Genomic DNA, 71,789 nt, shown 5'->3' on the forward strand with positions numbered 1-71,789 from the left:
TGATTTGTACTTGGATGGGAAACTGCCTGGGAATACCAGTTGCTGCAAGCTTTTGCTCTCTCGGCCAGCAGGGGTCGCCGTTGGTACCGTAGGCTTTGGGAGGAAAACCTGGAGGATGGAAAGGTGATCTATAGCCTCATCTCTAGAGATGTTTTGTTGGTATGGCATGTGTGTGACCCATATAAAAAAAAACCCGTTTGTAAAACGAATATCGAAGCTGCCTCTAAATCTGCAAATGAAGATGAGTCGATAAACCACTTGTTTTTCGTATAACTATACATATATTCATTTATTACTGATTTCATTCATTGAGCACGGATACAATAGAGGTACAGCCATTCACTGTTTGACATGTCTGCACTGCTACAGAACCTAGCAATCAGAAAACGGGTGAAACTGTCTTGAGAATTAGCATACAGTACCGAGGCCCCCATGACCAAATAAAGGCTAACCTCGATAATCAGCCTAAATAATGCAGACTACAGCAAAACGACTGACTTTGAAAAGGGAATGAATGTCTGGAAGGAGTAGTGTAACCAGCTTGAAATGCTTCTCCGGACCTCTAACTAAAAGAAACCGGGAACCAGCAGTGGCATCGACTCCTTTCCAACTGGAATCCTTTCGCAGCTTGTGGTGTCGTATCTCTTCCGCATCTGATATGGGACCAAGCACATCAGGGGAGAGCGTGAACGCAGTCCCCCACTACCAGAAATTATGCAGTTGAGATTCCCACATTTGGGGAATTCGCAGGGGTCAGCACAGCCAGAGTGCAAAGGCCTAGCCTCACTCTGGGTGAAACTCCTTCTTGATCAAGGTATCTCCCCTGCCAGGTAAGTATGAGCTGTACAAGCCCCTGCAAGTGGCCCACACCCACAGCACAAAGCACGCAGCCTAGGCCAGCTCCTCGCCCCGCACACCACCGCCTCCTGCTGGGCCCACTCTTTCGCACACTCACATGCCACCCTAACACTCAAAAGTGTGGGCAAAACGAGAAAACGAGCGCGCCGTTTCCTACACATCTGCAGTTGCAAATGCGCATTCGCAGAATGTCCCGGGATGCAATTCGGCCTCATTTGCAAAACACCAGACCGGCAGATCGCTACGCAAGCTTGCGTCGTGCGCCTGCCACACACCGAACAAACACCGGAGCCTTTTCAGCAATTTCCAAAAAACGGGCCTGCTCGCCTGCCCACAAGGCTCCGTCTCTTACCCGCTCTCCAGAGCCTGCTGCCTTCTGTGCTGTTCTCTTGGCACCGCTGCAGCGCACACAACTCCTGTAGCGCGGGGAGAATGTTTCCACGCTCCGCCGCAGTGAAGGCTCGCTCCGTGCGCACACGTCCTTTCAATGCCAGTTCAACAAGTGCTCCGCATTAGCAGCGTCGGGGCTCCGGCGTGTCGCACCTCACCTCACCTCGCACAGCCCCCTCCTTGAATGTCTGGCGCTGGGCATGCCCCGCTCTCCTCCACCTTATCTTATCGTGTGTGACCACCGACAATGGCCACGATGCCGGGGAATGGCACCTGTAAAGTGTTAATTGGGGCACAGGAACAGCCCGTCTCGTCTCGTGGGCCGGCTTCAAAGACAATCCAGCAAACACAGCGGGGCGGGGGAAGAAGACGACTCGACACATGCAGGTACATTCAGCTCCGGCGGGAACGAGTCATTTGTCGGTCTTTTCAAGTGCTGGGAGCCGAGTAATCCTTCGCTTGTATCGTTTCTCCCCGGTGACTAGATCTCACCCTGCGACTCTCGACTGGGCTCACCCACGGCAGCCCAGCAGGTGTGAGCCTAGCCGGCAGCCGGATGGGAGATTCCCCCCGGAAAAGCTCAGGTTGCTGCTGCTCCTGCAAGAGGTGTGACTGGGACCAGTAGGGAGCGCTCACCCTGCGGTCTGTGTGGCTTTCTTATGCCCCAGCATCCTGATGGCGACACTCTGCTGCACAAACAGGCGCCGTCCTTCAGGGGAGGCGTAAAACCGAGGTCCCGACCCTCCTTGGCCATTAAGAAATCCCAGGGCGTCTCTCAAAAAGAGGCGCCGGGGGTGTCACTCTGGTGTTAGTGTCCCCCTTTACCAATCAGTCGGGGTCTCCTCCTAATCCCCGTCTCATATGTAACAATCAATGACAAGGCCCCCCTGTCCCGCGATATTGTACTTGTCTCCTGGCCGCTGGCTGGCGCCGTGAGATTTAGTACTCGCGCAAGAGACCGGGGGCAGAGCGCAAAGGCAGCCCCCGCCCCCCTCAACGTGTGCACTCCGGGTTCCCTCTCGGGGCTCTGCAACACAGCGGAAAGGCAGCGAGAAGGAGCCTCTTGCTCTGACGCCGCAAGGCCACAAGAGGGCGGAGGCGCCGCTCGCCCGGCCGACGTGTTGGACTGGTGCACTTTATGTGCTGAAATAAACACGCGACAGCCCAGAAATGTTTTCAGAGTGCTGTGCACTGGAGGTTTTTGTCTTGTGAAGACTTGCCTTGTGCTCCTCCGTGCAGTTTGTTTGTCCTCCTCCAGTGCGGGACAAGCCAACACAAGGGAGCACATTCGCCAACATCCAGGCACGCAACGCGATTTGGAAAGAGGCTCCTTTCCAAAGAGTTGCCCACGAACGATCCTTCAGTCCCGCTCTGGGGGCAAGAAGCCCCAGCCACACACAGCTTCAAGTAGCGAGTCAGGCGCTGCTGCTTTTGCTTATGGCTACACCACCCTGAACATGCCCAGTCTCGTCTGATCTAGGAAGTTCAGCAGCGGTGGGCCTGGTTAGTACTTGGATGGGAGACCACCTGGGAATACCAGGTGCTGTAAGCTTTTGCTCTCTCGGCCAGCAGGGGTCGCCGTTGGTGCCTTAGGCTTTGGGAGGAAAACCTGGAGGATGGAAAGGTGATCTATAGCCTCATCTCTAGAGATGTTTTGTTGCTATGGCATGTGTGTGACCCATATAAAAAAAAAAACCTTTGTAAAACGAATATCGAAGCTGCCTCTAAATCTGCAAATGAAGATGAGTCGATAAACCACTTGTTTTTCGTATAACTATACATATATTCATTTATTACTGATTTCATTCATTGAGGTACAGCCATTCACTGTTTGACACGTCTGCACTGGTACAGAACCTAGCAATCAGAAAACGGGTGAAACTGTCTTTAGAATTAGCATACAGTACCGAGGCCCCCATGACCAAATAAAGGCTAACCTCGATAATCAGCCTAAAGAATGCAGACTACAGCAAATCGACTGACTTTGAAAAGGGAATGAATGTCAGGAAGGAGTAGTGTAACTAGCTTGAAATGCTTCTCCGGACCTCTAACTAAAAGAAACCGTGACCCAGCAGTGTCATCGACTCCTTTCTAACTGGGATCCTATCGCAGCCACGCAGATCGTGGTGTCGTAACTCTTCCGTATCTGATATTGGACCAAGCACGTCAGGGGAGAGCGCGAACGCAGTCCCCCACTACCAGAAATTATGCAGTCGAGATTCCCACATTTTTTTTCTTATAAAATATACTTTATTCCGAAAAAAAAAACATCTCAGAAAGAAACATCTCACACACATTAATACTCCACGTAATAAAAACAACGGCGGAACAGCGGTGATTGTCCGTTATCAATCATTGCAAGTGTGGGCGGATTTGCGCTATTATGAGAGTCCCTCCAAACCCTACCACTTATTGTTGTCCATTAATCCCTGTCAGGGCCCATAGTCCTTTCCAGCGCTCCTTCGCCGTGAGGAAACCCCATTTGGCTACGTCGCGCTTCATCCTCCTCCTGAGGTCCGCCAGAATCCTCTCCTCCAGCTCTCTCGCTCCCCACTCGATGTTGTGCCGGATGAGATTGTTCCTCACGTCCCACAGGCCTTTTTTTGTGAGGGACAGCAGCAGCCACATCAGGAACTGCCTCCCCTTGTCCAATCTGGTAGGTGCCAGCCCCAGCAGAATGTACTGGTAACTGTGCACCGCACCCGTTCCCAGGAGTTGCATGGTGTTGTCCATTCTGCCCCACACCGCCTTGGCGAAGGGGCAGCTCCAGAACACGTGCTCCTGAGTCTCCTCGACGAAACACATGTCCCGGGGGCAATGCGTATTCCTGGAGATCGAGTGTCTGTAGAGGACCTTTCTGGTAGCCAGTCTCTTGTGTACGGCCATCCAGTTGAGGTCCTTCAGTTGGTTGTCAAGTTCTTTGGGCTGTGTCCTTTCCCAGACTTGTCTGGGAACCTGCAGCTATTCGTCAGCGACCAAATGCCCCCTCACCTCTTTGTACAGGGCTCTGTGGTTGGTGCAGAGCTCTGGCTGTCTCGTGGCCTCGTACCTCCTGCTCCACTTGACAGCGTGGATGTAGAACTCCGGTCGCATCTCTGCCTTGGGCCCAGTGTTTGACCACTGGACCAAGTGCCTCATAGGGACAGAGAGCCACAGCCTGCCAAATACTGGTACTTGTGGCCATTGGGCTCCCGCAGCGCCAGACAGAGGTTGCAGTAGAAGATGCAGTCGAGTTTCAGGGGGAAATGTGGGACATCTCGACCCCCTTCCTCAACCGGCTGACACATCCGGTTTCTCATGATGTACTCGTACTTGCCGCCCCAGACGAAGCCGAAGATCATCCCTTGCAGCGCTCGTCTGAGTCTGGCCTGCAGCGGGTACACCACCGCCAGGTAAACCAAAGCCGGCAGGATGTCTGCTTTCAACACCATCACTTTCCCTGTGTAGGACAGCGACCGCGTTTTCCACAGACCCAGCATCGCATTCACCTTGGCGATCCTTTCGGTCCAGTTGATGGTCTCGTTGTCCTGGCTCTGGAAGGAAACCCCCAGTATTTTAAGAGGCTCCGTGCAGAGCTCGAGACCCTCCGGCGCCGTCGTCCTGTGCTTCCAGGGCCCGAAGAACTTCAGTTTGCTCTTTCGGCGGTTGAGCTTCGACCCCAAGGCTCTGGAGTATTGCTCCATGACCTGCAGGGCCCTCTTCAGCCCCCTGTCCGACCTCAGGAACAGCGTTGTGTCGTCAGCGTACTGGGAGATCTTCAGGGTTTCCCCCGCGCCTCCCGGTATCTCCAGGCGGTTGATGACAGTTTCCCGTCTCACCGCCTCTGCTAGGGGCTCTGTGAAAAGAACATAGAGAAGGGGTGAAAGGGGGCAGCCTTGTCATACTCCGGATTCCTGGGGAATGAAATCCCCCAGGTTTCCGTTCACGTTGACTCTGCTGCCTACGTCAGAGTACAGTATCTTAATCCAGAGGCTGAAACTGTCTCTGAAACTAAAGCGTTCCAGCACCCTGAACAGATAGCTATGGTTCACTCTGTCGAAGGCTTTCTCCTGGTCCAGTCTGACCACCATCATGGGCATATTCCGGTCCTCGCCCCAGGCGCTGGCGTCTCTGGTCAGCTGGAGGTTCCAGCTGACGGATCGCCCTTCCACCCCACACGTCTGGTCGCTGTGGATGATGTGGGGGAGGGCGGTTCTCAGTCTGGCGGTCAGAAGCTTGGACAGGATCTTTACGTCCATGCAGAGCATCGTGATCGGCCTTCAGTTTTTGAGGTCGGCGGCATCTCCTCCCTTGAAGAGCAGGGAGATGACACCCTTCCTCATGGTGTTTCCGAGTTTCCCCCGCGGAAGATCTCCTGCACCACTTCCACCAGATCTGCCGCCAGGGTGTCCCAGAAGCAGGTGTAGAATTCCTTGGGGAGTCCGTCCGGCCCCGGCACCTTGCCATTCTCCATGGACAAGAGCACCGCCTTCAGCTCCTCGGCCGTGATCGGACCCTCCAAGTCCTCCCTCACCTCCACCGGTACTCGTGCCTTCAGCCCCTCCAGAAAAGCATCGCCTGCCTCCACCTCTGTCTGCTTTTCTGAAAAGATCTCCTTGTAGAAAGTGGTGGTCGCTTCTACCTTGTTGCTCTCGTCCAGCACTTCCTCTCCATCTCCCCGTCTCAGTCTGTAGATCACCCTCTTTTTCTGGGCTTCTCGGACCTGATTGAAGAAATAAGAGGAACAGGTTTCATTATTTTCATAATGCTCCCTTTGTGCATTGACCAGGAAAGCCTTGGCTTTCTCGGTGTGCAGCTTGCGGAGCCTTTCCTTCAGGTCCCATGCCCGGGCTGAATTGAAGGCTCCTCCCCTGTTAGCCGAGCTGTACTCCTCCTCTAGTTGTTTCGGGAATCACGCAGCTTCCTTCCTCTCCCTGGCCGCCTTCCGTCTGCAGTACGTCTGCGCCAGCGTTCGGGTCCTGTCCTTCATGGACTCCCACCATTCCACCACGGAGCTGTAGCCGTCCTTCATGTCGACCCAGCTTGCGTAGTCTTTACTGAACAGTGCCCTGAAGTCGTCTTCCTCCAGTATCTCCCGGTTCAGCTTCCAGTACCCACGACCGAATGCAGGCAGGTTGGTGTTAGCCACCACCGTCACGCACTCGTGGTCGGAATACCACGCCGGGGACACCGTCACCGACTCCAGGGAGCAGGTCGTGTGCATAAAGATGTAGTCCAAGCGGCTGCACACTCCCCGGGAGTTTCTCCACTTCGTTCCGGCGTTGTTTGGGCGGCACCGTCCACCAGGGAGAACTGCTTGAGTAGTTCCCCTTCTCCCGGTCGATGTTGAAATCCCCGCCAAGTACCACCTGTCTTTTGGTGGTGCAGCAGCTGGCCAGGTCAGCAAACACTTCCTTCCGGATAGATGCATGCACTATCCATCCTGGATGCATGCACATGACCTAGCAAAAGACTTGAACCTTGTGCTTCCATAGGATAACAGAGTAGCTACAAACACAATGATTACACAGTACCTAGTTTGGGCGATGTCTTACACCCATGAAAGTCCCCTGCAGTTCCATCCTCAGATATTGAGCAGATATATTCCAGATTTATTCAACCCTGACAGCCTCGATCCTCTCTTGACAGCCTTGTTAGGAGCAAAGCCAATTACTGCTGCGTTTAATTACTCTGGTGACCGACACCAAGCTGCATGGTCACTATAATCCAGTATTTATTCCCTACATGCCAGCGTGATTAAGTAGCACAATAACCCTGAGTATGCACAGATATATACAGTATGTCTCCTTCAAGAAGTTCCTTGAAGTATGTTCCTTTTAAATCATTAATACTACGCGTTTTTATATAGATAAAATTAAATGGTCTGAGACCCATGTTTAAAAGTTTAAAACAGACGTAAGGGCGTTATCTACAATACAGTATTTTTAAATGTAAGAACGTGAAAGCTGTGTGGACCTGATCTTTTTTTACCTTGTTAAGTCTTTTTTTTTTTGTCAAGTGCAATTGTATTACAGATTGTAGCCCCTGAATGTGTTATTGGTGTTATATGTTATATGTATTATTGTTTGTACTGTATGAATTTTTGTTGTTGCAATAAAAAAAACGAAAGTCGTGCATAGCAACGGTCACTAAGGAAGTGCGGCTTAACCAGGAATTCCGGTGTCCATGCAGTAGCGTCTGCGGCCACAAGAGGAAGACACACCCCTCCGCTCTCACAGTGGATCAGCTGTCACACTGCTCACATTGGGGTGGAGGGGATCCCCATTAACCTGTAAAGAGCTTTGAGTGGAGAGTCCACAAAAGCGCTATATAAGTGTAAGCAATTATTATTATTTATAACAAATCAAATTACTTAAGAACATATGAAAAGGTAATGATACCAATAGACAATTCAGCTTATTAGAGCTCTGTGTTTGTCCTGTACACATGTACTTACGATACATGGAATAATTTACAAAGATCCCACTGTGTCCCCCTGTGTAGAATAGATGTTCATAATCTGTTTAGTCTATTGTTAGTCTCTAAGCCGTCAACATTGAAAATCTGACGTTTAATCATATTCCACTTACTGTAAGTCCACCTGTTCTGATCTGTGGCTTCAATGTCATCCACCATCAACCGACTAACCATTTTCATTCTCTTTAAAACTTTGAAACCCAACTTTTCAGCAGCTGGTCAGAAAGTCAAGTTGCCCAGTAAGGTTTATCAAATGTTCCCTTCCAAATATACGCAAGTGAAAAAAACACCAAAGCAAACAATTCTCAAATAGTATTTCCTTGGACTTTAATAAAACTACTACATTTAAATGTGATAATATATATATATCCATTCATTAAACAACTCTCAATGAATTTTCACTGTACTGAGACCAGACCTTCATGTTTAAGAATCACTTAAACATGAAGAAAATATTAAAATACATATCCATATATATTGAACCTTAATATAAATGCTACGGTATTTGAAGTTTGATGTCGGTCTGTCGCCAGTGGCGTTTTGTGTAGACCAGTGTTTCACACTGCCCAGAGGAATCCTGTGCAGACTGATCTTCTGACACTCAGTCTCCCATGGGGTGGCACTGCCCTGCGGAGCAAACACATCACTGATGAACTACCCGGCTTTCAGAACGCACGACGGCAAGGCTGTGCTGCTTAAGCATCTCACCGTCTTCCTCCTCTTTCGAGAACACCATGCCATTGTCCTCCTGGCTCCAGCGCAGGCTGGTGTTTCTCAGCTCGGTGTGCTTGGACAGCTCTCTTGTCAGCTGCGGAGGGAACAGCACCACAGCGCCCGGGTCAGAAATCGGGCTTGGTATGTCTTCCTGAATGAGAGCTGCAGTCTTTTCGCGGTGGGGAGGAAGCAATCGCTGGGCGAAACAGGGAAGCAGCAGCAGACAGCGCCTGTGGCAGGTGATAGTGGTCTGTAGTGGGAGGGGGAAGCTGGAGTGAGCGCTCTGAAAACACGGGACATAGCAGGATTCGAAGTCGCAGAACAAAGCACGGAGGCAGCCAGAGAGGCGGTGTCGAAAAAAGGCAAAGCCCGGAGCCGATAGATACCCAAGCGAAGCAGCTAAGAGACAAAGTTGAAGCGAGAAATCTTCAATGCCAAGGAGCAAACACAAGTGCGATCTAAGAGCAAGGTTGAGGGAAACGGGGTCAAAGCATCGAGGAAAACTTGACTAAGGAACGCCAAGGCTCAAGCCTGAACTCCCTAAGACTGAGCGAGGAAGTGATGCCATGTGAGGGCTGATCGTCAATATACTTGGATAAGGAGGCAGGTGATGGCTAACTGTGAGCAGATGGAACTGATCCTCCACCTGATTGCACTGTCACGGCATCTGGGTGATTGACAGGTGGCCACGTCGGTTGCTGTGGTTACTCGGGAGGGTCTTCGAGCAATCCGATGTGAGCAGGCATGACACAATAAACAAAGCCAGCAAGGGAAACGTCAGCACTTCGATATAACCGCAAGCATGATCTCCAGTATTCTCTCTCTTACATTCCAGTTTAAAGCCCTTATTAACTCTGTAGCGGCGAGGCTTATTAAAATACAGGAATTAAGTTTTCTGTTCCCTTGCCAGTCCCTCTCTCCTTCACTTCAGTGGTGCTTGAGGCCACTCCATTTGGTTCACAATTAAGGTGTTTCCCTAGCTGATAGAGTGTCCTGATAAGGAACAGCTCCCCAATTCCTGAGATTCTCCAGCAACATTAGTAATCTCAATTCTGGTGCCTTAAAGTCTGTGATTCCAAGGGAAAGTGTTATTCAAAGTTGGTTTACGACTCTAAGGTCAGAGGGCATGGTTACTCATCATCAGCCAATCAGGAACTGGTAGGGCAGGTTAACCCCACGTGGGTCTCGGATGCCCATGAAACTTTCAACCAATGAACAACCTGCAGTTCCTCCAGGTAAAAACAGGCAACACAGAGAGCCTGTAAAGCAGTTCTCAGGGCAGAACAGTTGGGAAGCGCAGAACAGTTCGCAAGGAAACACAGTTCCCAAGCGCAGGACATTCTTGCAGCGCGCCTGCTGGACATTCAGCCTCAGGGCTCCACTTGAACATCCTCAGACTCAGCCCGGACGACCACGTAAAGGCCAGTGTGTCCGAGTGCAGGACTTTCCTTTGTTCTAAGAGTTGAGAATGGAGGTAGCCAGCGCGTAACCTCCACCTGAGGTTAGCATCAGCAGCAAGCCTCGTGAACAGGTTGGAGGCTTGCTGCTGATGCTATTCAGCTGAATCACTATTCAGAACTAGCGCTTCATCACGAACGAACCGGTCTTCTTCCTGACCTGCTGGGACCCGCAGTCATTTTTCTCCTGTGCACAAACTTTGCTAGTAAGCCAGAACTAACTAGCCGGTCTTCAGAGAGCCCACTGCTAGAGCATCGCAGTAGAAATCTCTCTCACCACGTCGCAAGCAGCACCACTGCCTGGCACCGAGCCAGAGAGCACAGATTGGACAGCAACAAGCCTCCCTTTGCTTCTTTGTGTCTGCAGGAGATCTGACTCCACACAGATTGGATGAGTATTCAACATTCTGCATTACAGCTCAAGAATTCAATTGTTACCTCAACCACAGTTGATATCAATTTAATTCCTATGAGTGATGTACTTGTTTTGAGTATCTAGTGTAGAAGTTGTAACCAAGTCCACTTACGAAACGGTCTAAATGAATGATATACTGAACGTATGTCCTCTTGGTATTGGTAACTCTTCGTGATTTAATATATACCTGTTGCATTCTGCTAACTCTCGATAAGATCTGTTATGTTTATATGCACATTTTATGTATTAATAAATGTATTCTCGTGTATTAGTACCTGTGTGTGTGCGTTGTTTGAGTTATCCCGCAAGTTGGATTCTAATACCATGAAAAGAATCATTTTGTGACTTACTGCTACAATTAAGAATTGTCCCAGTAAATGCGCAACCCCTACATTACTGGTGCCTCGTGAGAGGAAACTACAACTCTATAACTCCACCCTATATCTTTGTGTCTATTCATATGCACCCTTAATGCAAAATGCCAAAAGGAAGATAATAGTAACTTCTTGTGTTTGTTTTGTATGGTGTTTATTAATCACTTCCACTCCCCAGTTTATAAATACTCCCAGTCTGTCCACAGCTCTGCGCTCATCTTCTCTTGCTTCCCTCCCTCCACACCAACTTCAACCTTGAGGCTGCCTCCCTGGCTCATTCTTCACAAATGATTTCCCCAGCCAGGTGAGGTAACACTAAAATAAAAAGTACACTATCCCTTTTATATTCATCTGATTGTTTCCTCATTAATAGATTTTGGAAGAAACTACTAAAATGCTTTTTTTGAACTAAAGAAAATCCCCAGTAATGACTCATATTGGTAGGAACCCACTGCGTGTAATGTGTGACAACCATTTTGATTGAGTGTATTTCTGATTTCTGTATAATGTAGCAATGTGTGGCTCATTATGCATAGCATTGACTGGATTATCTTTTTTGTCTGCTGCAGCTCCTCCTATACACACTGACACAGTCTAGCAGTCGATTTCTTATACCTGGACCAGAAGCCACTCCTCAACATCTGGGTCATTAGGATTCACTCCCGAGTCCATTAATATCCTCACTCTCAGCACCACCCTCTTCCCTGCGGAGGAAATAATGAAATCAGTGTAGAAGACAATAAAAGAGGCAAACCCCATTCTGAAGGAGCATTAAGTGATTCAACCTGCCTGGTCTGAGGGACAGTTATATGGTCAAGGACGTCGAAACATCACTTACAATATTACAAAAGACTGGTGCTCCAGAGGTGGCTCCAGAGTCTATCCCAGCAAGCAAAAGGTGCAAGGCAGGGTTCACCCTGTAAGTAATGCCAGTCCGTCACAGGGCACACACCACAGCTAATTTTGCCCAGGAGCTAATTCAAAACCTACCAGCATGTCTTCGGAATGCAGGAGGCAACCCACGCAAAAACAAGGAGAGCATTCAAACTCCATGCAGACTGAACCCAGAGCTCAGGCAATACGAGGCAGCAATGCTAACCACTGCACCCAGTGCACCCTGGGACCGACTCTGGGCCACCACAAGCGCAAATTGGACAAGCGGTCGCAGAGAACGAAGTGCCGGCGACGTTCCCCGCAAGTTTACCCCTATAAGGCTGTCGAAATGGCCCCGCAATAACTTACCACTGTAGCAGAAGAACGCGTAGGTGGTATTGCAATAATAGTCATTCCAGAAGCCTCTCGCGCTCCCCTGCAGATTCACAGCGCCACAGCTCTGAATGCCGCCATCATTGTTGGGCTCCCCCTCGTACCAGGGGCGGAAAGTGGAGATGTCCCCATCAGACCACTTCCAGGCCTCGGTGAACAGCCCGATCCAGACCTCCCTGCCTCCGGCCGTGACTCTTACTAACTCATTCTCGCTCTGGCTCCTCACCCAGGTCAGGTCGGTATAACGCTCTCTGCAAACATAACTCTCTGCAGACATAAGCCCTAGGGTCAGACATTCCCAGCAGCCAATTCACCCACCAGAGCGTCGGACTGTGGGGGACACTGGAGCACCTGGAGGAAACCCCCGCAAACACGGGGAGAACATGCAAACTCCACCTCGCCACCCCAGGATTTGAACCTAGGGCCCCGGTGCCGCGAGGAAGCGATGCTAACCGCTCCTTATATAGCGGTTTTCTGGACTCCACTCAAAGTGCTTTACAGGTAATGGGGACTCCCCTCCACCACCACCAATGTGCAGCATGCACCTGGATGATGCGACGGCAGCCATAGTGCGCCAGAACACTCCCCACACATCAGCTATCAGTGGGGAGGAGAGCAGAGTAATGAAGCCAATTCATAGATGGGGATTATTAGGAGGCCATGATTAGTAAGGGTCAATGGGAAATTTGGCCAGGACGCTGGGGTTACACCCCTACTCTTTTCGAGAAATGCCCTGGGATTTTTAATGACCACAGAGAGTCAGGACCTCGGTTTTACATCTCATCCGAAGGACGGCGCCTGTTTACAGTATAGTGTCCCCGTCACTATACTGGGGCATCAGGACCCACATGGACCGCAGGGTGAGCGCCCCCTGTTGGCCCAATAACACCTCTTCTAGCAGCAACCTTAGTTTTTCCCAGGAGGTCATCCAGGTACTGACCAGACTCACACCTGTTTAGCTTCAGTGGGTTGCCAGTTGTGAGTTGCAGGGTGATATGGCTGCATTATTATGACTACACATTCAGTATTCGTGAGAGAAAGACCGTAAAAGACTCATGGGACATTTACCTTGATAGCAAACGGAATACCTCGTGAAAGTGCAAGAGCGATCAGCCCACAACTAGCTGCTGATCATCGCCACGCAGTTCTCCTTGCCGCCGTAGTTGTTCGGTTCTCCCGCGTACCAGCTGGTGAAAGCAGACCTCCCCACGCCGTAGAGGTAGCCCCCCCCAAGGGACCACTGCCACAGGTCCCAGACGTAGTACAAGCCGATCCAGGCGAAGCTGGTGACCGGCTCGGCAGTGGTGAGGAGCTGCTCCAGGTCGGCTGGCCCGTTCACGGTAGCCATGTCCGTGTACTGACCCCTGCAGTACGCCCAAGCCCCCACCCACGTCCTGCGCTTGCTCACGAAGTGGTAGCGGTGAGGCGAGGCCAACGCCCAGAGGCCTGAAACGCGGGACGCAGGGTTGAGGCTTAGGAGCAGTGGGTGATCAGCTCGCGATGCCTGGCCAAGCCAGCCCACGACGGGCCAACGCATTGGAGAAGCAAATCCGGTCAGGGAATGGCCCGGCACTTCTGAACCCGACATTTGTGGTTGTCGTTTTGAGTGGTTTCGTCTTCCCTGGTGGAGGATTTCAAATGGATCTGCCCATGCACTGTGAAGTGGCACAGGGGCTAAAGCACTGCAGTTTCTCAGCGCTGGGATGCTGGGTTTAGCTCTGCTTCTGGTCTGGTTTGTATATTCGACACTTTGCTCACACTGGGTTTCCTCTGGGTGCTCCAGTCTCCTCCCCAGTCGAAAGGCATGCTGGTATATTCACTGACGTCTGGGAGAGTTAGTGCGGGTGTGAGTGTGTGTGCCCTGTGATGGAGTACCACTCCTTGTGCCTGCTGTTTACTGGAATAAGCTCTGGCTGTGCCACCACCCTGAACTGGATGAGGTGGAACAGGTGGGCAGATGGAATATCAATAATCAAGAGCACCTCTGATATAAAAGTCGGGTGGAACGATAAATTGGCACAAAGCAACGGCATCAACAAGACCAGATGATAATTCGTCTAAGGAGGTACAACCTCCAAGTTGGTAGGCTGGTGGCCACAGGTTTCTTGATGAGCAATCAGCCCCCCAGTCATTTCTGTACTTCGCTCAGGTCCAGATGAGCGGACCAGTCCAGACCGCAGGCGATACAGAGGGATTAGCGGAGGCCCAGAAGCGGGCAGCAAATGAAAGAAACACCTGACAGATGACGTCTAACTGCAGGGTTCTGGCATGCAGGCAGGGAAAACAAACTTTCGATGCAAAACTCAGGGAGACTCAGGGAAAAGACTGAGGTGTTTCTGCTGATGAGTCATTTGCATCCTCGAAACAATGTGGGTGAGCCATAAGCCACAGGCACAAGGCAGGACAGATGAATGACTACGTTAACACAGGGACACCAGCCCATTGCAGGGCACAGATACGCCCACACTCACATCAGGGCCAATTTTCCCAGAAGCCAATTGACCCTCCAGCATGTCTCTGGAGTGTGGGAGGAAACTGGGGCAAACCTATAAGAAACACACATGAACTGGAGGGACATACCACCTCCAGACAGCAGACAGCAGAACTAAACCCAGGGTTCAACCACTCCAGTCATTATACATCAAATGAAACCCAGTTAACTGACTGAAAAGGATCTATCTAGGTGAGCCAAGTGCTTATGAGAGGTTAGCCATCTTGATCCTGCAGAAAGAGACTGTACCCCCAACAGAAAAAGTCTTGAACAGGTGTGCATGTGCAAAACTCTTTGCAGAAACTCCAAACTCTCCTCGCAAAGCACATAATCAAAGGACATATCGATGTCCTTTCCTGGACTCTTAATGGCTTGAATACACTCTTCATGTAATTAGACTCGATTGGCGCTGTTACAGGGCTCTCACTCATATAAATTTACCTGTCATGCTCCAGGACCAGGAGTAAATAACAGTGCTTTGATCAATTAATAAAGGCCTGGATCACCTTGACTATGATCAATTAAACAGGTGGTCTGTTCAATTAAGTAACTGAGGAATCATTGGGAACAAACATAAATAAAACCGGTGATTCAGGGTGACCTATAAGATTCACTAGACCTGAGCTCTCCCTCGGTCAGGATCAGAGAGCCCTGTACTGACTGGACCAGAGTCACAGACCCCTGGACTAACTGTACCAGAGTTACAGACCCCTGGACTGACTGGACCGAGGCGCTGGCCCTTTCAACACCGAAGTTCAGAGGTCTGAATAAACCTCTTTTTATCTTCCATCTCCGCCGGTCCAAATTGGAAAGGAGAGAAAAAGCCCACATGAGGAGATTACAATACATGTGCTGTATATAATCAATTTTTTTAAACCAGCCATAAATTAACCTTGGCAAACTGTCTACAACCATTCACCGTTTTATTTTTCCCTACGACACTATATAAATTTGTGACCAATTCTAAATAAAGTAAACAAGTAGGCAGGAGCAAACGGTGTATTTGAATGAAGCTGAACACATATTTCTTTGCCTCTTTACTGGAGAACACCAAAAAGGTGCTCAAGGAAAATCCTAACAGGCCATCATGGACATCTCCCCTCTATGACACGCTTGTGAGAATGAAGAGGACGTTCAGCAACAGACTGATCCAACCGCGGTGCGACAGGGGGCGCTACAGGAGGTCATTTGTGCCTTCTGCCACCAGACTGTACCACTCATCCACTGTGTGTCTGGGATGGGGCAGCACTGACTCTGACCTGGTTTTGGACTAAACAGTAAACTCTCTGCTTCCATCGGGTTTTTTCCCCATTTACAATTGTTTTTTGTGCAATACATGCCAGGGACTTTTGCAATATATTTACATTGTGCAGTACAACTTTTTTGTGTACTGTTCTGGCTTGCTCTTTTGTATATTCTGGACTGTGAGCAACTCTTCTTAGTGCACTTCTCACTGACTGTACTGATTGGATTGTGTTGTTGTATTGTTGTATCATATCGTTACACTGTCGCTGTGTTGACAGTGCTGCTATCGCACTGCAATTTCCCCTCACGGGATCAATAAAGTATCTGTCGATAAGTAACCGTCGTTGTGTTTCAGATAGTTACAGAGAGCTACCAGACTCAGAGACAGTTTTTACCCCCGCACTATTAAACTATTAAACTCCCAGCCTCTCTCACTCTCACCTCACCTCTCACCTATGATCTGAACCTCACAGTGCCTTACCAAAAACTCAAACACACATTGAAATCTACCTCTACCTTACATGTCAAAAAGCTCACGCCCCATAATTTCTATCCTTTTATTTCATTCTGTTGATGCATGTTTTTACACATCAGACGTTGTTTTGCACATTACCTGTTACCTTTTGTTGTTTTGTACATTGCCTGTTGTTGTTTTTGCACACTGCCTGTTGTCTCTGTCTTTCTTTTATTATACAATTGTATTGTTGTTTTTTTGTATTACTTATCGTCTGAGAGCTAGCTAAATAGCTTTTCGTTCTACCATATACCTGTATATGAGTATAATGACAATGAACTTGAACTTGAATACTGTGCAGTAATGCAACATCATCCATTCAAACAGAGGTTCAGGGTTAGTAAACACAAATGAAAAAAGGACACACTAACCTGAGACGATCAAGGTGAGGCATGCCTTCTTAGCAATCACTGCGGGTCGGCGATCTGCAATCAGAGAAACACTTAAGAGCTCCTTTCAGATTTCTTTGATTTTCATTTAGATGTAGTTTCCAATTAGCTTCCGGCCCTTAGTGGCCCAGATGGGAACTTGGCTTTGCTCGACAAACATAATAAAGACATAATACGTGATCAATTTACCAAGACCTGTGATAGAGTGGCGTCCTGTCCAGGATGTAGCCTGCCTAGTGCCCTTTGCTTGCCAGAATAGGTCCTGTGGCCCTGAAATGATAAGATCAGATCACTTTTATTGGCCATATTCAATTTCTTGCATTAGGAATTTTTCTTTTTGCAGACCCCAGTTTGCTCTCCATGAAACACATAGACAGGGAGAGAGAAGCTGGGGGTCAGAGCGCAGGGTCGGCCATTTATACGGCACCCCTGGAGCAGCTGGGGTTCAGGGCCTTGCTCAGGGGCCCAAATGAGTAGGATACCTCTGCCAGCTGCGGGACTTGAACCGACAAACCCTTCCAGCCCCAGGCGCAGAGCCTGAGCCACAGAGACACTGATTTTGTTTTCATTGGATAAGCAGTGACTTAAAGCAAGGTGCTGTCATGTAAATAAAGGAGAAGCTGATAATTTATCATCTTTCTCATCAGGTTCTCCCTGGGTCAACATCGCTTGACCAGTACACTTTCACTTAAGGCAGAGCCTGGCTTTGGAGTCGCCAATTACTCAAATAAAGCAACTGACCACTCCCTCTTCAGAACAGGTTGCACTGCGGGCTACAGTGAAGTAAACACTCTTTTTGAGCCCTGTCAGTACGCTGGGTACCCTACCCGCTAAAACATTCCCAGACTCTCAAATGAACAAGGCTTACATTTCTCGCAGGTTTGGACATTTACAATCTTTAAAATGTCCTGAAATTTCCCTATAACTGTTAAAAGCTCCCTCCACACCCTGAAACAATAACATCGGGATTTCCTAACAGGTCACTCATTCTTACACAGTGTTTCTGAAACTTTGCACTTCTGTAATTCTTTGTCGATTTGCGTTGCTCCCCAACATTTTTTTTCCCCTCTAGTTTAGTCACCACTCACCGTTCTTTTCCCCTCTGGAAGCGGGGGGTGTCTCCGACCCGCCCGGGACGCTGGGTAGACGCGGACTGTTTCCAGACCTGTACAGCCCTCGGTCTCTCCTCCGATCACCTAGCTGCGGTCCCCATGGAAACCATTCGGGCTTAGCGAGGCCCAATCTAATTGGTTCTCTGCAAGGACAATATTCAAATCGGACTCCCCCCACCCCGTGCCAGGTGCCTAGGCAAATCAGTCTCTCTGCTTTACTTTGGGATCATTTTAATTTAAATCCCTGGCAAATCAATTTCATCTGCTGCTCGAGGTTTTGATTTATATCCACTGGGGGGGGGGGGTAAATGTGTTTTCTTACGGTCGGGGTCCAGCAAAACCAATATAACAAAGATAAAACACTGTCAACAAAGAAGGTGGCGCAACAAAGTTTCAGCCGATTATTTCAGAAAATTAGTTTACACTGTTTAGAAGTCAGACGGTGGCACGGTTCTGGTACAGTGGTTAGTACCCTTTGATGGCCTGGCACCCCGTCCATCAAAGGTACACTGACAGGCTGAAAGAACTCTTTAGTCTGAAGGAACTGAGTCTCTTCAGTCTGAAGGGTGTGTCCCACACTGACAGGCTGGAGGAACTGAGTCTCTTTAGTCTGAATGGAGCGTCCCACACTGACAGATTGAAGAAACTGAGTCTCTTTAGTCTGAAGGGAGTGAACCCAGGTGCCCTGTGCTGAGCCAGGATCAGGGTGGAGTGGCGATTGCCATGATCCGGCAAGCACAAAGCTTCATCAGCTGCCCGTTGCCACAGGAGGTAAGAGGATGTCCAGTGGTGGGAGTGAACAGGTACTGGTTACAGGATCTCTATAAAAGGAAATAAAGACTGAAATCAGATCCGACTTACCATGCTGCCACGGCGACGGTGCACTGCCCAGTGAAAGTGGCAGCCTGTCCCTGGACTGTGGGTGGAAACTGGAGCACCTGGAGGAAACCCCCACAGACCAGGGAGAGAACATGCAAACTCCACAAAGACAGCACCCACACCCCAGGTCCAGCACTGTGAAGCATGCCCGACGATGCGGAAGGGCTTTTACAAATGAGTGTGTAACTCACACTGGTGCCCAGGATGGCCTGCTACCGGAACGCAACCTAATTTTCTTAATGCAGTTTGCTCGAAGCGGTTCGCAGGAGCTGGAGGTGAGGACTGAGCTGGGGTCCAGTGTGCGAGAGTGACTGCTGATGTCGTGTGTGTGTGTGTGTGTCTGGATCATTGTGAGCGCCGTCAGGTTTGTGTATTTGTTTAAACAAGAGGACGGGTCTGACTCTGTGTGAGGGTGCAGCTCTAACTGTGTGCGCGTGCGGGCCTGTCTATCTCTCTACAATGCATGAGGGGCTAAATCTGCCTCCGAGAACCCGACTTTTCAGAAGAAAAATCTATGAAAAGGCACGGCCTGGGCCTCTTCTCTTGCTCCCAACGTATAATGCGCGTTACACACTGGTTGATGAAGCTGGTGTCTTCAGCTGTAACCCTAGCTATTTATGCAAACAGCTCTTTTATGAAAAGCAGCTCTAGGCCTAGACAAGAGGAAATGATTAAACAAATCTTGGATTTATGGCTTATTCAAAGCAGACTGAGCGCTGCTATACTGTATGTAGGAGCCAGAGATGAAGAATGAGCTATTTAAGGAAATCAGGAGTGTGAGAGAGGGAGTGTGTGTTTTTCCTCCCAATAGAGAAGGCTTGTGGTTCTTTATGCTTTTCTGCACAGGCTGCCAACGTGAGTACGTGTTGGGTTCTTGGTTTGAATGCTCGAGTTGTCAGGCTGGCGTTTTTTGTTCCTGTTGGAGCCCATAATTGTGAACAAGGCGTTTAAGGACGTCTCTGTGCGGGTGTGCGTTTGTAATGACGTGTGTGTGCCTCTCTGTTTCAGTATAAAAAATGCATTTAAGACATTCAGCCTTTTCATGTTCCTCATATTCTTTCCTTCTTGACAATAATAACTAAGGTGGCTGCTGGAAGAGGTGTTACTGGGGCCAGGAAGGGGTGCTCACCCTGCGGTCTGTGTGGGTCCTAATGCCCCAGTATAGTGATGGGGACACTGGACTGTAAACAGGCGCCGTCCTTTGGATGAGACGTAAAACCAAGGTCCTGACTCTCTGTGGTCATTAAAAATCCCAGGGTGTTTCTCGAAAAGAGTAGGGGTTTTACCCCAGTGTCCTGGCCAAATTTCCCATTGACCCTTACCAATCATGGCCTCCTAATAACCCCCATTTATGAATTGGCTTCATTACTCTGCTCTCCTCCCCACTGAGAGCTGATGTGTGGGGAGCGTTCTGGTGCACTATGGCTGCCGTCGCATCATCCAGATGGATGCTGCACATTGGTGGTGGTGGTGGAGGGTGGTGGAGAGTCCCCATGTCCTGCAAAGCGCTTTGAGTGGAGTGTCCAGAAAAGCACTATATAAGTGTAAGCAATTATTATTAATTATAATGTAATAAGTCCATTATTTCTCACCACTCCATTGCAAGGCATACACAACACAAACACCAGGAGCAATTATCTCAGAAGCCAGTTAACCTCCCAGAAGAAATAAAAGGTGTTAAAAGTTAGTATCTCCTTTAGGTGAGGACAGACTGGATCAAACAAAAACAACATTTGAAGTGAATTGCAAATGTATTGAGTTGTGATGCAACTGTAACTTGAACCTAACATGACTGGGGCATGCATTTTTGAAATTGCATTTTCACAGCTGAAATACAAAATGAAGCTGATCGCAGTCCAAACTCAAGGTATTGTTGTAAAACTAAATATTCAACATGTTTCTACCTGTCCCTTTTCAGCTCACTCAGAAGTCCACAGCCTGCAGCCTGGTGCCTCTCTGTCTCTCCCCCTCCACACTGCTGGTCCAGTGGAGGTGCTGTTTGATCCTGCAGGATCTGTCCAGTCTCGTATAGTCTTACTGAGCAGCGCAGGGCTCCCTGGCCCCAGGTACGAACAGTGAGTGTCAGTGCAGAACAGCTCTCTGACACTCTGCTCCCTCACTCCAGCTGATCAGGGCAACTACACAGTGAGGGACCTTAAGGGAAGCAGTATCAGCACTGTGATCGTCACTGTGGGTGGTGAGCAGGTCTACAGTAGGGTCACTAGAGGGCTCTATATTCTTGACAGAGTGTGTTCTTATATCATCCTCTGTCCTGATTGTCTTTCAGCTCACAAAGACACTGTCACCCTGCAGCCTGAAGCCTCTCTGTCTGTCCCTCTGTTCACTGGAGAGCCAGTGAAGGTGCTGTTTGATCCTGCAGGAGGTGGAAACTGGACCTCAGTGTGTTCTGTCCAGAACAGCACAGCCAGCTGTGTCCCCCAGTACAGAGACAGAGTGTCAGTGAGGGACAGCTCTCTGACAGTGCGCTCCCTCACTCCAGCTGATCAGGGCAACTACACAGTGAGGGACCTTCAGGGATACACTATCAGCACTGTGATCATCACTGTGGGAGGTGAGCAGGTCTACAGTAGGGTCACTAGAGGGCTCTATATTCTTGACCGAGTGTGTTCTTATATCATCTGTCCTGATTGACTTTCAGCTCACAGAGTTATTCTCACCCTGAAGCCTGGAGCCTCTCTGTCTGTCCCACTGCTCACTGCACTGGAGAGCCAGTGGAGGTGCTGTTTGATCCTGCAGGAGGTGGATACTGGACCTCAGTGTGTTCTGTCCAGAACAGCACAGCCAGCTGTGTCCTCCAATACAGAGACAGTGTCAGTGCAGAACAGCTCTCTGACACTGCACTCCCTCACTCCAGCTGATCAGGGGAGCTACACAGTGAGGAACCTTCAGGGAAACACCATCAGCACTCTGATTGTTACTGTGGGAGGAGAATGAATTCTGGTATCTGAGAGCTTTTTACAGAATGAGGCTGGAAAACGTGGAGTGTAGCTTGTGCCTGGCCTGAACCCTCTCCAATGGCTGAGCGATGTGTATCTGCAGCTCTTGCAATGCAGCTCAGCACTTGCAATGGAACTACACCCTGAATCAGGACAGTGTGGGAGTTGTAGTTCCTGCCAATTGGGGAAACGCCCCTCAGGACTACATTTTCACATTGGCTGTCCACACGTGGCCTCGCAATCCCGGAAAACGTCCCCACGCTTATGTCCACGCTTACTGTTCCAGGCACCGGAAGGCAGACACATCGGTGCTTGCAGGATAATTTTGCTCCAGAAATGGGAAAAAAAATTAAGAGCATAATCTGACATGCAAAACTCCCCTTCCTGTTGACAGTTGTCCTGTGACACGTGAACTTAGTTTATAAATCCTGAAATAAAGTTGAGTTTTTACCACTCTGCACTATCTCTGACTTTATAAAGCATGGAATGTCTACCCTGAACCAGCGCATGACTATCGGTTTTCAATGAGACAGCACTTCAGAAGGAGCTGGTGATGCTTTACTAGCTGTTTTTTGTGAGTTACTTTCCCATGTAGATCAGATCACTTTATTGGCCATATACAATTTCTTGCATGAGGAACTTGTCTTGTCACAGACCCCAGCTTACTCGCCATGAGATACACAAACAGGGAGAAAAGCTAAGGGGTCAGAGCACAGAGTCAGCCACTTACATGGCACCCATGAAAGGCCTTGCTCAGGGGCCCAACAGAGTAGGATTCCTCTGCCGGCTACAGGATTTGAAATGGCAACCCTCCAGCCTCAGGGAGGGGCACAGATCCTGAGCCACAGAGCCACCACTCCGCCTTGGGACCCATATCTGAACTATATGTTGGGATCAGATCTCAAGCTCATTACATTATTCTTTATGGATATTAATTCCCCTTTTGCTAGACGTTGCATTATTTTTTAGGAACATAAGCTGGCCTTACAATGGGACCTCTCAGTACTGTATTTGGTAGCTGCAAGTGAACCACAAACTCTGTTTAACTGGCAGTCTATAACCCGCCTCTATTCCATTTATTTTTATGGGAAAAGAACTCGAAACCAGAAAGTTCCCAAGGATTATTATTATTAATTATTATTATTATTATTGTCTTTCTGTTCTCCTCCGGTCTCACAGGACCAACTCCTCCAGGACGAGCTTGTGTCCTCTCCATCCTCACCCCTGTCCTGACTGTCCAGTCTGCCCTAGGAGTCCTGGCTGGTCTGTATTATAGCAAGACCAGGAGAGAGAACCAGGCAGGAGACAGGCCTGTGAGATTCTCTGCCATTCAAGAAGGCAACAATAGAGAGATGGGAGAGGAGGAGACACAGCCAGAGAGGAGAGAGTCTGGGAGAGGAGAGACGCACACTGCTGGCGATGATGAAGAAACAGGAGAGGAGGCACAGCGATAGAGGAGAGAGTCTGGGATGCACACTGCTGGTGACGATGGAGAGACGGGAGAGCAGGAGGCACAGCCGGAGAGGAGAGAGTCTGGGAGAGGAGACACACACACTGCTGGTGCCATCGGAGACGCAGGAGATGAAGAAGCACAGACCCTCCCCTGTGCTGCAGTGCATAAGATCTGTCCTCATCTGTTTGACAGGACTATTGTAAAACCTGACATTAGAAGACACATCCCTGATACACATCAAAGGGTTGACGTTTTCTTTTCGAACTAAACAATACGCTCTAAGCATGTTAGTCCCTTCAGCAGGGCTCTCCCAAGTGGGGCTGCTGGTGCAGAATGATCACTGTGCGTCTCCCAGGTGGGGCTGCTGGTACAGGATGATCACTGTGCGTCTCACAGGTGGGGCTGCTGGTGCAGAACGATCACTGTGCGTCTCCCAGGTGGGGTTACTGGTCCAGAATGATCACTGTGCGTCTCCCAGGTGGGGTTACTGGTGCAGAAAGATCACTGTGCATCTCCCATGTGTGGTAGCAGTTCAGTGGGGAGTATATCCCCTCCTATATATAAATTACTGTCTGGGTGAAAGGTGTTATATAAATGCAAGGAATTCTTTATCATTACTAGTATTTTCTGAACCTAGCCTTTGAGCCACAGGAACACATTTGTTTTGAACAATAGAAGGGATTATTTCTACTGGTGCGCACAGCAGATGCTGGTCAGTTCCAGATCCAGATAAAATGAGGTGCCAAATTTGAGGAGAAAAAAAATCGAATGTAAAAAATGAGAAACTTAAAAAAGACACATGAAATAAAGCACAATGCTATTATTTCAATCAACTGAGGAACTTGGGAAGGATGTAGGAATTCTAATTCATGTCTATACATTTGTGTCAATTTACTAGGGAGGAGTGGTGGCCCTATACAATTTCTTGCATGAGGAATGTGTCTTTTCACAGACCCCAGCTTGCTCTCCATAAGACACACAGACAGGGAGAGAGAAGCTGGGGGTCAGAGCACAGAGTCAGCCATTGTACAGCACCCCCTGGAGCAGTTGGGGGGAAAGGCCTCACTCAGGGACCTCTGCCAGCTGCTGGATTTGAACCGGCAACCTTCCAGCTAGACACACAGATCCTTAGCCATAGAGCCACAATCTTGTTATGTAAATAGATATCCTGATCATGTTGATACTGCTCATTTGTGTAATTACCTTTTAGGCTCTTTAATGCGACTTCAAGAACACTCACTTCTGAAGAGGTGCTGAAGTCTGTGAATGTGATCTCTCAGACCGTTCTCCAGACATCTTCAGAGCTCTGTGAACTTTAACTCTTTTAACGTTTGCCAGTTTCCAGAACCAGCGAGAAGCGTAGCTTCTCAAGACTAAACTTGTTTAAAAAAAATGAACAACACTGCAATTGAAACCAATGACATTAGAACAGGGTATTTTAAAAAAATATTTTGTCAATACAAGTACAGTACATAGAAGAGTTTTACTTCTTGCTATGTTCTATGAGGTGCTAATGACCGTTAAAGCATTGTAGCATTAAGACTGATTTTGTTTTTTTTATAATAAAAAGTAACATTCCGGTTAACATTCTTAATGCGTTTTGGGTATTAAATCAGCCTGAGATCACCAGATGTACTGCTGTGTCAACAACTGTGCTGTTGTGCCCAAATCTATCCTGAAAATTGTCTCTGTATTTTAATTGAAGCTTTTCGTAAAAATTTGGTTGGACTCACAAATCGGACCCTGGACACTGTCTCTGCACGTATCCAAGCCCGTCTCACACAGGTTTACCAGTGACTGCAATCCCAACTACAATCCTTCATTCGAAAGCAGTTCAGATCGTGGCTGGGGGCTCCAAAATGTGCTGATCGGAGTTTCCCCACCCCCACACCCCCAGGAGAGGGCACTGACAGAAGAAAAATCACAAAGCGACTCATTAAAGTCGTGTCTGTGCCACAGTTCTTAGTGGAGAGTGGCACAGCAGGGCACAGGGGGGCACAATTCAATTCTGGACCTTGGGGGGGCTGTCTGTGTGGAGTTTGCATGTTCCCCCCCGTTCGCATGGGTTTCCTACTTGAGTGTGCTGGTTTCATCCCCCAGTCCAAAGGGATGCTGCTGGGTTTCAATGGCTTCTGGGAAAATTGGCCCCACTGTGTATGTGTGTGTATGTGTGTGTGAGTGAGTGACTCAGAGGGCTGCCTGTGTGGAGTCTGCATGTTCTCCCTGTGTTGACCTGAATTTCCTTTAGGTGGTCCAGTTTCCTCCCACAGTCCAGAACGGGCTCTGATGTTAGTCTGTGTCTATGATGGACTGGTGTTAGTGGGGCCAGCAGGGGGTGCTCACCCTGCGCTCTTTGTGGGTCCTCATGCCCCAGTAAAGTGACGGGGACACTGGACTGTAATATCTCCGGCCTCACAAGCTGTTCACGCATGCGGCGGTTTTCGTTCAGATGCCAAGAAACCTGGGACCACACACACACACACTGAGACTCAGCTTGAGTGAGGCTGGAGTCAGATGAGCTGTCGACAGAGTCATTTTCTCTCAGATACACTTACTTATGGACCAGCACACATAGTAATCTAACAGTTTGCACGCGGAGCAAGGACACAAATTACACACACACACTCACACACTCACAGAGGATAACACGCCCAGGCTTATTCTACGCAGAGCTTGTCTTTGCTGAGCCAGAATGAGTCGCGGTTTCCTCCCACGTGTCTGAGCTTGTGTTCTGGTTGGAGCTGAAGTTGTGGGTCAGCGTGTGTGTGTGGAATCTGCAGTCTTTGCTCTGTCTGCATACTGACAAAGAAGACAAGCTCTGCGTAGAATAACAGTGTGTTATCCTCTGTACAGTATGTGTGTGTGTGTGTGTGTGTGTGTGTGGAATCTGTGGTCTTTGCTCTGTCTGCATACTGACAAAGAAGACAAGCTCTGCGTAGAATAACAGTATGCTATCCTCTGTATGTTTGTGTGTGTGTCTGTGTGTAATCTCGGGTCTTAGTTCCGTGTGCAAACTGTTAGATTACCAGGTGTGCATAATGTGAGTTTAGTATGTGTGCTTTTCCATAAGAAGGTGTTTTGAAATGAAAGCAAGTTTATTAACAGCTCAGCTGACTCAAGCCTCACTCAAGATGAGTCTCGCTGTGTCTGTGTGGAGTCTCATTTTGCTTGGCTCTGTCTGTAAACTGCAAGACGACTGTGGGTGCTGGTATACAGGAAGCTGGAGGGGTGTCTGAGAGAAAGTATGTTTGTCAACAGCTCATCTGACTCCAGCTGAGTCTCAGTGTGTGTGTGTGTGGTCTTTACTGTGTCTGTATACTGTGAGTTTACTCTACATAAGGAAGTGTATCTTGAGTGAAGCTGTCTTACAGACTCCTACAGTACGTCTCGGATTTCACTGCTGGCCTGGCCAGGCCAAATATCGGCGGTTGTTTTATTTGCGTGTGGTTACCGGGTCATCGTCGAGACTGTTCCCGTCCCTTTTGCTCCGCCTGTTTCCCGCGGCTCTTCGGTGGGGGCCACAAGGACAGATGGAGGGACAGAAATGAAGAAGCATCATGATGAGAAGCCTGCTTTCAGTGCACTGACTGAGTGTCCTACAGGGACAGGAGGTGGAGGAAGGGAAGGGTCTCCTGTCCCGATCGGTGGATCGCATTCAGACTAAAGAGGTTCAGTTCCTTCAGACTAAAGAGACTCAGTTCCTCCAGCCTGTCAGTGTACGACACTCCCTTCAGACTGAAGAGACTCAGTTCCTCTGGCCTGGCAGTGTGGGACACTCCCTTTAGACTAAAGAGACTCAGTTCCTCCAGCCTGGCAGTACTGTATAGTTCTTTCCCTTAAAAATGAAGAACAATATCTATTTCAGAACGTGGGCACAGTACTCCGGTCTGATCAAGAGGTGCTCTGACCTGGTCGGTGGGAGAGGCAGTAGGTGCAGGAGCAGATCACAGCCAGCGTCACAGCTGTGCAGCCCTGTGTTATGATCCCTGCCTCCCAGCAACGAAAGAGGCAGAAGAAGGCGTAGTCTTAGTTCATTAGTCTACCTATCAGTGTACGCTTTCACCACCACACCTATGTCTCATCTTGTATTTAAGCACTAGTCTTTCCCTACCTCCTCGCTCAGTATTGGTTTTCCTTTCGAGCTACTTAGTTGCGCTACGCCTTCGTACCTCTTCGTACTGTTCTGGTTCCGACTTTGGTTTCTCCCCTTTTACTACGTTTTTTGGATTACGGTCTGGCTTTGGCTACTCTCTCCCTGTTTGGATCACTGGCTTCCCCTGGACTCTCGGCTCTCTCCTTCGACTTCGGTATTTGGATCACGACTTGTCTCTATCGGCTCCTGCAAGTGAGTTCATTACTTGGTTTCGGTTTCACTGGCCGAATCCTTAACAAGTAGCTAAATACACAGGCCTCCAGTTGAGGCTCAAACTCACAACCTCAGCATGACTCTGCTGTGCATTGCTGTATAAGCACCGCGCGCTGACCGACTGCGCCACTGGAGCTGTTTAACACCCTCTCCTCATACAGACTGACGCTGCAGAAACACAGGCTACAAACAGGGTTTCGGTTGTGGATCCATCTCCACATGGGGGGAAAGGGACAGTAAAACAGCAAGGAAAATACAAGAGAAGAAACTGAAAGAATTGTGCTCACTGCAAAGAAGGAAGGAAAGAGGTGGCCGGATACGTAAAACAGCTCCGCAGATAATTTGTAACGACATTCTTTGGTGACAATCAGCGGTAGGATTTCTCTTCAGGTTCAGCTCTGCAGTATGAACGTACATTCTCCGAGATTGGTTAGTTATGTGATCAGCTGATATTAAATAGGACTAATAAGAATCAATACAATTGATGTCTGGCAAAGGCAAATAACCTTTGTACATGATCTGGAATGTGACTGGTGAAATTTCAGCACAGTTGCTACCCCCTTTATAAACGGTGTGCACACTTATACAACCAAGACATTGAAAGTTTTTTTATTATTGTTCCAAAAAATGTTCCATTTGTTTTCTTTCTTAAATGTTGTTGATTAAAAGATCTTATTAAATGTGAAAAAATCTGATTGTGAAAAGGTCAAAATGTTAGTGAAAAAATCAGTAATGTGAGGAAAGATGAATTGTTGGAGCCCCTTGACTCCTCGTGTCGTTCTGTATTTCTCTCTCATTCTACTGGGAGTGGTGCCGTCGCTTCTGGATAAAGTCTGTCAGTGGTCATTACAGATGGGTCATTGTTATGTCTGCACTTCAGCACAAGAAGAGACAGGTGATTTGCGAGGATCCCAACAGTGTCTTTGTTTTTCTAGAGCCCAGATAGCTCAGTTGGTAGCGCATCAGACTTTTAATCTGAGGGTCCAGGGTTCAAGTCCCCGTTTGGGCAGTTGTGCTTTTCTTCAATCTATTGTGAATGTCATTCTAAATCGTCTTTTATCTTTCCCTCTTCTAGCTGTACTGTGGTTATTTTAAATGTTCATCACTTGTATTTTCTTTAGTGTTTCCTTTCGCAAACCGAAAATGTTCAAGGTGATCTTCTCACCACACTCCACGTAGATAAATTAAAAGAAATCACAGTAGAGTAAAGAACACGCAGTGAGGAGCTCCCGCAGTGAGTACTCTTGAATACGACAAGAGGAAAGGCACACTGCACATCTGCGGAACATCGCAAAGTAATTTTTTTTATTAAAGGTTCAAGGAAACCTGAATATGTTTGCTAGAAGTATTTCAGAATCACAGTCAAATCGAGTATGATTGCTGCACAGATCTGCCGTGTGAAATTAGAATACTGTTTGTGCGCTATTCAAAGCTTTTCTAAAACTACAGAGATACGTTTCGGAATGCGTCTTCCTGTAAAAATAAGATCTCTACATGGGCACTATAAGCAGAGTCTGAAGCCTGCTTAACGGAAGAACTATATTCAGAGGGCCAAAGAAGTGAATATTTCACCAAGTGAGAGAAAGCATCTCGGAAAAAGGAGGTGCAGTCTCTTCCATGCAGCATAACACCACAAAGTCAGACTACAAATGCTGAAAAGCTGCTATCAAGCGTAACCCGGCCGAACGCTCTAAGGAGCTGGATTAAAGCTCCGTCTCTTCGAGGGCGTGAGTTGGAATCCCACTGCTGCCCAGTATCTCCTTGTTAAGAATCATGGTTTTGTTGTTGTAGATTCTGCGCGATTAAATCAGTTTCAATAGAATTAATTTGAACAGTCATATTTGTTTTATTCCTCCTACCATGGCAATTTGTGCTCAAAGATTTAACTTTTTTGTATTTTAAAAAATGTGCTAGCCTTGATGGGAAAGTAAGCTGAACTGCAGGCGTGGTGGCCAAGTGGTAAGACGTCGGTATCAATTAGGTCAATAATCTGTTAAACATTTTATGCCATTTTTTCCATAGATGTTCACGTTGGAACAGTGAGAAAGGCGTGCCTGGATGCGCTTGAACCATCACCTTACAATCATTTTAGTCCCAACCTGGCCGCACTAAGTAATTGTACCACAGAGACTCCAAAGGGTCGGTTTTCTCCATTTGCAGTTTTGGGTAAAAAATAATCTGCACTTTTAAGCAAGTATTATATTTCAAATTTTGCAAATTTCTTGAAAAACGTTGTTTCAGATAGAAACTGAGTAGACAGGAATAGCCCAGTCAGTAGAATATCAAACTTTTTATCTCTAGGTCCCTAGTCAGGCGACTGATTTTCTTGCAACTACTGTGAACCTGTGAAATAGATGGTCTTTTGTCCCTCAGTTTTTCAAGTTGTTCTATGAATGTTTAAAATGTTCAAAATTTTTCATGCTCTTAAGCACTTTCCGTCACAAAGTTTATGGTGTTCTTGGTGCTGTGCTGCACGTAGATAATGTAGACGAGAGCACAGGTAACAATACAGGACAAGCAGTGAGGAGCTCCCGTAGCTTTCAACTCAGTGCAGAGTCCAGAGGGAGGCCTAGGTCACTAAACGATCAACAGGTATCTAATAATGACGTTCACAAAGGTGACAATACGTTTTTTTCAACATATCCTTACATTTACCCATACAGCACAACGTATTTTCTATACTCTCAAATCCCCAATGTAACTACTTTCTCCTGAGAAACACAAGTATAGAGTGAAATCACAATAACTTATACAACAAATCTATTCAAACGCCCAGATATGACAGAACACACCCCTTTAAATATGTATTTCCTTCATTTCAGTTTTCTTCCCTCCCCAGGATACCTGAAAATTCACTATCGCATATTAAAGGCAATACATCTACTAATAAAGATGGACATTAAAGTTAATTATTAAAAAATTACACTTTTCATTAAGACATGTATTGATAAAATTATTGTGAATAGTTGTGGTGTCTGGAAAGCAATTTTTGTTAAATATAACAATTTTCAGGCGAGTGGTGCATAAGCTTGTTATTTAGTGACTAAATTATTTCCACTGCATTCACAACAGTTCTAATGTGTTCGCTTGTTCCGCATGGCCTGCTACTGAGTTGTTTTCGGAACTGAAACCTATAAGAACATTATTTAAGATGCACCATGGCCCAGAATCGTTCATTGGAACTAGGATTAATATCAATTGAAAGTACTCCAAAATAAAAGATTTAACCTGAATATTAAAAGAGTAGGAAAGTATTAAAACGACACCATAACGTCTTAACTTCCAATCTTCTTCCTGGTTCAGGTCATGTACAGTAAAATGACATAATCAGTGGAGTCATGCCGAGGTTGAAAGTTTAAGCCTCACCTGGAGCCTGGTTTTCTGTCTTGAAAAAAAAAAAGCATTTTGTTCCACAACGGCATGAAATGATCACGTCTTTCACTCTACTTCTCTCTTGTAGTAAAGCAGATCTTGCTAGGTGAGCATTTGCTCCGGTAAATTAGGTCACTTTTCATGTTAACTCACTTCTTCTAAACACAACATTTCCTGGTGCATGTTTTCTCAGTGAAAAAAGACATTTTCCCTTACATGATTTCTCGTTTTGTGTATCAAAGAGTACAGAAAGAAGAAAGAAAGGAAAAGTGTCATAAATGAACTCTGCCGCCCTTGGGAGATGCCAAGCGCATTGGACATGAAAAGTGCCCAAAAAAAGCCATTTCTCTTCGTTTCTCTTACAGTCGGGGCTCCTGTTGCGTGTAAAGGAGGCAGCTTGCTCAGCCAGCAGACTCAGTGCTTACTGAACACAGATGGCTCAGAGCGGTGTGTCCAAGTGGCTGTAAAAGAGGAAAATTCTGCCGGCGCCGTAGCTTAGTTGCTTTAAGTACCCGTCTCGTTAACTGGAGATCCTGGCTCCACATCCCAGCTGTGCCTTTCTTCCTGTCTTTTTGTGCAGAAAGTACCATTTTGGACAACCGCATAGGGCTTGATTTAGTTTAATGCATGAATGCATTTCCTTTCTGCAACAACTTGTTTTTCAAGAAATTCATACAGCTTGTGAAAAATGAAATTTAATTCTTGGCTATCAGAGCAGAAGGAATATTGCCGACTGGCAAGAAAATGCAAGCAATGTTTATTTTTTGACCGGAAAGGTGCGAATGGAGAAGACCCTCTTTCATCAGTCTCTGTGGCGCAATCGGCGAGCGCGTTTGGCTGTTAACTTAAAGGTTGGTGGTTCAAGCCTACCCCGGGACAATTTTCTTATTACTGTCAATGTAAACACTGCCTCCACTAAAGCCGAAACCTTAAACCTCTTTATATTTGCAGAAAATGTGAGTCTTTTGCCCGTGTCCAACAACAACACTTGAGACAGGGGAAGTGCAATAGTGATCAACACCGCAACTCCCCAGAAAACCATATTCACCCATGGAAAAGTATCTTTGAAGGGCTGGCGGGAGATATCATTTATACTCCTGTTGCGTCCTCTGCTAAAATAGTTTAGAAATACAACGCGGATTTGTTTGAGAATTTGACAAGCATTGTTACGTTAGCACTGTGAAGTTGGATGTTGATATTTTGATATATTTACCTTAATTTTAACATAAATATAAACATAAATGCTGTACAATCTATGTTGTACAATCAAACACAGGCATATTTTGAGTCTCGTGCTGATCGTCCTGTGGATCCAAAAGAAAATTTTAAAGCTGATACATTTTCAATTGTAATTTGCATCTAGCTACAACGTCCCTAGAAAAGAGATTTTATTAGTTGCGTGCAATCGGTATGTTTTACTTTACGTATGGTAGTGGAAATAGTTTTAAAAATGTTTTCTAAAGAAGATTGTATTGCCAGGACCTGCCTTTAGCGCTCAGTAGCGATTACGCTGTTGATATAATTGGAGAAGAAATGTAAGATGAATTGATGATCGAAGCTAAAATAGCCCTAACACGACTCCTGTAACAGTGTTTGTATTTATAGCAAGTAATATTCTTTTTCAAACCCGAACGTTGCTTTTGCATTAAGTGTTATGTAACCATTAGCAGTTTCGGTTGCTTCTGAAGAGCGCACTTTTCCAAACTGAAGCCTATAAGAACATTATTCAAGATGCACCGTGGCCCAGAATCGTGCATCGGGACAAGGATTAACATCAATTGAAAGTACTCCTATATAAAAGATTTGACCGAAAAATTGAAAGAGTAGGCAAGTACTAAAACAACACCATAACGTCTTGACTTCCAATCTCTTTCCTGGTTCAGGCCATGTAAAATGACAATCAGTGGAGTCATGCCGAGGTTGTGAGTTTAAGCTTCACCTGGAGCAGCTCGGTTTTCTGTCTTGACAGGTGAAGTTGTTTCTGCTACCTACCCTCCCTTTGAACAAAGTGTGGAGGTGTTTGAGGTACAAACAGTGAAAGTTCAGGCCCTTGGGACGATCCCTATTCAACTGTGCATGTTGTTTTGTTCTCAGAGTTTGCAGAGATGGAGGACATTCGCACCTGGCTTAGCCAGTATTCCATAGTCCTTCATGGAACTCAGCTCAGAGTTACTGATGGAATAAGAACAGGAGAAAGGAAGATTCGCTTGCTACCAGACAGTGTAAATAGAGGCTTAAGACAGCTGCCCTCTACAATCTGAATAGGTGCCTGCAATAGATATGTTTTTGTGTGGGGCAATTGAAGGTATGTCGGTGCTGTGGGACACCTGGCATCATCTTGCACAATGAAATTTTGCAAGACCTGCAGCAATCAGGGACATTTTCCCTCTGATTCTTTATTGTCTCTCATGTGATTACCAGTATGAGCCTTTCTTGTACCACAAGTGCCTCACTCCCAGCCCTTGCTTTGTGACAGCAGTCAGATGTGAACAGGAATCTGTTCTGGGGCCAGGCCCTTTCACCTCACCCTGACCACTGCTTGATTTGGGCTGTGGTGAAGAGTGGAAAGGACACCCTGTAGGGCGTGAGGAACATGGGGGTGTTCATAGGCATCAAGGTTCCAGTCAAGGGAGCAGGTAGCCTGGCTCTGTCCATTATTAGAGACAGCTATAACCTAATGAGATGGTTTCATGAATAATGTTTTGGGTATATTTATTAAAGTTTCCTATTTTGTGAATATTTGTATTTGTTTGTGGAATTTAAATAAAGTTCTTAAAAATAAAAAAAATAAATAAATGGAAGGTTTTCTGAAGTCAGAAAGCCATTTTTTTTTTATTGGAAAAACAGATTGGTGAAGCTCCCTCTCTTCCTTACCTTACAAGGAGAATTACAAGGTCATCTCCAGAGCTACAATCTAACAGTTGCAGTCACAATCCAGTGTATTTTTTACATTTTTTTGTTTCTGGAGTAGCTGTTAGATGAATTATGCTAATATGTAACCTAACTCAAGCATTAATAATTAGAAGAGGAGATCAGCTCCATTCCAGACCATGGGAGACTTGTGATTGGCTGGGCCAGATCTCTCATTTGCATATTGGATTTGAAAATATAACACTAAACCCTCTTCTTGCATGGATTTAATTTACACCCAAGAGTCACCTACTGTGTATTGCCACTTCAGTTTTTTTATGAGTAGTTAGGATTACCTGTTGACAGGTTTTATTTGTTGAATTTTAAATCGTCTTGTATTATCACCCTGACTGGCCTGTACTCAAAGTTTGGTAAGGTACATGTTTTCATTTCCCTTACCAAGTGGAACTTTTGCTCTTATAGTATTTGTCTAGAAGGCTTTCTGAAGTCAGGAAGCCCATTTGTGATGAAAAACAGATGTCTGTATTAATATTTCTCAAACAATATAAATAGGGTCTTTTATGAATAAAAAGATATTGCACTTGGATATCTTGATAAAGCTGTGTGCTTCCATACAATCTAGCAGTTATGATTCCTGGTATTTGACTGTGATTCCCTGGGTTCAACCTTAGGTGTGGGAACATGTCTTTTTCGCCTTTTCATTTTCAATTGATCAGCACAGTATAGAAAATAGACCCATAAAGCAACGTCTGCAATGAAAAATGTGAGAAAAGTGATCACTTGTTTTAGCTTGCTTTCAAAAAGAAACTCTTTGGTGTGTAAAGAGAATGTGATAACCACTACACTGCGCAAGGTGGGAATGAGTGACTTGCAGAGAGTGTTGAACTTTGAGAAAAGGACTTTTCTAAGGAATATATTTCCACTTTCTGAAGAGGAGATTTTCTCCATTTCTGTAGTCTGACTTCCTCTATGCTAGAGAGCTGTAGAATGTGGAGTCACCTATCCAGTTCTGGGAACAGTGTAGGTAACAGGTTTGTTACTGCCTGATGAGCACAGTAAATTAATACAGCAGAATAAAGACACTGTGAGTATTTGAAGAGAATTAACAATCTTTTACGTCTTGACACGTTCAATGCTGCTGTCATTTCTGTAATATTGTGATTATCATGTTCATCACACATGCGCAAGATCCCCTGTTTGAAATCGGGCAGAAACAGGTGTCTTTTTATCCTCTCACATTTTGCACTTCTGCCAGTGTTTTATGGATCTTGTTTTCTCTTATTGCAAGAACTCGCATTTCCTGTGTCATTCATGATCACGTCAAACAGCCAGCAGATCATGTCACCTTTCAGATAGTCATTCTTCTGCTTCCTAAATTTCCTAGAGACAGGTCATTTCAGCAGAACTGACAAACTTGGCAAAGCAACCTGATAAGACCAGGTCCTAGAAGTCACTACTCAGTCAGTCACTGCTGCCGAAATGCAAGCCCTTCCTCCAGCCTGAAGAAGTTGATCCTACATTACTCATGAGGAAGATGTATCTACCAGACCTCAGAGAGCTGAGCCGGATCACTTCCCTTCTGAATGATGTTGCAGTAACACTCTACCACTCCTCTTCATGCATTCATGCTGGAACTTTAGGAGGCTACTGCAGACAGCAGAGGTTGGATCATACATGGAGGTTGAAATAGCTCAGCTGAGAAAGCCTTAGACTGACGCTCTAAAGGTCCCTGGTTCAATCTGGGGTTTTGGCATTTTATTTTGTTGCGCCATTTGTTCCTCTCTGCAATGCCCTGTATCCAAAGTCACACTTCCCTTTCTCAGCCCGAATCCCAAACTAGAGTTTTTGTGTCCTTGAGTCCCTCTTTTACCGACGCTGATGAAGTACAGAAATAACTTAACATGTTTTGCACTCCTTATGGTGTTTTATGGTGGGACCTCTATTTCTCTTAGTGACAGCCCATTTGTTTTCAATATATTTCTGGTGCACTTATTACATCAGTCTCCCCTGGTGGCCTGTTTTCATATCCCACTTCTGACAATGACTTTTCTTATGTCACTTTGATGTGAGTACAATTGGAAAAAAAACTAAAATGTGTGTAGTTGTTTCCATATCAAACCCATCTTCCATTTTATACAGTATTTCACAGGAGTGAATCAATTCCTTGTTTAATTTTGCAAATGACCCTGCTGTCAAAAAAACAAAATTCCCATGTAGCCAAGGGGTTGCTGAAAAGCAGCTTCACTTTGATGTTTTGTGTTGTTATAACAAATTCATCTCATTTTAAAAAAAATGATTTCTGTAGGAAGAAAGGTGTCTCACACTACAGTTTAAATTGTAAACAGGTTGTAGAAAAAGCTCCTTAGCTCCCTGTCAGGAATCAAACCCCACTCTCCTGTATGATAGGGAGGGATTCTCACCATGGTTAAATTGCAACCGTAATATCAACAACATTAATAAATGCATATATAATTGAAATTGAAAACATATCTAACACAGCATCTTTTCTGGTTATATACCACAATGCATTGCTGATATTCGTTGTTTGCCATTTTGGTTAAATACGTTTTTCTGAGCAAGCCTCTTTTGATGAGTAAGTATAAATAATAATAATAATATTTGAATACATACAGGTCTTACTTAATATTATTTTGATTAAAAATAGTATGTTAATAAGCAATAAATGGCACATAAAAATAGTGTGAAGGTGCAGAGCATACAAAATCAACTACAAATGTGGAAATTTAACATTTTTAGGATTATAAATTCCATGTAGCACATTAGCAACACTACAGTTATGCTAATGTAACAATAGTGTAAGAAAATCCTGACCAAATTCCTTTCAAATGCTGATACAAAATGTGAATGATTTCAGAGTTTTGGGTATTGGGTCTCCTGATAGAGATCAGAGGATGAACTGAGTTGTGTGGGAAAGTGTACAGAACAGGTGGACTCCCAATTCCACATCAAGAGGCTGAGCACAATGGAAGAGTTCTGTACACACAAGCGAGTCCTTGACAATATGGACAATCAAAACCTACTTGTATGATATTATATTATCTCTGTGGTGTGGAAAATATCCACTACTAGTATTCCAGTTTACAGATAGGTCATTATATGACAGCTTACATCTGATTAATAGGATCCATCTCTGGCATACTTTCTTATTTTTAGTTTATAATGTATAATCTTGCTGATCTTTTAATGCCAAAATAAAGTGTTTTACAAAAAGCTCCATGTTCTAAAAAGTTACTACAACTTTTGAACTTTGAAATATGGTCACTTTGTATTCTAGGACTGAGCAAAGACTGCAGAAAAGTGCAGTTAATGTTTGAAAATGTGTAATGGGTATGTCTAATTGGTTGATTAGTGAAGATCTAGTAGCAGTTGATGATTAGCCATATGTTGATTACAATATTGAATATAATGTACTATAATTTGAACTAGATATTTTTCAGGTGTGAATGATTGTATATTTACAGAATAAATTTCTAAACCAAATCATTGGCTTGATTTACTTGTTTCTGTGCCTATAAAACTTTTAAAACTAAAACTAAAACTAAAATATTTGATGTATAATAGATCTCTATCCATATGTGTATAATAGTCCTCTACAGTTAATTGTATAATAGAACTATATATTGTATAATAGAACTCCAACCATATATGTATAATAGTCTGCTAAATTGATCCATACATAAGAACTCCAACCATTTATGTATAATGGACATATAATCATAGAAACAAGTAATAGGTTTATTCCATGCTGAAAAAAAAGAACACAACGTTTTGGCCGTGGAGCCTTCTTCAGGTGTATAATTGACGTATAACAACATACGTATATTAGAATTTCATTCTAGACAAATTACGGACCACATTTATAATTCTAAGGTATGCATTTAATAGACTTATATTCTACATCTTTTGCCCACTGGGGAGACACTTCAACAGGTAACACCCCGTGCGAAACATCATGAGCATCTGTAAAATCTCTCTACCTGCCCGTTCTTCACAGAGACGTGACGAACTTTCCTATGCAGTCAGGCCAGTTCCACTTCTTCTGCGCCCGACAATGGAGGTCGTTTTGAAAACACGAGAGTAAAGGGACACTGCACGTCTGCAGATCATCACGTCCGAGTTTAAGGACAGTAACATCAGAGATTGGAAGCTATGGAGTTTCAGGTCTGTTTTTTTATTATAGGTTCAAGAACGTCTGAATACATTTGCAAGAAGTATTTCAGAATCCCAGTCAAATCCAGTACGAATGCATCTTTTGGAATACGTCTTCCTGTAAAAATAAAATGACTTCAAGGGCGCTATAAGCACAGGTTTGAAAGCCTGCTCCACAGAAGAACTATATCCAGAGGTGCCAAAGTCGAGATTTCACCACGTGAGAGAAAGCATCTCAGAAAATGAAGTTGCAGTCGCTTCCACGTGTCATAACACCACTAGGTCAGACCACAAGAGCTGAAGAGCCGCTATCGAGAGTAACGCGGCCGAGCGCTCTAAGGAGCTGGATTAAAGCTCCAGTCTCTTCGGGGGCATCTGTTGGAATCACACCGCTGCCGCGTATCTCCTTGTTAAGAATCCCTTTTTTGTTGTTGTTGCTGCCTCCAGGCGATGTAAAAAAGATTCAGAAACAAATAATTTGAACAACATTAGTCGCCTGCATGCTTGAAGGCGCGGCGGCTAAGTGGTAAGGTGTCGGTTTCGTAAACTGAAGATCGTGGGTTCAAACCCCACCTGTTTCATTTGTCACCACTTTCCTTGAGTTTCAGTGTCTTTAAAAAACACGCAAAGTAGGAGTCTCTATAGTAAAAGAATGTAACTGTCGCCAGTGATGAGTGTTCTTGCATATCCTGCTTTGTTCTTTAGTCGACAAAGCCTGTCTCTCTTCACACCCATCTTCCGAATGATCGTCTCAGCATTGGGAAGGAACGGGCATTTGGTACAGCCCCCCCACTCCATGGTCTGATCACAAACAGATCGGGTGAGCTGTCAGTCTAGGTTGGAAGTAACGTCCGAAAGCACTAAAAATCTGATTAGGAACGAGAAGACCGTGTTTTTTGAAAACGAGTAAACGATAAAATTATATAAGTAGTGGGACAAAACATTGTCTGCCTACAAGACTATGTCATGCTAAACGCCACAAATTGTGTTCGTCCAGTCGTGTCGTCCTAAAGTTACGGAAAATCGGATGCAACTGGTGCATTTGGTGTACATTTCTTCAGGATAGTCGCGTGGTTTAGAACAGCAGATTCATAGATTCGTGTCTTTTAAGCTTTGTGTTCCGCTCTCCAGATAGAGGCGAGGGTTCAAATCCCACTCCCGACAGTCAGGCGTTTTACCCTGTCTTTACACTGTTTCAGTCTTGTGCTCGCTGACAATCACAATACGAGGAAAACGGAGAAACTGCTTAGCAACAACATAATGGACAGAAAAAAGCTTCGTGAACACGTGAATGTGATTAGCAGCAGTAACGTATGCATTCAAATGTTGAAGTCCGAATTATAAAAACAGCAGAAGAAAGGTGCAATTTGTGAGAATTCTCGGGTTTTTATGCTGCTTGGACTTCTTTCAAGCCTACGAAGTGACCCCCGTTTCATTTTCATTTTCAAACTTCAGAACCGAATAACAAAATGGCAAATACCGTTTCCACGATGTATTCAGCGACGCGAATGAAATATTTTAGTGCTGGCTCAAATGCGAGGAATTTCAGAAAAACCTGGAAAAGCAATGCTTGCAATAAATGACATAAATTTAAAGCGTGTAGTCAGCATGAACAGAACAACGCAATGCTCTGTAAAAACGATCTGAAGCCGCAATTACTCTTTTATCCGGGCAGTTCATTCCGATACGATGTTTCTGCAGAATAAATGAAATGCCGAACTCCAAACATGTTGTTGCCATTATTGTTACTCCTGTTGCTGTAGTTTTAAACTTAATCAGTGGGTATGTAATGTTGTATAGGGGTGGACTACTTTGTTCCGTCCAAATTCCATTATGTGAATTTATGCTTTTTTAATATAAGTATTTACAATACAACGCGTGCTCAAAAACCGTTACTTGGTAGCTTAAGAAGCGGCAGTGTTTTGACAAAGTGTGGTATTCGAACAGTAAATGCTGAAGTGTTTAATACTTGCTTGTGAGCGAATCTCCCTCGATTTAGACAAACTCTTGTTAGGCCGATGATTTCAGATCAAAATCTGAATCAAGTGGAAAGAAAGCTGAATTACGCAAAGGTCACAAGGCACTGAGAGGCACGCTCAAAATAATCACCTTTCCCAGTACTTCAGAGTCATATTTAGATCGCTTTAATGCAATTTTATTTGATTGATGGGAGATGTGAAGCCATCGAGCCTGTACTGCGATTCACATTGAAATTGAAGCCGTTTCTCATGCTTTCTCTCAGTGTCGGGGCTGCAATTGCGTGTAAAGGAGGCGACATGAAAATGAAACGTGTAATCACCTTACAGAGGGTCTTCACGACGGGGTGCGTCAGCTAGTTCTCCATTATTGTCAATTTACTGGACTTCTGAAGAAACCTATCGACATAGAAAATACAAACTGCACAGCTTAAGGCACATGAAGAGAAATCCGTGTGCTGATTGACTCAAAAATGTCGCTACAAATAATCCGCCGGGTTGATTTTCTTGTCCGACCACCTCCCTCCGTCCCCCTTTGCTGTTAGCACTATTCTTTCAGTTTCTTTTCTTGTATTTTCCTTGCTATTTTACTGTTCATTTTCCTCATCTGGAGATGGATCCACAACCGAAACCGTTTTCACCCTGTTTCTGCAGCGTCAGTCTGTATGAGGAGCACAACTTGCACAGCTCCAGTGGCGCAATCGGTCAGCGCGCGGTACTTATACAGCAGTGCACAGCGGAGTCATGCCGAGGTTGTGAGTTCAAGCCTCACCTGGAGCAGTGTCTTCAGCTACTGAAAGCAACTGTTGAGTTTAGATACTCTTAGGTATTTGATGGAGATAAATTAACATCAAACGAACAAGTAAAGGTTTATTTCTAGTCACAATCAAAGAAGGCTCCACAGCTGAAACATTGTGTTTCCTTCTCTTTTCAGCATGGAATAAACCTATACTTTTACCTTTGCAGCCCACACATGCTTATGCAGCTCCCTACTTAAATTACTATCAGCTGTGTACCTCCAGTTGACCTGTACACAAATATATGAGAGAGGTCTACTGAGACGAGAGGAGCACTGAAGACTTGATAAAGCTCTCGCATTAGATTCTGTGTTTATGTTGTTCCCCAGATTTGTTTTTAATGTTCTTTTTCTTTTGAAGTTGTTGCGTTTGGTTGTTTTTTTATAGTTGCTAGACTACTACAGGGATTTACCTAGGTTCCCGGAAGACTTCTCGTTTTGTGTTTGTTGTGTTTTCGGGTTACAACTATTTTTTTTCTTGATAGGACCCCACGCATTACTGTGGGACTAGTTAACTTTAGTTCATACATTGTACCTGAAATTACCACATAAACTACTACTCTGTTTTCCTTTTTTTTAAAAAAAAGGCAAAACTAATGTTTGTTTCTCCTTGCTTCTGATTGGTAGCTACAACGGGTCAGTTGAAACAAACTGGCTGCTGAAATTTGTCAGCAGCTCTGTACCAAACCTGTTCTCAATTGCAACAAACCTAAAATAACAGCTGCTGCCCATTAGACGTTACTAAAGTAGGAGACTAAGCAGACTAAGCGGAACAATAGATCACATTGGAACTGTCCTGAATGTAGTGGAAATAATATCGTCATTAAGTAATGAACAATTGCTTTCCAGACACTACAATTATTCACAAGGAATTTTATCAATACATATTTTATTAATAAAAGCGTGATATCTTAATAATGAAGTTTAATGTTATCTTTATTAGTAGCTGTATTACAGGTAATGCATGCACAGACTTTATTATGCTATAATGAATTTTCAGGTATCCCGGGGAGAGAACTGAAATGAAGGAAATACATATTTAAAGGGGTGTAAGTCTTAAATGTGTTCTGTCACATAGGAGTGTTAATTGACTAGATTTGTTGTATGATTTAATATGATTTGACTCTACACTTGTGTTTCTCAGGAGACAGCATTAATATTGGGGATTTGCAGATACAGATAATAAGTTGTACTATACAGGCAAATGTACGGTTACCTTAATGAAAAAAAACTTTTATCATTACCCTTTTCAACATTATTATTTAAGACAGTCTTTCAGAACAGTATTCTCGTATTAGTGGCTATAGTCTAATGATAATGGTGGTGAAACAGGCGAAATGTGCGGAAAGAATTGGAGATGGAACAGGAGACTCATCCAGTCGATAGAAAGGTTGGGAAGGACTGCACAAACACCGTGCCAGTGCTTAGTAGCGTCATTCAAAAACAATACGTGGTTTAACAATATCAACTGCTCTACTTTGAGCTCAGCTCCACTGCTAGTAATACATTGCCCAAATGTTCTAATTAGATACATGTGTTTTCTATGTGTATTTAATTAGTATTTCTTTTGTTTTAATTGATTTAAAATAGAATCTTTATAAAACAGACAAAGGCTTTATGTGTCGCGCTGAAATTCACACACAAGTAAGGAAAGATATCGCGCTTAGGAAGAAATCCAGAGTGGAGATGCCGGCGATTGAAAACAGCCATATACATGCGAGGTACTGTACTGTATGTGCTCTACCACTGAACTAAACTCCCGACAACTACTGTATCTTTATCTGCGGCACTTTGTTTTAGGAAGAGTGAGGAGTCTACAAGCCTAGAAAATGTTAGAAGAATTCAGAACAAGAGGCTCTGCTTCACCGTTTACTCAGCTTTCGTTGGACAACTAAGTGAATGACAAATTTTCACTTTCTGATTAAAGAACATAAAAAACACCTTTCTTCCAGCCAGATTCAAACCAGAGAACAAAGAGTTCCCAGCTGTTTCCACTATATTCCTCCGCTCTTACAACTGAGTAATCGAAAACACAGGAAGCCCACCTTTTGTCTTACATAAAGCACAATGTCGTGCAACGTTCCTATTTATTTAAATCCCAGTTCAAAATCAAATCTCATTCCCATAGTCCTGTTTAGTTTGAATTTAAGCAGTTAACCAGGCTTCTACAGTATACACTCCCAGAGATATTACAAAATGTTTGAGGGACATCATTAGATATAGAAATTGACTCTTTTTCTAGTGGGATCACATTAAACCTTTCTTTTGGATTGAGAACAGGATCGTCATGAGATTCAATACACATCTGCCTTTGCTTCTTTCGACGACGAATGGATTATTGAGGTGCAAACATCGGTTCAAATCAAAACAAAATTGTACTATACAGTACTTCTGTTTCAGCTACCAAAATTTAGCCTTAGTTGTAAAATTCCATATTAATATTCAATATTAAGTGGATTTAAACATGCACAGTAGAGAAACAGATTAAATCTCTTCCTCCCTGGGCCACTTGCCCGCTTCTCTCACTAAACCACCATTCCGTCTCTTCACAGCTGTTCCAAGACCCTCTTTCTGTCACACCTCTCTACATCTATTCTGACTTCACACCTCTTGATTGGCCTCTCTTTCTGTCCCCTGCTCCGGCCTCTCACTCCTCCTCCCTCCCAGCCTTTGTTCTCCCACTACTTTACCTTTGCCTACTGCCCTGTCTCTCTCACACCTGAAGAAGGCTCCACGGCCGAAACGTTGTGTTCTCTTTCTTCTTTTTTTCAGCATGGAATAAACCTATCTGTCAGAAGTGTTTGACTGACAATTGAGCAATATGTGATTATCTCTTATTATTATTTTTACTTATTTAATGAACAGCAGTGTTGTCACTCTTATAAGTGTAATATGATTATCAGCAGCAGCAGACTGATGGTCGTGTCTACAATAGTGACTAGTTGACAAGTTTGTAGCTCTGAGCAGTGGGACTCAGATCACACAGAAGACCTGTCTGTGTGTGATTCCACACCAGCCCTGGGATTCAGCGTCGCCCACACGTCTCTCATGTGGAGTCTTATAAATATACAGTTAAACAGAGTCTGATAACAGTTATATAGTTAATTAAATAATCAAACTTGCTGAGGAACTGAGAGATCGAGTGAAAATAAAACCAAGAATTGCTCTTCAACCTCCAGGATCAGGAGTCTGATCCTCTTGGCTTCTATTCTATGGAGATTCGTGTAAAAAGCTTAAAAGCACTTATTATAGAGACCTGTGCTCCTTCTCTTTCTCTTCTGCTGCACAGGAGTATGCTTTATAACGCATTATTCTGTGAAGCAAACATTTTTTTTTCTGTTAGTGTTTAATGAATTTCATTTCTCGGTTTGTCATTCTCCTCCTCCTGCTGTTATGAATCGCTTCTCTTAACAGCCCGGTGTGTTTTGTTTTTGGAGATGTTATATCTGTAAGAAAAGCCCTCCGGGCTACGGACAGGAGTCTCCTCCAGCGGAGACGCGCTCTGCTCTGACAGAAAGAGCGCTGTGACGTCACAGACACCAGGCAGAGCGCCGGAATCGGAGATCGAGACCGCGGGAGACGCGCAGAGCGCACGGAGGAGAGTTATTGATCACTTATCAAGCAATTAATTCAACTAAAAAAACATAGAATAATCGATTAAGTTCACCGATTGGTGAGCACTGATTCTTTTCCCATTCTTGACCCATTTTAAAATCTAGAAAAGAGTCAAAATCGATTAATTAACATGCGTTTAGTATTAATAATGTTCAATCTGAAATAAAAGAATGATTTATTCAAATTATTATTTAGGAATTGTATCCTAGAGCTAGAAAATTATATTCAAAGTTAATAAATAAGTAACAGTTTAAATGCATGTTCCATTTGTTTACAAATCATAAGTATGTTAACCATGGCGACACGTGGCACATCACTGTGCCTGGCTAGATGTCTCGCCTTCGTCACAAAGAGTGGTGTGACGTCACGGACAGCAACTAATACTAATGCTTGTGTATTTATGTTAATATTAGTGAGAGTACAACTGGTAGTTTTAATACTAATGCTAGTGTTCATGTGAGTATTAATGATGATAGCACTACTGATAATTTTAGTTTTAATGGTCATATTAATGTTAATATTAAATTTAATTATAGAGTTACTGTTACAGTATTAACAGTAGCAGTAGTGTTAGTTTTAGTGATATCATTACTGTTATTATAAGTGTTTGTAGAGTGTGTCTGTGAGTTTGTGGTGTTTGTGAGTGTGTGGTGTTTGTCAGTGTGTGAATGTGTGTCTGTCAGTGTGATATGTCTGTCATTGTGCAGGTGTGTGTCTGTTAGTGTGTGGGTGTGTGTCTGCAAGTGTGTGGTGTCTATCAGTGTGTGGGTGTGTGTCTGTAAGTATTAGTAGTGTCTATGTGTGTGTCTGTGAATGTGTGCGAGTACTGTATGTGTGTGAGTGTCTGATTGTGTGTATAAATGTGTGTGGTGCCTGTGAGTGTGTGTTGTGTCTATGTGTGTGTCTGTGAATGTGTGTCTGTGAGTTTGTATCTGTGAGTGTGTGTTGTGTTTGTGTGAATGTGTGTGAGTGTGTGGTTGTGTGTCTGTCAGTATGTCATAATGTGTGTGAATGTGTGGGTGTATATCTGTCAGTGTGTGTGAATGTGTGTGTAGGTGGGCTTGGGCTCCAATGCTGTGTCTGACAGAAGTGACCCATCAACAGGTGTTGAGGTCCAGAGTCACTTGCAAATTTCTAGAGCACTTTAGAACTTTCTAGAGTCCAGACCAACGAACAGAAATCTGTCAGTGCTGTGTTTTTATCACTATTAACGTATGTGGTGTCTGTGGGTGTGTGGGTGTTTTTGAGTGTTTGATGTGTGTGGGTGTGTGTCCATGAGTATGTGTAGTGTCTGTGTGTCTATGTGAGTATTAATGATGATAGCACTACTGAATACTAGTATTCATGTGAGAATTAGTGATGATAGAGCTACTTTGAATTTTAGTTTTAATGCTAGTATTCATGTTAATATTAGTGATAATCATAGTGTTAGTGTCAGAGTATTAATACTCATTGTCATGTTAGTTCTTTTGATAGTATTACTGTTATTATTGGTATTATTAGTGTACTACTAAGTTTGTGTTATTGTTAGTAATATACAAACTGTAAGCCTTAATTGCAGTGTTACTGTTGTAATATTGGCAGTATTTGTGTAAGTGTTAGTTATAGTGTAACTGTAGGTAAGAGTGTAGGTAAGGCCCCGGCTGCCCTGTGGTGGCTCGGGGAGGGCCTGCGGGTCAAACTGGAGGGGCTTCTCTAGGTTGAGGAGAGCTGGGTGCGGACCTGGGCTCAGAATGCCATGTCTTCCATCCAGCTTGACTGCCTGGAGTTGTACGATGAGGTCCTGGCCAAGTTTGGATCGGAGGCAGCATATGTGGGATTGGTGAGTCCCTGAAACCCCTCCCCTTGTCCAGCTTACACTGTGGTATCAGGGCGGTACAGGGGCTGGGGCGACTCTCCTGACCCCCTCAGCTTTCCAAGATACCTGCGTCACCCCACTCAACCTGGAAATCTCCCAGATCCAAGGGGAGAGAGACAGGAGCTGGGCTGGGACACCAGCCTGCTGTTATTTCAAGTGGGTGGCTGAAAAACACACCGCTTACAGATCACCACTAGGGGGCATCATAGAGTGGGTGGTGAGACTCTTGGTCATCGATGGCAACAGTGGGGTTACTCCCCCTCTCTCTAATGGCTCTATTAACAGTGGGGTGTCTCTCTCTCTCTATTGGCTGTATTAACAGTGGGGTGACCCCTCTCCCCCTCTCTTTTGGCTTTAGAGATACCACAGTTCCACCCCTAGGTTGCATCTCCTGTCTGGCGCTGTGGAGGTATGATGATGATGATTCACTGTCTTTGTTCTCTCTCTCTGGTACAGGAGTTGGTACTGAGTTAGTGAAGTTTCACAGAGGATATGATAAGAATTTTTACCAAATCCCAAAATTAAAACAGTGAAGACAACAGGCAACACAACGGGAGCTCTGATAATGGAGGTTTGGTTTGACGGCAGCAGACATGGTCAGGACATCTTGCCTGATTCTCTCTCCCCATTTTCCTAGGATTTTCCCTTCCAGGGCACAGGAATCATGAAGCAGGATGACTAGGAGGAGGCAAAGGAGACACTGAAGTCCTACTTCGAAAACATGAAGGTCAGGTGTGACTTCTCTGAGGTGGACAAGTGCTTCCGCCAGTCTGCAGCAGAGCTCGACCTTATCCTGCAGAACTACCTGGGAGTCCCTGTAGCTGAGGTCTGTGAATAGCAGGTTAATTTTTTATCTTTGTAGTAGTCTTAGGACAGTCTGACTTGTTGTAGGACTCAGCAGGAACAGAAAGGTCTTCTGTGTGTCTTTAGTCTCCACAGCCAAGGAGACGCACGATCCAGATGGGTGAGGCTGTTAAAGAAAACAAGATGTTCATCCCTCCCTCTCCTGGACCTCGGTGCCCCTGGGCCCTCCCTCCTCAATCATCTGAGCTCAGAGAAACCCCCGGTGACTGTGCCATGCCGCCCCCATCAACCTCTGGAGGAGCCCCCTCCTTTGAGGAACTTCAGAGTTCCTGAGACTCAGAGACAGGTGAGAAGTGAACAGAACCTCTGTCCTTGTGTGGAGTCACCTGTACAGGCTCTTATTGGACACACTGTATAGAAGGAGATGGAACAGATGAAGCAGGAGGTGGAGAAGAGGAGATGGGAAGTGGAGAAAAAGAAGAGAGAAATGAAAGCTCAGAAGAAGAGAGTGAAGTAGGAGAAGAGCATCCTCTAGGTATGTCCAGACTGTAGGTTTAGCAGGAGCAGCAGTAGAAACAGCTGTGATATTATTCAGAGCACTAGTAGTGTCATCAGTACTATAAACATAAGGGGGAATTTACTGTTGTAAGCAGCAGCAGGAGTGATATCATTAGTAGAAGAAGCAGAATTAATTAATTATTATTATTATTTTAAATTGCAGAAACGGCTCAAGGTATTGTTTGGAGCCTGACTTCTCACCAGACTAGAATGAAGAGAAGAAGGGATCTGAAAAAAATACTGAAATAAAGTTGAGAATCAAGAGGAAAGGAGTCACTACACTAGGAAGAGAGAATCGATAAACCAGAGTGTAGATAAGAAATAAAGGAAGAAGGGAGATCAATGCCTTGTGTTGTGGATTATTCTATATTAAATCTCTGTCAGGGTGACGAGGCAGTGCAGTGGTTAGCATTGCTGGGTTCAGTTCCTGGCGTTCAATCTGCTCCCTGGGTATGTGTATGTACCCTTGTTCGCTTGGGTTTAGTTAATTAGCTTCTGGGAAAACCAGCCCTGGTGTGAGTGTGTGTCTGTAGTGTCCCATTCAGGGCGTATCCTGTCTTGTGCCCATTTAATGCTGGGATAGGCTCTGCCTACCCCGCTACTCTGAATTGATTGAAGCAGTTACAAAAATGGAGATAGTATTTAATCCAGAGTCCCTGTTAATACTACAGTTGTACAGTTGTTCTCTCAAGAATATAAATACTCTACAACAAATACATGAGCTCTATCAATAATACAGATAAGATAATATATCAATAATATCAATCTTCTGTAAGATCAAAATAGACTAGATGAGAAATTGAAATTTAGATTTTTTCCTGAGTGTACATGGTTTACTTGTTTATATTGTGTAAACATTTCTATGAAGAAAGAAGCTGGTCCCACCCTGAACATGACAATAATGATTCAAAATCCAAACCCAAAAGTCTATTAAGTACCGAACTCGTAAAAACACAGAATACTCTCATATCAAGCTTCACTTACATTTTTTATTATTTCTTTTATAACTACAAAGCAGATGAAGCCACCCCTTAATTGATTCCAACACCAGATTTGTTAAAATACCACATACCTATTTATATATATTTCTAATAGCACCGGAGAAGCTGAGTCAATAATGTCAAAAACAGTTATTTTACAAACCAGAAACATATTTTAAAAAGGACAAAGAAACACAAGGAGCCCACAGTTTCTGGTACTTCTAGTTTGAAAAAACGGATTGATTAACCAGCACACAAATGGATAAACTCCCCACTTGATTGACAGCAGGGAGGGCTGTGATTCGGTGAAAACTACCAAGAATGAGAGCGGAGACTGTGATTGGAGAATTCTTTGTAAATAATTGGGAGCCATACAGGCTTTGATTGGCTAAGGCTACCAAAAACGAACTGAGACCCAGGGCTGCAAGTTTATAATGTGGGAAGATTTTCATCAGGTGTATCTGTGTTCAAGTCCTGGTGTGACTATCGTCATGCCCTCTGCAGCCAGAGGGCGCTCCTACTCTGTCCTGTCCCTAGTTTCCTGCCTGTCATCCTTCCGGTCCCTCTCTTTCCCTTGGGCTATATATTTCCGGGTCTTGCACTCTGCCCTGGCTCAGCATTGACGTTCGGATGTCCTGAGACCCGCCTAGCACCAGGTGGCCCTTGTCCACTACCTGAGGGCATAGGTTTCTATACGGCACTCCTGAACTCTTTGCACTAACGAGCCCGGGTCTTTTTCCCGTTCCGCCGCTACGCATATGGGTCTTTTGCCGCTCTCCTGCTCTCCACGTTTAGTCCCTTTGGACGTCTGTGACAAATATGTTGAATGCAGGTGTGGCCTTCTGTTTAGACTCTGCAGCGCTCTGGTTGTCAGCTAGCTCTCAAGGAAGCACGACATAGAGACAGGAACTACAATTTGCCTGCATTATGCACAGAATGGTAACGTTGGTCTAGCAGTTAGGATTCCTGGTTTTCACCCAGGTGGCCCGGGTTCGGCTCCCAGTATAAGAACGCCTCTCTGTTGCCTTTTGGTTTCCAAATGAGCAGCTCAGTTTAGAAAAGAGCAGTGTAGAGCACCGTGAGGTCTGCAAAAACGTGTAATAATAGCGATCGCTTGTTTCAGCCAGCTTTTGTACTGAAGCCCTTAAATTTTGCCAGGTGGGAAGGGGTAACTTGTATAGAGTATTGAACTTCAAGAAATGTACTCGTCTCAGTAATATTTTTCCACATTGTGAAGAGGAGATTTTCTCCATTTCTCCACTTCTGTAGCCTGACTTTCTCTATTGCTAGAGAGCTGTAGAATCTGGAGTCACTTATCCAGCTCTGGGAACAGTGTCTAGATGACAGGTTTCTGACAGAGGCCAGCAGGTTTTGTGCCAAAATATCTTGATATTTGGAGCTAGTCATTATCCTATCTATTTTGACTAGAGCCCCTGTCCCAGCTGAAGAAAATCATCCCCAAAGCATGATGCTTCCACCACCAAGTGGTGTGTGAAGATGGGCTGTGTTGCACCAAACATATCTTTTAAACTTAAGGCCAAAAGGCTCACCCTTTGTCTTATAAGACCATAAGACATTTTTTAGGGTGACTGAATGCATTTTATTGCAAAATTTAGATTTATTTTTTTGTGAAAAATGGCTTCTGTCTTGCCTCCTACCCCATAGCCCAGACGTGCAGAATACGGGAGATTGTTGTTACATGCAAGGAGTGACCAATACCCACCAAAAATTGCTGCAGCTCTGTAGGCCTCTGTAGCTTTCTGTAGGCCTCTTGGTAGCTTCCCTCATAAGTTTTCTCCTTGTCCCGTCATTAACTTTGGAGGGTTGTCCTGATCTTGTCAATGTCCCTGTGGTGCCACATTTGATGATAATCTTCACAGGGCTCCATGGTACATCCAATGCCTTTGATATTCTTTTATACCCCTCTCCTGATCAGTACCTTTCAACAATTAGATCCCTTATATTTTTAATCACCTCCTTGAGGACCATGGCTTTTCCAGTAGACTTCAACCACTAAAGTTTCAAGGAAGTCCTACAAGAACACCTGATTTTTATTTGGGGTTAATCAGAATCACTTTCATTAATGGCAGGTGTATGCTACTTAACTTTAGACTTGATTTTGAATGTGATTGGTTAACTCTGAACACAGCTACAGCCCCCATAATAAAAGGGTGTGCACACTTATGCAACCAGAGTGTTGTAGGTGTCACGCCCTCTGCAGCCAGAGGGTGCTCCTTCTCTGTCCTGTCTCTCATTTCCGGTTATTTGCTGTCCTTCCGGTATTTCTCTCTCTCTGGGGCTATATATTTCCGGGTCTTGCACTCTGCCCTGGCTCAGCATTGACGTTCAGATGTCCTGAGACCCGCCTAGCACCAGGTCGCCCCACGTCCGCTACCTGAGGGCATAGGTTTCTATACGGCACTCCTGAACTCTTTGCACGAACGAGCCCGGGCTAACTCCCCGTTCCGTCGCTATGCATATGGGTCTTTTTCCACTCTCCTGCTCTCCACGGTTAGTCCTTTTGGACGTACGTGACAGTAGGTCACATTAAAGATGGAAAAATGTCTGACATGATTTATCTTGATTTCTGGTAACAGTACAGAACAAGCAGTGAGCAGCTCGCATAGCTTTCAACTCAGTGCGGAGTCCAGAGGGAGGCTTTGCTCGCTGAATGATGTCTCAAGAAACCCCGGTTGAGATTCAACAGGTGTCTAATAATCACATTCAAAAGGGTGCTGAAAAGTTTCTTTTTTAACATAACCTTACATTTTCCCTTACAGTACAATGTATTTTCTGTACCCTCAAATCCCCAATGTTACTACTTTCTCCTGAAAAAAAGAAGTATGGAGTGAAATCACAATAAATTATACAACAAATCTATTCAAACGCCCAGATATGAAAGAACACATTTAAGACTTTCACCCCCTTTAAATATGTATTTCCTTAATTTCAGTTCTGTTCCCTCCACAGAATACGGGAAAATTCACAATCGCATATTAAAGGCTGTACAGTACGTACTCAATTGTTTCACAAAAACAATCACATTTCTTGCGAATATCAAGTGGGTTAAGGTTTTGCTAAGAAATCCAATTAAGTAGAGATGAGATTGAGATTAAGTGGAGATTCTTTATACCACCCCCTTAATACTTTTCTCTGAGATGCCTTATGTAGCAGAGAGGTAATTAAAGAGATTAAGGATGTGCAACATTTCTGCTTTTACATGAAATATATTCAGCTACAGTAGACTTATTTAAAATCCAAGATTTACAAGAATCTATTACAGACAGAGATTAAGTGTTTCTAACTTGATTTTCCAAAGTTATTGACTGAGAGGATTTATAATTACTGTTCAAAATGGTTGAGCATTTGTTATTTACTTAGAGGTTGAGTGTTATAATGTGTAAACGAAGGTAAAATAAATTCTGATATAACATGCCTTAGTTCCATGCCTACAAATTGTGATATTTGAAAAAAATTGGGAAGGACTTCTACAGTTAATATATAGAAAAGAGTAACATAAAGTATAAATGCAATATCAAGAAAAAAATATCTGATGCTTTTTAAATGTTCCAATATCTAATAATTGAACTGGTTCCTCAATGTCAATTTGGGGTACCACAGGGATCAGTGCTGGGGCCAATATTGTTCTCTCTGTACATGCTGCTGCTAGGTAGGATAATACGAAAACATAATATTAACTTTCATTCATATGCTGATGACACTCAAATAAACATTTTGTTTACACCTAACAACAACTCGTCTATTATCACTTTATTTAATAGATACTTTATTGATCCCATGAGGGATCAATAAAGTATCGAATTGCATTAATGAAGTAAAGACTTGGATGTGTGAAAACATTTTGTTCCTCAACTCTGATAAAACAGGTTCTGTTGTTTGGTGGCTACAATACTGATAGGACTACTATAACTTCAGCACTTTACTCAGAGCATTCAAAAATTTGCCTCAAAGACTCAGCACATAACCATATTAGACGCAAGGCTCTCGTTTAACTCTCATGTTAAAAGAGTATCAAAACATACTTCCTACAGTTGAGAAAAATTGCAAAACTAAGGCAGTTTCTCTCCACTCAAGACACAGAGAAATTAATGCATGCTCTTGCATACAGCAGGTTAGACTACTGCAATGCCCCACTATCAGGTAGCAAAGACCTTTAGAGACCGCCGTGTATAAGCCCCACATAAGTGATGTGAACAAACAGCGTTTTACAAAGGAGCTGCTTTGGAGTCGACAAAGCTCATCTTGGTCTCTCTGCACAGCCAAATTTCAAGTGATCAGCTCCGTGTACAGAAGGAAAGTGCATTTGGTACGAGATGCCATGAAACACCAGAAATACATTGAGAAAAGATGGCCTGTCGCTAGGGACCTTTATGCAGTTGAGAAGCATGCGAAAAAAGGTGGTTTGTTTCCGCTTGGGAAACCTTTCGTTTAGGCGAAACCACTACAGAATGGAAAGCTGCAGGCACTACTGCTGCTGCTGCTGGTGACTCTTGTTGTGAATGCAAGGAGCTGCATCTCCAACATCCCTAACTTCCACTCGATAATCTACTGGACACACCTGCCCCTCACAGAGTCAGTGGAAAGACCCCTGAGTGGGAGTAACGGAAGGCAAAAGAGATAGGGGTCTTTCTCTTCTTCTCACAAGCTGTGGGAAACAACAGACTTACAGAAGGTGCTGCAGCACAATTTTCATAAAATGCAATTATGTTGGATGAAATTGTTGAGCTGCTTCAACCTCTGGGGCAGGAAAGGCAGCCTCAGACATACCCACAGCCATGCCGGCTCGAAGTGGGGAAAGATTTTTCCCCAAACCACCTCCAAGACCGGTGCCCTGAACTGCTTTGCCACAACCAGCCTGTGGAACACGATGGTGGTGCACCCCAGGAGGCTCACCCCATGGTCCCCCCACTTCACTGTCATCTCCCTGAGCCATGCACCGGTCACAGCTTCTCCAGCCAGCTGTCCAGGAGGCTGAGTTTGAGTTGCTCAAAGTCCTGGCGGATCTAACTGCCAGACAGCTCATCGTCAACCTCCCGCACAGTGTCGACAATAGCTTGAGCAGGTAGAAAGCCATCCTTTATTTCGTAAAGAAGATCCCTGAACTAAGACAATTCAGCCTCATAGAAACATCTACTCCATCGAGACCTGAGCCAGGTGGTTGAGGAACAGAGGCTGCTCAAGCAGTATTTGTCCCACAATAGACACTTTTTTGGGAAAAAAAAATTGAATTGATGTATCATGTGAACCCTTGCTCTTAAGATGGAAAGAGATTGCATTTGGTATTGCATGCAATTAGATGCTAATTATTTTATTTACTTTGCCCTCTTGTTAAGATTAAGTGTTACATCAGGAAAATAAAGTATATGCTCAGTAGAGGGGTTGTCATATTTTGTCTGTTAATCAAACATAATCAACAATTATGGACAACCATTTTTTGCCAAGGTTGTGAATTATAATGCCTTCAAAGTCGCATTTAAACTTTCTGTAAAATTAAAAAAAAACACAGAAATACAAGCGGGCACTGATTTGTGTCCAGAGTACTCCAACGTAACAAATCCTGCTCCAGAAATGGTCTCTTCTCCCCTTTTGAGCCACTGCCCACCAAAAGGTCTCTGCGTGTCTCTGTTAGGGAGATGTCAAGATGCTGAGCCTGTGCTGTGCTTCAGTGGCGGGTGTAGAGGACACGCTGTTGTACATGGAATGCAAATTGAGCTCCTTGGACATATAAACTGACAGATGGTTTAAACTTCTCTCAATATACAGGAGATCCTGTGTCCGAAATCCTGAGGTGCCTTTCTTCCTGTCTTGTCATACAGAATGTATCATTAAGGACAATCACATATGGCTTGATTTTGTTACTGGAAGTATTTATTTCCTTTCTTGGAACAACGTGTTTTTCGAGAAATTCATACAATTTGCGAAATATGAAATACAAATCTTGCTTATGGTGCAGAATAAATACTGCCAGCTGGGAAGAATATGACAGCATTTTTTTTTCTTTAACCAAAAACCTGCAAAGGGAGACGTTTTCGTTGTGGAAGGGCAAAACAATAAATCTGTTCCGTTTCACAAAATTCACACTTACGAACGGCGCAAGTCGCAGGTGATTCACTCCTCTTGACTAGGTGGCGCTAGGAGGTGCAGTTAAGTTTATATCCGGCTGCAGAAACTCCTCTTTCTCAGCTCCGCTTCTCGATTGTTTTGAAGCCGCGGCCGCGCTAACGAATGACGTCATCACACGGCGCTACACAGCATACCTGTGGGTGCTTGAATGATTTTCTTTCTATAAAGAAGAAAGTTGTTTTTTTAATAACTTCAGTTTCTGAAAACGTAGCATCTTGTCAACTGTGTTTATGCTTGAACAGAGCACAGCCCTGACAACAGAATAAAAATAAAGAAGCTGTTCTGTTTAAACATCGCAAGTCAGCCTTTGTTTCTGATCGACTCTGAAGAAGGATGGCGGAGTACTTGTTAAATCTGCAAATCCAGCTTGACTCGTTCATGCACGTTTTGCTCAAATCGATCGTGTATGAAGTGTCAGAAGTTTTTGGAAACAGGATGTCTGACTCTGAGAACGAGTTTGAAGACAAACTCCGCAGCGTCTCCCAGGTCCTGGTGAGACGGGCCGTGTTTAAAATCACACAGTGTGTGGAGGACAGTGTCGGGAGTGAAATGGCGCAGCTGAAGAAGGAAAACGAGAGCTTGAAGTGGAGATTGCAGCTGTGGGAGGAGGATTCGGGAGCAAGAGGAGATCAGGGTACCCAGACGCTTCCCTGTGAAGTCACTGCAGAAATAAAAGAAGAAATGGACATGAAACTGTTGTCAGGTCAGTGTAGTGACGTGTATGAAGTCAGAGTATGTGTGTGTGTTTAAAACCAGTGTCTATAACTTCCTCACTGGTGAGGTCTGTGTCTGTATTAACTCCTCTGGAATATTAATCCACTGTATCTGTATTAACCCCTCTCTCAGTGCAGTGTTAATGTACTCTAGTGTCCAGTCAGTGTGTCTGTATTTACCCTACTCTGTCAGTGCAGTGTTAATATGCTGCAATTTCCAGTTTGTCCTTGTCTGTATAAAGTGTTAATGTACTGTAGTGTCTAGTCAGTGTGTCTGTATTAAGCCCTCTCTCTCTCAGTGCAGTGTTCATGTACTGTAGTGTCCAGTCAGTGTGTCTGTATTAACCCCCCCCCTCTCTCTCAGTGCAGTGTTAATGTACTCTAGTGTCCAGTCAGTGTGTCTTTATTAAACCCTCTCTGTCTCAGTGTAGTGTTAATGTACTGTAGTGTCCAGTCAGTGTGTCTGTATTAACCCCCCCCAGTGCAGTGTTAATGTACTGTAGTGTCTAGTCAGTGTGTCTGTATCAAGCCCTCTCTCTCTCAGTGCAGTGTTCATGTACTGTAGTGTCCAGACAGTGTGTCTGTATTAACCCCCCCCCCTCTCTCTCAGTGCAGTGTTCATGTACTGTAGTGTCCAGTCAGTGTGTCTGTATTAACCCCCCCCTCTCTCAGTGCAGTGTTAATGTACTGTAGTGTCCAGTCAGTGTGTCTGTATTAACCCCCCCCTCTCTCAGTGCATTGTAAATGTACTGGAGTGTCCAGTCAGTGTGTCTGTATTAACCCCCCCTCTCTCAGTGCATTGTAAATGTACTGGAGTGTCCAGTCAGTGTGTCTGTATTAACCCCCCCCCCCCCCCCCTCTCAGTGCAGTGTTGATGTACTGTAGTGTCCAGTCAGCATGTCTGTATTAACCCCTTTTTCAGTGCAGTGTTAAAGTACTGTAGTGTCCAGTCAGTGTGTCTGTATTCACCCCTCTCTCTCAGTGCAGTGTTAATGTACTGTAGTGTCCAGTCAGTGTGTCTGTATTAACCCCCCTCTCTCTCAGTACAGTGTTAATGCACTGTAGTGTCCAGTCAGTCAGTGTGTCTGTATTAACCCCTTTCTCTGATTGCAGTGTAGTGTTAATGTACTGGAGTTTCCAGTCAGTGTGCCTGTATGAACCTCTCTCAGTGCAGTGTTAATGTACTGTAGCGTCCAGTTAGTGTGTCTGTATGAACCGCTGGAGAGGTGCGTTCTTGCGGTCGGGGAGGTTGTGGGCTGCAGGAACATCAAGTCGCTTCCCGCATGAGTGGAGGGATAGTTATTTTCCTGCAATCTATTGATCTGGCAAATGCCCTGGTGGTAAAGGGGTCGTCCTGGACGGCACCTTCACCCCGGTGCTGCCGCTCGCGGCCCCAGCTTGGAGGATCACCCTCTCCAATGTGTCTCCGTTCATGAGGAACGAGCTGCTGTAGAGGGAGCTGTCCCGTTACGGACAGGTGGTCTCTCCGATCAGGAGGGTCCCTCTGGGCTGCAGGGCATCTTAAAAAACCCCATGGAAGAGATCAATGTGGATCTTAAATTTCGGATTGACACCTGTGATTATGTTGCATTCGTGACTTTGGAATCGACGAAGTGCTTCAGGTGCGGGAGCGAGGGGCATGTGGTGAAGAATTGCCCGGAGGTGGAGTATGAGATGGGCAGGGAGCCTCAGCCCCAGGGTGCACAGGAGGCCAGGAGACAGCGTCAGGCAGCGGGGAGTGGAGCAGTGCAGGGAGGCAGCAGGGAGGCAGAGCCCACGGCCGGGGTGCAGGAGAGGAGATCGCTGGAGGGGGCAGGTGAGCCCGAGCTGGTGGTGTCCCATGCAGGAGAACAGATAGCGAAGAGTGGACCACCTCAGCCCTCAGATAGGAGCTCCCCACACCGGGGAGCAAGATACGAGCGCTGGTGGAGCAGGGGAGCTGCAGAGCCCAGCTGCTCAGGAGAGTCAGGGAGAGAGAGAGCAGGCAGTGACACCGACGGAGGAAAACTCGTCACAAGTGCCAGCGAAAACTGTAGACACAGTGTGGGGAGGAAATGAATTAACATCCGGAAAAATAGACGATGGTTTTAAGACACCGTGGAGAAAGCGCACAAAAAAATCTGTGCAGAGTGCGGTGCAGAAAAAGCACAGCACAGAGAGCTCGGTGGAGGGCGGCTCTGTCGCCGGCCCGGGGGCCGCGAGTGACTCAGACACTGGGAGAGTAAGGACGCGCTGGAGTGTCCTCGCCGCCGCCGCCCGGAGCTCCTCGGAGTCCGGGAGCGACGATGACGAGGGCGGCTTCACAGACTCCTCTCTCGCCTCGGGCTCCTCGGCCCGGCAGAGCTGCAGAGTAGGCTACAGTTTCCAGAGCATCAGGGAGTTCTTAGAGAAGACTAAAGGTAAGAGGGGAACTGTGGTCGAGGACTTTTTTCCCGACACTGAGCTCTTTGTCCTCTCCGCGACGCACCATCTGAAAAGGCTCAGGTGCGAATGACTTCAGCGATCAAGAGAGATGGTGCCTGAAGAGCTTATTGGGTAAGATCAGGGCAGGACCGCGGAATGCACCTCAGCACGAATGAGTCCCGTCTCTTACATCACATCACTATCCGTCTGCGTGCTATGTGTCTGTTCGTGTTTTATGTTGTTTCTTTTTTTCTTTTCCGCAAACATGGGCGGCATTAGAATAGGGAGTTTGAACACCAATGGGTGCCGGAGGGCTTTGAAGCGAGCTGCGGTGTTGGAGGTCATCAAAGAAAACAGCCTGCAGGTGACGTTCCTGCAGGAGACCCACACCGACAGCTCCAACATCATTGCCTGGCAGCGGGAGTGGCAGGGGGACATTGTGTACAATCATGGGTCCCCTGTGAGCACGGGGGTCACGGTGCTGTTCTCTGTGGGGTTCAAGCCCCTCTCTATCGCCGTCCATGAGGTTGTGAAAGGTCGCCTGTTACTCATGCGAGTAGTTTACAGGAAGAAAACCTTTGTTTTTATTAACATTTACGCATCCACAGACGGCGGAGAGAGGGTCACCTTCTTCAGGGAGCTTGAAAATGCGCTGGTGACCTGCCAGCCTGAAGAGCTGGTCTTCCTGGGGGATGATTTTAACTGCACAGAGAGCAGCACACTGGACAGGAATTATGCAGGAATCACGGAGAGCCACATGGCCTGTCGGCCAGGGAGCTGCGCAGGATCCTTGTCAAAGCTGACCTCACTGACATCTGGAGGAGATGTCATGGGGACACGAGGCAGTACACCTGGGCCCAGGTCAGAGGGAACACCCTCTCTCTGGTCAGGCTGGACCGCATCTACTGCCGTAAACATCATTACAGCATCGTCAAGCAGTACTCCCATCTGTCCAGTGGGCCTGTCGGACCACTGTCTCACCATCTGCACAGTCGTCGTCCCATCAGTGAGGTCCCGCAGTGCCTACTGGCACTTTAATACCCAACTGCTTGACGATGCTCACTTCTGTGACTGCCTCGTGTTCTTCTGGTAGCAGTGGAGGAGTCAGAAAGCCCACTTTGTCTCCCTGAGGCAGTAGTGGGATACTGGGAAGGTGCAGATTCGCCAGTTCCGCCAGCAGTACACTGGAATTGTCACGAGAGGTATCCGTGAGTCCATGAAGGCTCTGGAGAGAGACATTCTGGAGCTCCACCAGGCTCTGGAGTGTTGTGCAGACAGGAGGCTAATTGATAACCTCCACACTCAAAAAGAATCACTCATTGGCCTTCTGGACACAAAAGTACAGGGAGCTCTAATAAAATCTAGGGTTCAGAGTGCATCACAGGTAGACGCCCCGACTCGCTACTTCTTTGGCCTAGAGAAGAAACCGGGCCAGAGCAGGCAGAACCTCTGCCTGCGCTCGGAGACAGGGCAGGAGCTGCACGAGGCTGGGCAGATCCAGGAGAGGACCGTGCAGTTCTACAAGACGCTCTTCTCCAGCGAGGCAAGTGAGGACTCGGTCTGCACACGCAGGTTCCTTGAAGACCTTCCACAGGTCCCCGAAGAGGAGGGGGCATGGCCGGAGAGGCCTCTATCCCTGGAGGAGCTCTCCACTGCACTCAGTGTCTTGAGTAATGGTATGACCCCTGGCCTTGATGGCTTGCCGGCCAAATTCTACTGTGCCTTCTGGGCCGTGCTGGGACCTGACCTGCTGGATGTGTTCTCGGAAAGTCTGGAGCACGGGGACCTGCCACTGAGCTGCAGGAGAGCTGTTGTCACCCTGCTGCCTAAGAAAGGGGATTAAAGTACTGTAGTGTCCAGTCAGTGTGTCTGTATGAACCCCTCACTTAGTGCATTGTTAATGTACTGTAGTGTCCAGTCAGTGTGTCTGTATTAACCCCTTTCTCTCTCAATGTAGTGTTAATGTACTGTAGTGTCCAGTCAGTGTGTCTGTATTCACCCCTCTCTCTCAGTGCAGTGTTAATGTACTGTAGTGTCCAGTCAGCATGTCTATATTAACCCCTTTCAGTGCAGTGCTAATATGCTGCAGTGTCCAGTCAGTGTGTCTGTATTTACCCATCTCTGTCAGTGCAGTGTTAATATGCTGTAATTTCCAGTTTGTCTCGTGCAAGTATTCACATTACTCCTATCCTGGAGTCCTTGCACTGGCTTCCTGTCAAGTTTCGTGTCGACTTAACAATCCTCCTGCTTACCTAAAAGGCTCTCTATGGCTTGGCACCTCAGTACCTGTCTGAGTTATTGCCCTACTCCCCACCTCAGAACCTTCGCTCTTCTAATTGTGTTCAACTGTTTGTCCCCCAGTCCTTCTACACTCTATGGGTAACATGGCCTTCTCCTGTTTTGCCCCAAGCTCTAGAACTTTCTCCCCACGGATATCAGAGTCACTTTCTCTAAGCTTCTTCAAATCCAGACTCAAAACCTTCTTCTTCAGAAGAGCCTTTATTTATCTGTTCTTTACCCCTCTGCTCCTACTGGATTTAGTACCACCATCTACTGACTCGTCTAACTGTGTATTCTCATCATGCTTATATTGTGTATTTTTTGTTGTTGGCCTTCTGTAAAGTGCTTTGAGAAGCCACCTTTAAAGGTGCTATATAAAATAAAGTTTATTATTATTATAAGTTCTTGTTTTCTTTTCCTGTATTTACAGGCACAGAGACCAGTGCTCTCTCTGACGCTGGGGAAATGGCTCCTCTTGAACAGCAGCACAGTGAGGAGGAGTGGGGCTCCAGTTTGATGCAGGAGAGAGAGCTCACTATCGCAGAAGGGAAAGAGACACTCAGTGAGCAGCACACAGAGAGCAGACAGAGTGTCGAGGATCTGGACTCTGTGCCCATGATGAAGACAGAGCCTGAGAGTGAGACACCTGGGCTCTTCGTATGTGATGATTTAATAGATAAGATTAATAATCTGGACTCGAACAATATTACACAAGGTTGTAATGAACTGGGCTGTGTCTCTGTACGAGAGCACAGTGAAGAACTGGATGTTTTAAATCTTACAGAGCAGGACATGGAGTCCAAGTTGATTGACGCTGCAGAGCAGCAGACTGATGTACCTGGTGAAGAGAACAGTACTGAGTCACAGCACACAGAGAGGAGTCAGTACAGGGAGGAGCAACAGCAGCTCCTACAGGGCTTGATAATTAGGCCTTGTTCTGTTCAAGTGGAGAGACTGTCATTGCAGAGTCTCAAACAATCATATGATCCCTTAGTATCTGATGGCTTTACACACAGGTTTAATAATCTGGTTACTGAGAAAATTGTTAAAAGTTTTAATGAACTGGAGAGTAGGTCTGTTCTTGGGAAAAGAGGGGAACAACTGAATGAACTAGACAGTTTTAGTCTCAGAGAGCTGGAGAAGGAGCCCCAGATGATTCACACTGCTGAGCAGCACACTGAAGGACATGGTGGAGAAAACAAATCTCAGCACACAGAGCAAGACCATTCCATGGAGCATTGGCAGAATAAGAGACCCCAGCACAATCAGAGGATGAGGAAGAATCACTCAAGGCCTTGCTCAGATGGAGTGGACAAACTGCCATTATGGCACAGGGAGGAGCAGCGTTTCTGTTATTCTAGCATTTCAAAGCCCTACCAGCACCTTCACACAAGAGAGAGACCTTTCAGATGTAGTCATTATGGGAAGAGTTTTAGTCACTTGCACCTCTTAAAACAACATCAGCACATTCACACAGGAGAGAGACCATTCAGCTGCAGTCAGTGTGGAAAGAGTTTTAGTCAGTCAAGTAGCTTAATAGCCCACCGGCGCATTCACACAGGAGAGAGAGCATTCAGTTGCAGTCAGTGTGGGAAGAGTTTTAGTCTGAAAAGCCACTTACAATCACACCAGCGCATTCACACAGGAGAGAGACCGTTCAGCTGCAGTCAGTGTGGAAAGAGTTTTAGTCGGTCAAGTAGCTTAATAACCCACCAGCGCATTCACACAGGAGAGAGACCATTTAGCTGCGGTCAGTGTGGGAAGAGTTTTAGTCAGTCAAGTAGCTTAATAGCCCACCAGCGCATTCACACAGGAGAGAGACCGTTCAGCTGCAGTCAGTGTGGGAAGAGTTTTATTCAATCGCATGACTTAAAAAAGCACTAGCGCATTCACACAGGAGAGAGACCATTCAGCTGCAGTCAGTGTGGGAAGAGTTTTATTCAATCACATGACTTAAAAAAGCACCAGCACATTCACACAGGAGAGAGACCGTTCAGCTGCAGTCAGTGTGGGAAGAGTTTTAGTCGGTCAAGTAGCTTAATAACCCACCAGCACATTCACACAGGAGAGAGACCATTCAGCTGCAGTCAGTGTGGAAAGAGTTTTAGTCAGTCACGTAGCTTAAAAGCCCACCAGCGCATTCACACAGGAGAGAGACCGTTCATCTGCAGTCAGTGTGGGAAGAGTTTTATTCAATCGCATGACTTAAAAAAGCACCAGCGCATTCACACAGGAAACAGACCATTCAGCTACAGTCAGTGTGGGAAGAGTTCCAGTCAGGTGACTTAAAAACACCAATTTAGTCACCAGGTTTTTTATTTAATCATAGTCTAAGTCAAGTCAACTAAAATGTCTTTTAGTTCAAGTGGGTAGATGCGTCAGCATGTGACATCCGAAGAAGGCTCCACAGCCGAAACATTTATTTTCTTCTCTTTTCAGCATGGAACAAACCTTTACTTGTTCCCAAAATGTCTATTAGTCGTAGTCACTTTGTAGTCACCCAATTTTGAGTTCGTCTGGTCAGTTAAATTGACTATACTCTTATTTACAGTTGACTAAAACAGAAATAGTTCTTGTCACAGAGTTTAATTTATGTGGATAAGAGAGCATATATATCAAATACAAGAAATATTTATGCAATGAAGGGTAAATAATAAAGAATAAGATACTGTATGAATCTCTTTTAATAAGAAAATCTATTTTGGCACCGTTAGTAATACTTCAATTTTTTTTTCAATGCAACTGCAGACAGGACAAGCTATATATACAGTGCCTTCAGAAAGTACTCACACCCCATTGTTTATTTCTCATTCTGCTGTGTTGCAAAGCCAAATTAAATCATATTTAAATGTTTTTCTCCACTCCTGTAGAAGCAATTCTCTATAATGTTAAAATGAAATTAAGTATTTATAATTCTGAAGACATCTATTAAAAATAAAAATGGAAAATTACTTAATTGATAAGTATTCACTCCCTTTGTTTTAACAACCTAATTTGGGTCAATTATCTTGAGAGATCACACTAAATACATTAACAAGGTACACCTGTGTTCATTTCAAATTCACCGGTGTTCAATTGCTTGATTGCACAATAGATATCACTGACTGTGAGGTCTCACTGAAACAGCAGATCAGATCAGTCCTGCTATCATGAAGACCAAGGAGCTACCTTTGGAACGTTGAGATGAAGTTGTTAGGAGGAAAAAAAACTGGAGAAGGTTATAAAAAGATTGGCAAAGTTTTGAACCTTCCTAGGAGCACCGTTAAGTCCCATTGTAACTAAATAGAAAAAACATGGCACAACCCAGACACTACTTAGATCAGGCCCTCCTACCAAATTGAGCAACCGGACAAGAATGGTGATTGTCAGAAAAGTGACCAAAAGTGGCCAGCTCCAACACTGACAGAGTTGCAGAGCTCTTTGGCTGAAATGGGAGAAACTGCAGACACAAACAATCTCTTGTAATACAATACTTTTGTAAATGAGAAATGTAAATCTTTCATTTTGAAGAACAAATGTTCTTGAATAAAAAATATTTTTGATTCATAAATGTGTTGAATTTAGTGTTCTTAAAACGAGGAAAAAAATGTTAAAATGTGGAGGTGTAATGGGAACAAAATGCGACAAAATTCCAGTGGGTGAATACTTTCTGAAGGCACTGTATATACACTCACCTACTGTGACAAGACCCTGCTGACACTACCCTGACTCAGGGAATTCACACACACAAAAACACAAGACAAAAGCCATTTTAAGGTCCAGCAGGATTTAACACAACAGAGTGTAGAAGAAGCTACACCACTTCATAACCCTGCTTCACAACAACTAACACTCATCTTCTAACTCTGCTGGTATTCTCAAGCTAACCCTGTCAGCCTGTTGAAGGTGTAACTGACAGGTATCACATGATGCACAGTTTATATGCACATCCTATTCACTCCCGGAAAGATACCAGTGTGCAGCATTAATGTATCAGCTACTACCAGAAATATTAGTTTATGGATAATGTCATAATGCATTTATTTTACATTGTTAGAGAGTGAGACTGCAGGGAGGAATAAAGATTTCCTGATAATATTACTGTTACACCTGTAGCGGCAAGGCTTATTAAAATACAGGAATTAAGTTTTGCACTCTCTTGCCAGTGAGGCCCAATCTCTCTCTTCATCTCTGTGGTGCAGCCACAGATAAGCTATTCATGCAGGCTGATTTAAGGTTTCTTTGATAAGGGACAGCTCCCAAATGGGGATGCACTTAGCTAAGCCTGGCTATCATGATCAATGGTCATCCATTGGCGCCTATCTGTCTAGGGAGTGCCAGATGGACATCTGGACTGCATTCCTAAGTGTCAGGGGTGAGTTACTCACATCTCACCTTGATCAACCAATCAGGAACTGGTAGGGCCGAGTAATCCACGTGGGTCTCTGATGCCCATTAAACTTTCAGCCAATGAACGACCTGAAGTTCCTCCAGGTAAAAACAGGCAACACAGAGGGCCTGAAGAAGAATTCCAAAAAGAACAATTCCAGGGGTGCGAATGATTCCAGGGCAGGACGACCCAGGAGCAGAAGGCTCCCAAGAGCAGGACATTCTCGCAGCACGCCTCCTGACCATCCTGAGACTCAGCCCGGACCACCATGTAACGGCCAGTGTGTCCGAGTGCCAGAACTTTCCTTGTTCTAAGAGTCGAGAGCGGAGGTTGCCAGCGCGTAACCAGAGGTTGCCACCCGAGGTTAGCATCAGCAGCAAGCCTCGTGAACAGGTCGGAACTGTGGACAGCTGAATCAGTATTCAGAACTAGCGTTTCATCAGGAACGAACCGTTCTTCTTCCTGACCAGCTGGGACCCACAGTCAGTTTTCTCCTGTGCACAAACTTTGCTAGTTAAAGCCAACACTAACTAGCTCGGTCTTCAGAGAGCAGCGCAGCAGGAATCTCTCCAGCCGCACCGAGCACCGCTTGGCACCTAGCCAGAGAGCACGGATTGGACAGCAACAAGCCTGCAACTGTTTCTTTGTCCGGGGGAGATCTGAATCCCCAGAGATTGGATGAGTATTCAACTTCACTGCATTACTGCTCGAGAATTCAATTGTTATCCCAACCAGTTGATATCAATTTAATTCCTAAGAGTTATGTACTTGTTTTGAGTATCTAATGTAGAAGTTGTAACCAAGTTCATTCAAGAAACAGTCTATTGAATGATATACTGAACGTATGTCCTCTTGATATGTGTAACTCTTTGTAACTGAATGAATATATACCTTTTGTATTCTGCTAACCCTCACGATAAGATCTGTTAGATTTACATGCACCTTCTATGTATTAATAAATGTATTTTAGTGTATTAGTACCTGTGTGTGTGCGTTGTTTGAGTTATACCGCATGGTTGGATTCTAAGGCCATAAAAAGAATCATTTTGTGATTTACTGCCACAATTAATAATTGTCCCAGTAAATGCCCAAACCCCTACAGAACTGGTGCCTCATGAGAGCACACTACAACAGCTTTCTGACCTTTTTTTATTTGGTAGCTAGTACTGAATTGATCCCAGGATGTCATCCATTTGTTTCCTGAAAGAAAACTATCCCACCACCCTTTGTGTGAGCTATTGTCTCCCATGCTCATTTTTAAATGTACTTCCCTGTGGTTTCCATTTGTGAAACAACTTGGATATTTAGCTTGTTCCATGCTCCCACATCCCTTTGTGTAAAGGAGTGCCTCCCTTCCTGACTGGAGGACCTTATCTAGCTGTCTTGAATGAAGTCAGGGTATCGGCTTCAACACTATCACTGGGCAGCATGTTCCACACACCTACAGCTGCTTTCGTAAAGAAGCCAATTTGAAATTCACTTGTGCCCTCTAGTGTACTAGTACAGTGTACAGTAACACTTTGGTATTTATGAGGGTTAGGTGCCTTGAGGTCTCCTCAGATGGTGAATTTTCAAACATGGAACTTAATGCCTTGCGGGAAAATAATGTGTGGTTCCACAGTTCACAAAACCATAATTATTTTTGTTATAACTATATCAAAAATAATTGATATTAGTTATTAGTATTTTTAAAGAAAATGAGTACTGAAAACTTCAGAAAAGCATTCTGTCCTCCCTATAATTCTAATTATTGTATGTGCAAACTAATAAGATCACTGCTATATAACAGATTACCATGTACTGGACTAAGTTTTTCTTTTCATTGTTGTGTGCATTTTCTTTCTTTTTAGATCTTATTTTTATTATTGTTAAAAAATGCAGCACTATCGTCTTGTAATGACGTTTATTACCTCACAGGAATAACTGACAGGAAAGTAAATTGAAATTGATAGTTTAGGGATTCATGGAAGATATTTGTTTTAATAATATTTCTTTTATCTGGCAACACAACACTGAGTCGCGCACAGGCACTGCTCTGGTAACAGGTCCACATACAAGCCACTTCTTACGCTTTCCTGAAGGAAACTGAACAACTGAAGCATTACCCAGGATGCACTGCTCCAGAATCATGTTAAGTCATGTTAATGCAGTTGTGCCTTATAACATTGTAAAACCTTATAACACTTTTGTGCAAAGAAGCGAAATCACGAATATTGAACACGGTTTTACTACAGAAAGTTGGCTGTTAGTAGCTTAGAGTTTAATGAATAAACCGCCTTTTCTAATTTTCCAGAATTACTACTCCGTCAAATGGACAAATTTTCAAAACTGGAGGAACTGAAATTAGTACTGGGTCCATCTCCAGGAATTGTGTGTGCCCTACCAGTTGGATTCAGTAAGGTGGTTACTCTAAGGAAACTGTACTTGAATATTACCAAACAAGAGGAAGACACTATATTAGGTAATATCAGGTTAATCCATCCATCCATTTTCTAAAGTGCTTTATACAGTACAGGGTCATGAGGAAGCCAGAGCCTATCTAGCAAGTAACAGGGGTAAGTCAGGATACACCCTGGATGGGATGCCAGCCCACTGCAGAGCAGACAGATACAAACATACATGCACACTCAGATCAGGGTCTGTTCACCTACCAGCACTGCCAGTGGAATGTGGGAGGAAACTGCATCACCTGGAGGAAACCCACATGAGCACAGGGAAAACATGCAAACTCCATGCAGACAGCACTGAAATTGAACCCAGGGCCACTGCGCTACAAGGCTAACCCTAACCCTGAACTGGAATAAGTGGTTAGAAAAAGGGATGGATGGATGAGTCAGACTAACAAAGATCTGTTGGAATGAATGGCTACTCCTGACCAAGACTGGGAAGCAGTTTTTAGGTGATCAAAACATGATTCCAAAAATATTGTTCCAGAGCAAACAAATATGGGTGTTTGGACTGCATTTTCTTCTAAAACATCAAACCATTTTGTCTTTAAAAACACTTAACATGACCGAACAGATGTGTTCCTTGGAGCAATACGAATGCAAAAAATATTGCTGCATGTATCTAAATATCTGCCTGAACTGCATTCCATCTTAAATTTCCAAACTTATTTATGTAATGAACTACAAACTTCCCTTTATAAATGCGATAGTGTGTGACAAGTAGAAGCTACATTAATGCTTACAAATAACCAAAATGTAAGTCTTACAAAAGTGCTGATGGAAAGTTAAAGGACGAAGGAATAGAGCGCACTTTGGGAGTTGTCACAGCATTGTTTGAAAAGGCACAAGCAGATAAATTAAGAATACCAATACCAAAATGAATCAAGGTAAGGACAATGCTGAGGTCAAATCAATATACAGTAATTATTATTGGGAAAAATCCTACTGTATTATTGCAATGTGATTGCACTGCCCTTCTTGGTGAAAGAACCAGAGGCTGTGGTTTTCAGGAGGAGTGACCAGTCATCGTCTGCACCAGTAACAGTATGAAGCTGCTGATGGGTGGTTTTTGTTTTTTTGTTTCTGTTTCAGCGTGGCTTTTCACGCATTTCCCACTCTTGTCCAGCTTTGTATTGGAAAGTGACTCCTGTCCTGCATTGGAAAGCATCATCAGCCCCCTGCCTTGCGCTAGCCTGCAGGAGCTCAGACTGGGCTGCATAGCGTTCACCGGTTCTCAGCTGAGCTCTTTTGGTGAGCCGTTTCCTTCTACCAATGAGTCTGTGCCATGTTCTGATGGATCATATTCCAGATTGTTGTTCTAGCAGTTCTAGCACACCAACGGGTTTTAAAGAGTTTATCAAAACTAGTAACCCTGGCCTAGACTTTTTCACATATTACTGACAAAATAATGTCAAAATAACAAAAGTCTACAGCTCATCCCAAATCAATTAGAAATCTAAGACAGGATGTAACTTGCATGAGTAGTTCACTGCTTTTGCTATGAAACACTTGAATCCAGGGCATTATCCTCAACAACATGCCTGGGTATCTTGTTCTGCACTCTCATAGTTTCCTTCTGTCCTCTTTGGTTCACATTTCACTGTTCATTCTGAAGATGTCCAGCCAGTGTTTCTATTTCATTTTCATTTGAAATTACTGTTTAGAGTGTCTGACCATTTGTTTTTCACTTGGAGGACGTATTTTACAGTGTGTGAATAAAAGTAAAATAAATTGTGATTCTAGGTTTATTTCCCTTGCACAACCTTTTCACAGATCAAACTGTACAGAAGGTATTCTATTTCTGGACATAATAGAAGAGAAAATGTAAGAGGTCTTTTATCAAGTAAACAATCACTCTAACAGTTGTAGTTGTGATCTCTGCTAATTGTAATGTTTTGTTTTTTTTCTCAGTTGCACAGCTTGGAAGATTCACAAATCTGAAAGTGCTGAAGCTGTGTAATGAAGTGTTTGACACTGTGGAAGTAACGCCAGGTTTCGGTAGGTGGAAACTAACTTCTAAAAAGCCAGGCACTTCTCACTGAGTTATTGAAGCTTTCATGTGAACGACTCGTCTTATTGACAATGTGACTGTAACATATTTATGATTTGATCAAAAGTTCTTTGAGTTTTTTAATATAGGTGAAATGATTGTTTGCGCTGCAATTCAGCTCCAATTTCTTTGGGATGTTGGGCATGATTGTGTTGACCTAAAACCAATTAGCTTGCTCTGTCCATGGGTGGCACGGTGGCTCCCTGGGGTGTATTGCTGGGACATTGGCATTGCCTGTCATTGCATTAGCAGTTCTGGAGCCCTGGGTTTAATTCCGGACCTGGGTTCTGTCTGTGGTGAGTTTGCATGTTCTCTCCGGTTTAGTGTGGGTTTCTTTCAGATGCTCTGGTCTCCTCCCACAGTCCTCCCACAGTGGTAGGTTATATAGGTATGTGCACATCTACATACATCCAGGATGTATCTGCCAGGCACGTGTTTCTTGCTGGGATAGACTCCAGCTGCCATGCAGCTCTGTACTGCATAACATGGCTAGAAAATGGATGGATGAATTTGGTTGACAGAATTATCAGTTTTTTCAAATACATTGCATAGATATTGTATTGTATGTGTGTCTATAAAACATTAAAATATCTACAGCTGGCATCTATATGTGCCCTGTGATGGAAAACCAAATGATGAAAACATTTGACTGTCCATTGGACTTGCTGTAACAGTCTTTAAACACAGGCTAATGCAGAGAAACAGACATGCGCAAATACAGGCATAAGGCTCAGAAACAGGACTGTTTATTTATAGTGCAGGGAAATAAAAAACAAACTCCAAAGGAATAATCTAGCTCTTTTTCAGTCCCTCACTATCAGGAGTGGGCAGCTAAGCTAATTGCCATCTTTAACTGAACAACTCTTAACTCCAGTCTCTCTCTCTCTGTGACTCTTCACAAAAAACATGTGTTTCCCTGAGTCTCTTCATACTAAACACTTCCAGAACCTTGCAGCTCTGTCCTCTGTGTCTTTCTCTTGGTCCCTCAGATGCACAAAGCCTAACGGAGGATCTGCCATCTGTCTTCAAATGGCAGAAAGCAAAGCAACTGACTTTTGGAAGCTTGAGCTTCCTTCTTTGTGATCTGACACCTGACCAATAATCTTCCACCAGCAGGTCTTGTGACAGCGGGCAGCAGCTCACACCCCACAGCATTCTGGGAAATGCGGTCCAGACAAGAACCTCAAGTTTGTCTTGACTCACTCCCCTCTTGCACATATTTGTACAGTATGTATAGTAAAGAGACTGAATGTCCTGAAGGGACAGGCCGTCCTGAAAAGAGCTGAGTAAATAAGTGCTGCTAATTATCTGTGTTCTCAGCTTGTGCACTGCAGAAACTTAAAAACCTTGAAGTCTTGCATCTGCCGTTTGGAAAAGGCATTAAAAAAGCAGCTGAGATGATTATTACAGTTTGTCAAACTCTGCCGTACTTAAGGTCCCTTCGAATGCACTCCTGTTTGAACAATGACAGTCTTGTCACATTTGGTAAGTTGTACAGAGATCCTTTATGTTTAGAATAGATCTACAACAGAATAAGTGCTTGTTATGACAAGTCTACTGTATGATTTTCAAATGGTGTAAAAATAAGAGCTAAATCAAACCTGTCAGTGCTGGGGCCCTGGGTTCAGTTCCTAAGATGCTCTCTGTGTGGCGTTTGTATGTTCTCTCTGTGTTGATGTGGGCTTCCACCCACATGCTGGTAGGTTAATTAGCCCTGCTGTTTGTGAATGTGTGTCCGTCTGCCCTGTAATGGACTGGTGTGCCATCCAGGGTGTATCCTGCCCTACGCCTGTTACTTGCTGGGATAGGCTCCAGCTCCCCTGCGACCCTGTGTGGGATATTCTGGTTAGGAATACCAGAATATCCCAGCTCAGAAACAGTACTCTCTACTTTATCATATGTTTTGTTTTCCATGTAATTTTTCAAATACATTGCTTAGGATACATTCTATGTCTGTTTATAAAACATTCAAAATATCTAAATAAAGTGAGTGTTTTTAGTTATTTTAATCAGGCATAGGAAATCATAAAATAGAGCTTTTTCTCATTTTTGATAAGCTTCATGCCAGAATTGTTATCCTATTAATTTAGGACTGTGTTGTAATAAAACAGTAGTTCTATTTCTAACAAAAGTGCATTTTATTTTTCAATGCAATTGAAGTTTTTTTATTAGAAATATATATAAACTTAGTAGTATTAGTATTCTCAAAAAATAATATTGTTTAAACCTATCTATCAGGAAAACATTATCTTGGTTGATACTACTGTTTTGAAACGTTCCTGGAAATGACATTCAAATGAATTAAAATGCTTGATTTTGTGATTTGAACTGTATTCAACCTATGGGCAGAGTGGTGGCTCTGTGGCTAAGGAACTTTGCCTGTGGCTGGTGTCACGCCCTCTGCAGCCAGAGGGCGCTCCTTCTCTGTCCTGTCCCTAGTTTCTGGTCTGCTGTCCTTCCTGTCCCTCTCTTTCCCTTGGGCTATATATTTCCGGGTCTTGCACTCTGTCCTCGCTCAGCATTGACGTTCGGATGTCCTGAGACCCGCCTAGCACCAGGGCGCCCCACGTCCGCTCCCTGAGGGCATAGGTTTCTATACGGCATTCCTGAACTCTTTGCACTATGAGCCCGGGCCTTTTTCCCGTCTCGCCGCTACGCATATGGGTCTTTTCCGCTCTCCTGCTCCCCACGGTTAGTCCCTTTGGACGTCCGTGACAGCTGGAAGGTTGCTGGTCCAAATCCCGCGGCTGGCAGAGGAATCCTACTCTGTTGGGCCTCTGAGCAAGGCCCTTAACCCCAACTGCTTCAGAGGCGCTGTACAATGGCTGATCCTGGGCTCTGACCCCAAGATTCTCTCTGTCTGTCTGTCTCATGGAAGGCAAGCTGTGGTATGCGAAAAGACAAATTCCTAATGCAAGAAATTGTATATGGCTAATAAAGTGATCTTATGTTATCTTATTCCATGTAATAAATAAATATAAATATTTTTTTTAGCAAAGGCAACTCAAAATGGCCATTTCCTTGGACTTCATAAACTCATTATAGAT

At 44.7% G+C, this 71,789-nt stretch overlaps 1 protein-coding gene, 3 non-coding genes and 2 pseudogenes across 4 annotated transcripts; 5 read left to right on the forward strand and 1 right to left on the reverse strand.

Annotated features, from left to right (window-relative positions):
* LOC148811922 (5S ribosomal RNA) overlaps positions 1-51 on the forward strand; it is a 118-nt pseudogene extending 67 nt beyond the window's left edge.
* Positions 52-674: 623 nt separating this feature from the next.
* Positions 675-838, reverse strand: LOC148811923 (U1 spliceosomal RNA). The gene has a single exon (XR_016086368.1). It is a non-coding gene; the product is annotated as a U1 spliceosomal RNA (small nuclear RNA).
* A 1,843-nt stretch (positions 839-2,681) lies between these two features.
* On the forward strand, positions 2,682-2,800 carry LOC148811924 (5S ribosomal RNA; annotated as a pseudogene).
* Positions 2,801-34,021: 31,221 nt separating this feature from the next.
* Positions 34,022-34,079, forward strand: LOC148811925 (U7 small nuclear RNA). Its single transcript, XR_016086371.1, has one exon. It is a non-coding gene; the product is annotated as a U7 small nuclear RNA (small nuclear RNA).
* A 6,332-nt stretch (positions 34,080-40,411) lies between these two features.
* Positions 40,412-40,505, forward strand: trnai-uau (transfer RNA isoleucine (anticodon UAU)). Its single transcript has 2 exons — positions 40,412-40,449; positions 40,470-40,505. It is a non-coding gene; the product is annotated as a tRNA-Ile (tRNA).
* Positions 40,506-54,813: 14,308 nt separating this feature from the next.
* On the forward strand, positions 54,814-69,746 carry LOC148811927 (uncharacterized). Its single transcript, XM_088908699.1, has 4 exons — positions 54,814-55,183; positions 60,307-61,740; positions 61,825-62,156; positions 69,732-69,746. Exons 1-4 carry the CDS (start codon positions 54,814-54,816, stop codon positions 69,744-69,746), a joined length of 2,151 nt encoding a protein of 716 aa, XP_088764825.1.
* Positions 69,747-71,789: the final 2,043 nt, after the last annotated feature.

Source organism: Atractosteus spatula (genome assembly GCF_055471065.1).
Source record: "Atractosteus spatula isolate fAtrSpa1 chromosome 10 unlocalized genomic scaffold, fAtrSpa1.hap1 SUPER_10_unloc_6, whole genome shotgun sequence".
Classification (NCBI taxonomy): domain Eukaryota; kingdom Metazoa; phylum Chordata; class Actinopteri; order Semionotiformes; family Lepisosteidae; genus Atractosteus; species Atractosteus spatula.

Excerpts from the sequence above, each read along its gene's own strand:
- LOC148811927 (XM_088908699.1), top strand. The coding sequence starts at position 54,814 with ATGGCGGAGTACTTGTTAAATCTGCAAATCCAGCTTGACTCGTTCATG. Across the intron at positions 55,184-60,306 it reads GGACATGAAACTGTTGTCAG|GCACAGAGACCAGTGCTCTC; the intron begins GTCAGTGTAGTG and ends CTGTATTTACAG. Across the intron at positions 61,741-61,824 it reads GAAGAGTTTTATTCAATCGC|ATGACTTAAAAAAGCACCAG; the intron begins ATGACTTAAAAA and ends TTATTCAATCAC.